At 37.6% G+C, this 72,089-nt stretch overlaps 1 long non-coding RNA gene across 1 annotated transcript; it reads right to left on the bottom strand.

The window, feature by feature from the left end:
• Positions 1-32,752: 32,752 nt before the first annotated feature.
• Positions 32,753-45,951, bottom strand: LOC107820438 (uncharacterized). Its single transcript, XR_001655919.2, has 2 exons — positions 45,636-45,951; positions 32,753-34,041 (listed from the first exon to the last, which is right to left on the bottom strand). It is a non-coding gene; the product is annotated as an uncharacterized LOC107820438 (long non-coding RNA).
• Between the last annotated feature and the right edge of the window lie 26,138 nt (positions 45,952-72,089).

Here is a 72,089-nt window from a genome sequence, read left to right as displayed (position 1 = left end):
TCTGGAGAAACCCAAATTTTTATTGCCCTACAATTGAAAGAAAAAGATATTCCGTATGAGAGATGCAATAGAAAAAAAATTGAAGTATAATTAATATTTCTTAACTTAGATTGAGGATTTGTACCAAAGCAAAGGAGGCATAGATTGATAGGAAGATGAATTTCACAAAGAGTTGGGAGAGAAATGGGAGAGAATTGAGAAATGGGGAGGCGGCAGTACTCATTAAAAAGAGGGATTTGGGAACACAAAAAAGAAAAGGAGGGAAACATGCCGCTATTCTTTTCGTACAACTTTGAAATAAATGAAAACTGAAAGTTGACAAAAAACTAATCAATAATGAAAACAATATTTTTAACAACCATGAGAACATTGTTGTCAATTTATTTTCATTTTAAATTTATTATGTTACCAAAATACCACAAGATTAAATTTTCGCTAACAAGAAAAAGTTAATGATTAAAAGTTTATTATGTATACCAATGGTTAAATCAAATTATTGCCATTTTTAACGACCAATACTACGGTTGTTGATTAAAAAATATCGGCAATTCTATAATTTTATAGTGAAAAATCTAAATTTTTTAAATTGGTTTAATTTAATTAAAGACATTTTCATCATTTGACAAAAAAATGTATTTATCTATATTTTTGACAATTATACCAACTGTTTATTACTATCAGTTACCTTAATATTATCTTGACTAGTGTTAGAAACCGCGCAATGCGCGGATACTTTGATAGAATATTAATCTTATAAAATTATGATCTAATATATTATAGTATTATTTTAATAAATCTTAGTTATTATTTTATTATTTAATATAGTGTGCAGAAATATAACAAAATTCATACAAAATCAAATGATGCACATCATATAATAATTAAATAAATTATTTATTCCTTATTTATTCTTTATTAAATTAACAAGTACTTAGTACTATATATTTGCAAATGTGACTTTTTATTAACTTGTCAATTGGCTTAATATTTTGATACTACTTCTCTTTTAATATAACATGCATATATATTTTCTTACTCTGAAAATATTTTTTTAAAACTTATGTTATACTGTTTAAAATTCTTTAATGGTCTAAATTTATCAATAATTTATTTTAAGTGTTATTTATTTATTTTTTATTTTTTAATTAATTTAAATATAAATATTATAAAATTATCTTTATCCCCCTCTTTTCGTACATTCTTTTCTACTGTAATATTTGATTAGTTTTCTTATTTATAGTTTACTGAAAATTTAAATAATATAATATTTTTTTACTAAATTATAATTTTGAATTCATCAAAAGTATAAAGAGATAAGCCTTTTATTATTTTTATAAAAAAATTACCAATATTTTTAATAATTATTAATATGTGTGGTTATGTATAATATCCTAATAGTATTTTTGTGTTTATTATTATTATTATTAAATTATGAGTTCTATTTATTAACTAAAATTTCCCACATGAGAAATTTAATTAGCATATACATTTTTACGCTATCGCTTGAAATTCCTTTTTTTAGTATTCTTCCGTTATAGCTATTTGTTTATTACGATTTTAGCTATGTTTATATGTATGACTTTTCTCATTATAATTCTAATTATAAGTCTTATATTTCTATATTTTTCCATAACTTTTTTTCCTGGCTTATCTAATTGTATTATCTATTACTTAATATTATTAAAGTGTCATATGAATTTTTAATAAATTAGTAGTTTAATATAATGGTTTCCTCAAAATTATATAGATATGTAAGGCCCCGTAAAATTTTACCTAAAACCCGGGGTTTCGTGGCACCTGATATCGCCCAAACTCACACCACTAATTTAGGTTGCGAGGCGGTCGATGCAATAATAAAAACCCAACGCGAGTTGGGGTCGATTCCACAGGGAGCTTGATGAGGGATTATGTATATACCTAGTGTGAATGTACGACGTGCCTAAGATTACACTTCTACATTTTCAATTTTTGCTTCTACTTCTATTTTTTTACGCTAATGCTTGTAATTATAAAGCTAAGAGACAATATTTTTTTGTTTTGGTTGTTTTTCAAGTTATAAAAGATCTAGGGTTGCGACTTCCACCTAGTTGGTTACCTAACGGATTTAGAGCTTTAGGGCATATTTATTTGATCGGGATACAATATAGCAATCACACTTAATTACTCACTCTATACCTCTCGGTAGTTTGAGTGATTTTGCCCAATTTGGCTTTCTCAAGTCCAAATGGGTATCTAACGAAACAAGTGATAAATGCTCAAGTCGGGTCTTACTATCTCTAGATTCGACCCTTTAATTAGGGCTATCAATTTCTTGAGTTTACCCCAATTCTTGTTAACCAAGTTTTCCTAGACTTAGTTTCACTTTCTCAAGTAAAGACTAAGTCAATTAGGCATGAATCAACGTTTGCAACCGTCAATTCTCAAATTCAAACAAGAACTAGGCTAAATATCATATACCCAATCATAAATAATTCCTAAATCAATCATCCATTAAGTAAGTACCCATACTAGGATTGGATCACAACCCTAGCTAAGGGTTTGGCTACTCATGGAAAATGAAGAAATTAAAGAATTAACTAAGATAAAATACATAATAATTGATTAAGGAAAGAAAAACTAATGTTTAAATGCTAAACTAGTACAGAGTTACCCAATACAGTAAATAAAAATAACTCTAAGTGTTCAGGTGCACCAGACTTGACCTAAAAATAAAAAAAGATCTATTTATACCCAGATAAAAATATCCGACAAAATTACCCCTATGAAGGTTGTACGGCCGTACAATTATGTGCGTGGTCCGCACTTTGAGATTGACTAGTTAGGTTGGCTTTCTGCGGTCGCATAAAAGTGAGATGCGGCCGCACTTCCTTTAATTGTGCAGACCATACATTTCTGAGTGCGGCCGCACTCTTGCTCTTGGGCTGGATCTGGGCTTCATTTTGTGGACCGCATATTTATGAGTGCGGCCGTATTTTGGCATCCTGCGACCGCACATCTTCAAGCACCAAAACTACAGTTTCCGAATCTAGTCTTCTGCGGTCGCACAATAATTGTGTGGTTCGCACTCTATGAAGAAATTCAATCAATGCATCTTCAGAGTTTGCGGCTGCATAAAGTATTGTGCGGCCCGCACTGTAGCAGTTTTGCCTTATTTTGGTTCTTATCCAATTTTACTCCTTTTTGAGTTGATTTTTACTTCTTTGGCTCGTTTTCCAATATTCCTGCAAGAGAGTACATTTCATTAGTTCTCGCGAATACTTTTAAGCTTTTTTAGCTAAAACGTAAGTAAAAGAGAACAATTAAGCGGTCAAAATCCTTACTTATCAGCGCCGAGGTAGAGTAATGTGATTGAGGGTTCGGTACAGACATTGTGGGTTGTACAATACATCGGGGAGTTGAAAGGATCATTTTGCAAACCATGGCATTTCTGTAGCCCACTATGCGACTGCAGAACCACTTTGTGGGCCGCATATCGGCTGCATAGTGAAGCAGAACTTAGCTAATTTTGAGGACCATTATACGACCGCATAACCATTTCACGGGCCGCACAACCCATCGCAAATCGAGCAAGAGAAAACACCGAAAGGAGGTTTTGCCGTCCATTATGTGACCGCATAACTGATATGCGGATCGTAGATCCGTCGCAGGCCTGTCCAGCTCTGCCCAGTTTTTGGGACCCTTTCTACGGTACCCTTTGCGGGCCGCATGCCTGTTTTGCGGTCCGGTTTGCGACCGCAGACCCCGCTTCATAGAGTTTAAGTTTTGGAAAACTTTCCTGATCCCATTTTTATAAAAACAACTTGGGGTTTAGATTGGCTAGTCCTAACTGATATTATAAAGTTTTAAAATTCACTAAAAAAATAAAATAATAAATATAAGAAAAAATAAAGCTTTTTAAAAATTGGTTGTAGATACAAATTTATCCAACATGGAATTTATCTATGAAAGATTTTAAAAAATTATCATTTCGTATTAGAATTTGAGCTTTTATAATAATATTAGCTTTTATGTGCATGCATTATGCGTATATTTTTTTTATTTGAATTAAATGAACTTGACACTTTTCAAGAAGGAATTAAATTGTGTTCGAAGTTTTTAAAACATCCTCAAACTTCTAAGCATATATAAATAAAAAAGTAAAAAATATTCTTAAAATTAACACAGGTAAAAGAAAAGTATATTTTTAAGAAGGAATTAGATTGTTCCAACTCATAAAATGTAACAATAACAAAAAATGAAAATACCTTTTCCATAAGGAATTAAATTATTTTAAAAAATTCATTAAGTAAAAAAATTTGCAGAGAAATAACCTTTCAAGAAGCAATCATTTTTTCCTCTAGTCGCAAAAAGAAACCTAAAATTAGAGAGAAAATGAAAGTAAATTTTTCAAGAAATAAAATTGCCTTGAAAGATTTCGGATGTTAGAATTGGTTCTAAGGCAAATTTGACTAAACAAAAGGGGCATCTTTAGATTTACTCGAGCCAGTGTGCTCAACTGAGTTGTGGTAGCACAGGTAGGTGCACGAGGTGCTAAACAGTGATTTCGAACAACTCCAGCGCAGTTCTTAGCACGTTCGAGGACGAACGTATGTTTAAGTGGGAGATAATGTAACGACCTGACCAGTCGTTTTGAGCTGCAGCGCGTCGTTTGGCGGTTTGAGGCCTTGAGTAGCTTCACTTCAGGTATTATGACTTGTACGCGTGGTCGGAATTTAATTTCGGGAAGTTCGAAGTTGATTTGGAAAGAAAATTTTCATTTCGAAAGCTTTAAGTTGGAAGAATTGACTAAGGTTGGATTTTTGAGCAAACAATCTCGAAATTAGGATTTGAAGGTTCCAACAAGTTTGTATGATAATTTTGGATTTAGGCATATACCTGGAGCGGATTTTGGATGACTCGGGAGTGTTTCGGCGCCTATTATGGAAGTTGGTATTTTTGGAAGAATTTTCTAAATTTGGGTTGAAGTGCATTTCAATGTTATTGATGTCCGTTTGGGATTCCGAGTTTGGGAATAGCTCTGTATGGTGATTCTCGTATTAGGAGTGCATCAGGATGTGGATTTCGAGATTCGTAGGTCAATTGGAGGTCATTTGGCGAAAGTTAGAATTTGAAGGTTTTTGGAAGTTTGACCGGGAGTGGACTTTTTGATATCGGGGTCGGATTTCGATTTTGAAAGTTGGAATAGGTCCGTAATGTCAATTATTTCTTGTGTGCAAAATTTGAGGTCAGTCGGACGTGATTTGATAAGTTTCGGCATCGATTGTAGAAGTTTAAAATTTCGAAGTTTATTAAGTTTGAATTGGAGGGTGATTCATTTTTTTAGCATTGTTTTGATGTGACCTAAAGGCTCGACTAAGTTTGAATGATATTTTAGGACTTGTTGGAATATTTGGTTGGGATCCCGGGGGCCTCGGGTGAGTTTCGGGTGCTTAACGGATCGATTTTTGGACTAAGAAAAATGCTAAGGCAGTTGGTATCTGGTGTAACCGCACCTGCGAGATTTTGGCTGCAGGTGCGGAGCCGCAGAAGCGGCCAAGAGGGTCGCAAAAGCGGTTCTGGATGGGGAAGCTAGGACCGCAGATGGGGTCAAGTTCCGCAGAAGCGAGACCGCACCTGCGCATGAAGAGCCGCAGAAGCGGAGGCGTAGAAGCATTGCTGGGCCGCAGATGCGGGAAATGTTGGGCTGAGCTTGAACCACACCTGTGATGGAATTTTCGCAAGTGCGGGGCCGCAAAAGCAGCTATTGGACCGCAGGTGCGGAGATCGGGCTGGGCAGTGTGCTTCTTTTAAAACGAAGGTTTGACTCATTTTCACTTCATTTCGTCCATTGGAGCCGATTTTGGAGCACTTTTGGAGTGCCATCTTCATCAACTATAAAAGGGTAAGTGCTTTCTTCACATTGTGAGTTAAATACATGGTTTATATATGGATTTAAACATGAAAAGTAGTAAAAAATTAGGATTTTGAAGAAAAACCTAGAAATTAGTATTCTTGTATTTTGATCACGAAGTTGGGCATGAAATTTGGGAATAAATTATATACTTGAGTTCATAGTGCTTTGGGTAGTGTTTTTCTTTGAAAATTTTAGGAATCTGAGCATGTGGGTTATGAGGGTTGCTTTATCGACTTTTCGAGCGGAGTTGGAAATTTGTCTAAATTGATTTGTTATGAGCATTAGAGTATATTTTTATTGGTTTGCACATTGTTTGACTAGTCTTGGAGCGACGGGTATCAGTATGAGGTATTAGAGGGATTTAGACCCGGTTATAGAATTTCGGAGCGAGTTAAGTCTCGTGTCTAACTCTGTGAGGGGAAAATTACCCCTAGGTGTTGTATATTGATGTGTGCTACTTGTTGTGGGGGCTACGTATGCGCGAGGTTATGAGAGCCCGTACGTAGCTTCATTCATGTTATTGTTCGGGTAGGCTTAGGTTCACATCGTGCTATAGCTGTATTATTTGAGCAGTCTCTCGCCCATTAAATTCCTCTGTTTTACATTATTACTTGATACCAGACTTGTTATTATAGAGACTTCACGAGTTCATGATTAGTCACCGAATAATTCTACTCCTCTTACGGCATGTTTCCGCGATATATATATACTTCATTGAAAGATTTTTGTTAAAGAAATTACAACTCACACGTTTATTCGTGAGTGGGGTCAAGGACCCGTCAAAACTTCTTACTCTTATGGGATAGGGCCGTTCGCCTCGGCAGAAATTTATATTTCACTCTTATGGGATCGAGCCGTTCGCCTCGGCAGAAATTTGTATTTCACTCTTATGGGATCGGGCCGTTCGCCTCAGCAGGAATTTGTATTTCACTCTTATGGGATCGGGTCGTTTGCCTCGGCAGGAATTTGTATTTCACTCTTATGGGATCGGACCGTTCACCTCGGCAGGATTTATGTACCACACTCTCATGGAAGCGGGCCGTTCGCCTCGGCAGTTTAATAAATGTATCTATGGTTTGGGCCATTTGACCCTCAGCAGTGCACAGTTTAAATATTTATTTTGGATCCTGTCGTACGCCTCGACATTTTCTATATCATATCTTAATAGAAATTGTGCGCAATATTTGGCAAGAAGCCGGGGTATCTGTAAATTTTCCCCTGATTCGAATTATAACAACCTGCTTGGTGAGATCCAGTATATATATATATATATATATATATATATATATATATATATATATATATATATATATGCGCTCCGGTTTAGGAGGAATTTGCTAGTTAAGAGCTTGAGTTTATCGTAAGGAGCATAATTGTACTACATATTTACACTTGTTTACTTCATTTATTTACTTTGCCTCGTATTTGCTCACCTCCTTACTGTACTTGATATTGTTGGACCACTAGTGAGTGTCGATGTCAACCCCTCGTTACTACTTCTCCGGGTTAGGCTAGATACTTACTGAGTATACGTTGATTACGTACTCATACTACACTTTCTGTACATTTTTGTGTAGGTACATATGTGACTAGTGGCCTTGTGAGAGCACAGGCGCGTATGCATGCAGGGACTTACGTGAGCTGCATTACATATTGCGACCCACAGCCAGCAGAGCCTCCTTCAGAGTTATTTGTATTCTTTCTGTCAACGTTATATTCTGGACAGATGTCGTACTTTATTTTTACTTCTTAGTTGATGCTCATGCACTTGTGACACCGGGTTTTGGGGTGATTATGGGTTGTTCTGTATTGAAATTGTTAATGAATTCCATATTTTACTATTTAATCGAAGGAAAATATTATTTCAAAAATATTAAAACTGAGAACCAAATAAAGTATTTATTTTTGGCTTGCCTGACGGCGGTGTCCGGCGACATCACGACCTTAATGGATTTTGGGTTTCGACCGACAACATGGTATCAGAGTGCTAGGTTCACTTAGGTTTCACGAGTTATGAGCGAGTCTAGTAGAGTCTTGTGGATTGGTACAGAGACGTCTGTACTTATCTTCGAGAGGCTACAAGGCTGTTAGGAGCACTTCCCTTCTTGATTCCTCATCGTGCGAATTGATTCTTTTGAGGCTTGTACCTTTATTTCTTTCCTATTCAATCTTATTCGATATGAAACACTTGTTATAGATTGGGAATCGAGGAAATGTCATAGTACTACAGAGGTGGTGCAGGGTGTCTCTGCCTGCATGCTTGATTTCGCTATTACCATCGCCGTGCGGAAGGCCGTCCTGTCGTTTTAACTCAGTATCAGTATTTCCTATGGTTTTAAGATTCGGCATTGATTGTTATGAAGATTCGTGCATTGTTATCGCACCGTGATTGTGTAATGGTAGGATGCCTGTCTATGCATCGAGGCAGTGAATGACTTGAAAGGAGGTTTTACTCAGTGCATGATTCAGAGTCTTAGTGTTTTATTTCCAGCGGAGGAAAGACAATCAGACTATGAGTGTTTGGGTGGATGGAGTAACGAGACTTGGTATTTTGAGCGTAGCAGAATTTTTATCTGTGATGTGGTGTCGTCGTCCTAGTTGAACGCGTTAAAGTTCATCGATGTTATGGTCTTCTTCAATTTGCCTTCGGGGCAGGGTGTTGTGAAATGGTGCCTGCGATGCGGTTTTCAGAGATAACGGAGTGTAGCGGTTTCTGAATCGAATTGGTACTTCTAGTATTGATGGCTCGAGAAATATGATCTTTTAAGAGGTTTAGAGTTGGTGGCGACTCATGTGTTCGGATGTTACAGAGATAGATTCGGGTTTGGAGCAACAATTGGGCAGTGAAGGACGAGGAAGGACATGTGGGAGGTGTCTTGCGGTAGTTGAATTGTTAGGAGGTCAAGTGTGAAAAGTAGAAGTCGAGGAGCTGCTTAAAAGGAGAGGGTTTGACCAAAGTGGGAGAGTGGCAGAGTAGCATATGGGTTCTGTCGTAGGATAGCCACACACCTTGAGGGAAGCTTAGAGCAATTTGGGAACCGTGATGGGCAGTGAATAGGACCATGGATTTTATTTGGATGCAACATGACTTCGAGTTTGGAATGCGTTGTTGGACTTTTAGCTGATGTCAATGGGGAAGTAGGAACCTTGGCGGGTCCCAAGGTTATGTAATTGTAGCTTGAAGCTAAGTGGGAGAGCCCCACCGTCTATAGTTGGGTTGCGTAGTTGTCAACTTGTGCGGTTTATGGGTATCAGAGTATTGATGGGTTATTACGACTAAGGAAAGAAAACATTAGTGGTAATTTGAGCAAAGGATTTGAGGAATGTGTGCTATCTTTGACCTTATCGGTTCATGTTCAGGTTTTGGGAAGACCCAACATTTATGCATCGTGTGGATATGATGTATAATGAGAGGAATTCAGTCGGTTGCTTCTTTGAAAGGGTGTTCATGTGCTAGCAGGGCCTTGGAGTTTGATTATATTCGGGGACAAGTCAGAGTGGGTGACTCTCAAAAATGGTCCTAGTAGGTTCAAAGTTTAAGGTGTGGTGCCTAAAGATTTCGAGTCCATAGTATGGTTAAGTATCAAGTTTTGGCAACGGATTATGTAAAAGGGGACTTGAAATGTTCTATGTTATCGTCGGTCTGTAGTGTGGCATTTGAGGAATGGGAGAAAATAACTTCGGATTCATAGAGGGGTTTTAAGAATGGGTGTACCAGTTGAAGATACGAATACGCGCATAAGGAGGGTATGAGATAGTTTATGGGTTTTGAAGACAATGTGGTCTCGTGAAATAAGGTCACTTAGGATGAGTGCAGATTTGGGTTCATGATGTTTTGAATTGGGGTATTATTATTCCTAAGGCAAGTCTAGAGTAAATTAGAAAAAGTCGGATTCGGCTAGCTATGGTTGAATTGGCATGATGATGGCAATGATCAATTCCTTCAGCATGTTGAGTATACATGTGATTTATGGCGGTACGTGCAAGGTTTGACGGCCACCGTAATTGATCTTATTTGGAGGCATTCGAGTATTATGGCATGTTATGTGTAGATAGAGCCCGGAAGAATTATGGTGGTTTAGACCACCACTCGAGGTTTGTATTTTCTGTGGTTATGGGAATTCAGTCACGTGTGGCAATGGTTCTCCTGAAATGAGTTAAGTGAAATATTTCTATATGATGAAATGTGTACCCTATTGGTGGTTCGGGATTTATGATGAAATTCTTGTACTCTTGCGTATTGGTATGTTAGGTACAGTGAGCGACATGGGAATTGGAAGTTGAGGATCAAGGTTGCAGTTGATGTCGACAAGAATGTCACGAGCTCGGATAAGCAGGGAAGAATTCAGATGTTTAGAGTAAGCTGGTATTGTCCTTAGCGTCACCTGAGATCGGTGTCATGTGTAAGAGGCTTTGTGTACTGATTTGCAGCTTCTTGATTTTCTTTACATCATTAGTATGACCGGTGGTATAGATGTGCAGACTTATTACCTGGTGTGAAGGGTCGTGGGAGTTTATCCCACGAGAAGATTGTATAAGTGTGACATGTAGTCACTTGATTGGTTAAAGATTTAAAATCAAGTATGGAGATTGTGGTACTATCGCTAATGTGAGAATTTATGCCTGAAGGGCACTCGGTTCATTTGGTTGTGGAATGTGGAAGTTTGTTTTGGATTAGACGACTGTTCTTATGTGTCATGAATAGGTCATTGTGGGTCCTTGAGAGGCTATTTAGCCAAGCATGGTATGATCAGAATCGGTTTGAGGTCCGTGGATGGATCTAAATATGAATGTGGGCTCTATATCAGGCCGGATGTGCTCATCTCAGCATAACGTTATTTTCGGAAGGGTCTTCGGGCCTTGGATGTTATTTCTGTCGTCAGCTATTCCGTGTAATCTATATAATACCAGGTGGGTTGTGAGGTGGTTTGATTATTCACACTTGCCTTGAGGTCCTGTATGGTTTATGGTATTATGTGAGCAGGATGGCTCTCGAGATGCAGGTCATATATCGCACCTTAGTTGTGCTTGAGTTTTGTAGCGCGTGACGCTACCCGTCTCCCCAGGATTTGTATTATGCACTTGGCGTGCTTATGGTCGATATTTGGGCATTTCATGAGTATAAGCGTTACGGCTCGATGTGTGTTTTATTTAGACTATTATGTGTGGATCAGGTGGTACGCCGCCACGTGTATATGGTTGAATCGGGTGGCACGCCGCCACAGATATGTTGTTTGGATCAGGTGGTATGCCGCCACGGGTATCATGGTTGGATCGGGTTGCACGCCACAACGTATCATGGTTGGATCGGGTTGCACGCCGCAACGGTATCATGTGTAGATCGGGTTGCATGCCGCAACAGTGTGATATTGAGTACAATTTCCCATATCTATTATTGTGTGTTTTGCTTCTCATTTACTGAGGAAGGTTCATAACATCCTTTCGGTTGTTTAATTAGTTACGTGGGTTGAGTAGTTCATTCCAGAGTTCGTTTCCTTATGTATCACATCCAGGTTTGTAGCTTGTTGGCACATTGTGGCATCATATGAGATTTTTGGCAGTGTCTGAGGTGTCTTACTACCTGATCATCTTGTACTGAGTGAGACGAGATTATTGGACCTGGGATCAGTGCGATCAGATTAAAATGAGGCACATTAAAGAGTAAATATCGATATTCAGACTAGAATGAGGTAATGGTTCTTGTCGGGAGGAGAGACTCCATGAGTTGTGATTCAGTAGGTGGTTATGAGTTTTTACACATCTCTTCTATCGTGGCAGTATTGCAACAACTGAAACGAGACTTATATGCTTCATGAGATGTGTTGTGGGCATCAGATTCGTGGGATTTCGGCTATTGTTGTTAGGGGATGTCATTATGGTCATGTGAATAATATGGTGCATGGTGTGAATTCGGTAAGAGTATACAATCAGGTATCGGTACATCATGTAGTGATGGATACGCTATTCGTATGTTGGGAACAGACCTGGTAGAGGATTTCAGATGTTGGAATTTGGCTCTAAGGCTAACTTGACTGAATAAAAGGGAGAATCTTCAGAATTGCTCGAGCTAATGTGCTCAACTGGGTTGTGGTAGCACGGGGAGATGCACGAGGTGTTAAACAATGATTTCAGACTCCAGAACAGTTCTTAGCACGTTCGAGGACGAACATATGTTTAAGTGGGAGAGAATGTAACGACCCGATCGGTCGTTTTGTGCTCTAGCGCGTCATTCAGCAGTTTGAGACTCTGAGCAGCTTCACTTAAGGTATTATGACTTATACGCGTGGTCGGAATTTAATTTCGGGAAGTTCGGAGTTGATTTAGAAAGAAAATTCTAATTTCGGAAGCCTTAAGTTGGAGGAATTGACTAAAGTGTGAGTTTTTAGTAGACGACCCCGGAATCGGGATTTGAAGGTTCCAATAGGTTCATATGATGATTTTGGACTTAGGCGTATGCATGGAGCGGGTTTTGGATGACCCGGGAGCGTTTCAGCGCCTATTATAGAAGTTGGCATTTTTGAAAGAATTTCCTAAATTTGGGTTGAAGTGAATTTCAATGTTATTGATGTTCGTTTGGGATTCCGAGTCTGGGAATAGCTCCGTATGGTGATTTTGGTATTGGGAGCGCGTCCGGATGTGGAATTGGATGTCTATAGGTCATTTGGAGGTCATTTGGCGAAAGTTGGAATTTGAAGGTTTTTGGAAGTTTAACCGGGAGTAGACTTTTTGATATCGGGGTCGGATTCCGATTCCGTAAGTTGGAGTAGGTCCATAATGTCAATTATGACTGCTGTGCAATATTTGAGGTCAATCAGACGTGATTTGATAGGTTTCGGCATCGATTGTAGAAGTTTGAAATTTCAAAGTTCATTAAGTTTGAATTGGAGGGTGATTCGTGTTTTTAGGGTTATTTGATATGACCTAAAGGCTCGACTAAGTTCGCATGATGTTTTAGGACTTGTTGGAATATTTGGTTGGGGTCCCGGGGTAATCGGGTGAGTTTCGAGTGCTTAACAAATCGATTTTTGGACTAAGAAAAATGCTAAGGCAGCTGGTATCTGGTGTAACCGCACCTGCGAGGTTTTGGCCGCAGGTGCGGAGCCGCAGAAGCGGACAAGAGGGTCGCAGAAGCGGTTCTGGTTGGGGAAGGCTGGGACCGTAGATGCGGTCAAGTTCCGCAAAAGCGAGACCACACCTGCGCATGAAGAGCCGCAGAAGCGGAGGCGCAGAAGCGTTTCCGGGCCGCAGATGCGGGAAATGTTGGGCTGAGCTAGAACCGCACCTGTGATGGAATTTACGCAGGTGCAGAGCTGCATAAGCGGCTATTGGACCACATGTGCGAAGATGGGGCTTGTCGGTGTACTTTTTTTAAAAAGAGGGTTTGACTCATTTTTACTTCATTTCGTCCATGGGAGCCGACTGTGGAGCACTTTCGGAGTGCCAACTTCATCAACTATAAAAGGGTAAGTGCTTTCTTCATATTGTGAGTTAAATACATGGTTTATATATGGATTTAAACATGAAAATTAGTCTAAATTTGGGATTTTGAAGAAAAAATTAGAAATTGGTATTCTTGGATTTTGATCACAAATTTGGGAATAAATTATATACTTGAGTTCGTAGTGCTCTGGGTAGTGTTTGTCTTCAAAAATATTCGAAATCCGGTCACGTAGGCTCGAGGGTTGCTTTATCAGCTTTTCGTGTGGAGTTGAGAATTTATCTAAATTGATTTGTTATGAGTATTAGAGTATATTTTTATTGATTTGTACATTGTTTGACTAGTTTTGGAGCGACGAGTATCGGTTTGAGATATTAGAGGGATTTGGATCCGATTATGGAATTTCGGAGCGAGGTAAGTCTCCTGTCTAACTCTGTGAGGGAAAAATTACCCCTAGGTATTGTATATTGATGTGTGCTACTTGTTGTGGGGGCTACGTATGTGCGAGGTGACGAGAGCCCGTATGTAGCTACATTCATGTTATTGTTCGGGTAAGCTTAGGTTCACATCGTGCTATAGCTGTATTATTTGAGCAGTCTCTCGCCCATTAAATTCCTCTGTTTTACATTACTACTTGATACTAGACTTGTTATTATAGAGACTTCACGAGTTCATGATTAGTCACCGAATAATTCTACTCCTCTTACGGCATGTTTCCGTGATATATATATATATACTTTATTGAAAGGTTTTTGTTAAAGAAATTATAACTCAGACATTTATTCGTGAGTAGGGCCAAGGACCTATCAAAACTTCTTACTCTTATGGGATCGGGTCGTTCGCCTCGGCAGGAATTTATATTTCACTCTTATGGGATCGAGCCGTTCGCCTCGGCAGGAATTTGTATTTCACTCTTATGGGATCGGGTTGTTCGCCTCGGTAGAAATTTGTATTTCACTCTTATGGGATCGGGCCGTTCGCCTCGGCAGGAATTTATATTTCACTCTTATGGGATCGAGCCGTTCGCCTAGGCAGAAATTTGTATTTCACTCTTATGGGATCGGGTCATTCGCCTCGGCAGGATTTATGTACCACACTCTCATGGGAGCGGGCCGTTCACCTCGACAGTTTAATAGATGTATCTATGGTTCGGGCCGTTCGACCCTTGGCAATGCATAGTTTAAATATTTATGTTGGATCAGGCCGTATGCCTCGGCATTTCCTATATCATATCCTCATGAAAATCGTGAGTAATATTTGGCAAGAAGCCGGGGTATCTGTAAATTTTCCCCTGATTCGAATTATAACAACCTGCTTGGTGAGATCCAACATACATACATACATACATACATACACACACACACACACACATACACACATACACACACACACACACACACATATATATATATATATATGTATGCTCCGATTGAGGAGGAATTTGCTAGTTAAGAGCTTGAGTTTATCGTAAGGAGCATAATTGTACTACATATTTACACTTGTTTACTTCATTTATTTACTTTGCCTCGTATTTGCTCACCTCCTTACTGTACTTGATATTGTTGGACCACTAGTGAGTGTCGATGTCGACCCCTCGTCACTACTTCTCCGGGGTTAGGCTAGATACTTACTGAGTACACGTTGATTACATACTCATACTATACTTGCTGCACATTTTTGTGTAAGTACATATGTGACTAGTGGCCTTGTGAGAGCAGAGGCACGTATGCATGCAGGGACTTACGTGAGCTGCATTCTATATTGCGACCCGGAACCAACAGAGTCTCCTTCAGAGTTATTTGTATTCTTTCTGTCTAAGTTGTATTCCGGACAGATGTTGTACTTTATTTTTACTTCTTAGTTGATGCTCATACACTTGTGACACCGGATTTTGGGGTGATTATGGGTTGTTCTGTATTGAAATTGTTAAGAATATTATTATTCACACTGTGAATTCCATCTTTTACTATTTAATCGAAGGAAAATATGATTTCAAAAATATTAAAAATGAGAACCAAATCAAGAATTTATTTTTGGCTTGTCTGACGGTGGTGTCCGGCGCCATCACGACCTTAATGGATTTTGGGTTGTGACACTAATTAAGCAAACATTCATCATCTTGAAATATTAAAGTTTTAGTAAAACGACATTAAATTAAAGGAATTATAATTTGAAACTTAAGGCAAATTCACGACATAAATTTTTTAAAGAACCAAATTAATGATTTGTGTCTTACTTGAAATTAAATAAACTTGATACTTTTCAACAAGAAATTAAATTGTGCTAGAAAAACATTCCTAAAATTTGTAACATAACTAAAAATGGGGTTCTAGTTTCTCGAACTTGATAAGTTTCAAAGATGATTATTTCAATTTCAAATTTAATTAGTCTTAAAGTAATTATATGCATGTTGCATGAACAAAACTTTAGAATCATAGTTAAGTACAACGTATGATCTTTTAGTTTTAAACTGAAATATTTTATGTAGCCAATAATTTCACATTTCAACTACAAAACTTTTGCCGTAGCAAATTAAAAATGGTATATTTTGTGATTAAATTGTAGGTTCAATAGAGACAATTAAATAATTGTCACTAATTATTTGCACTACTAGTGACAAAAGTTAAGGTCACAAATAAATATACAATTTTGTTGCTAAACGTTGCCTTGTTTAACTACAAACTCTAATTCGTCACTATTGTAAAAACATATCTTTCTTGACGCAAATTTTTTCGTGTCCAAAATTTAATTAATTTTAAGACAAAAAATGCTTTGTCACTAAATGGGTACATTATTAGTGACAAAATAATGTGTCGCTGATAAATTCAAATTCGTGGCTAATATTACTAAATAATTGGTGCCAACTTAATTTTTGGTGGGAAACTTTAGAGGACAAAACTTTGCTACAAAATTTTGTGTTTTATCACTAAAAATATGTGGCTCGTGTATTTAAAGACGAAATATAATTTTTGTCACGAAATACTAACAATTAGTGACGAATTATATGTCGTGGCTAATAATTTCTGTCACGACCCAATTTCACTTATAGGTCATGATGTCGCTCAACACTACAGCTAGGCAAGCCAAAAAATAAATTAAACCCATATTCAATTCTTATAAAATTAACCGAGTAATCAAACTCTTCTTACTAGCAGGAAATTAATAATTAAAACAACCAAGAAGCAAATTTAAATCCAAACATTTTACTAATGTGTGTGCCAAGATCTGGTATCACAAGTGTATGAGCATCTATTAGATTATACAAAACTCCAAATACTGTCTGAAATAAAATAGACAGAATGTAAATATAAGAAGGGACACTGGTAGCTGCAGAACGGCTTAGAAATGCAGCTCACCACTATGCCTTTCGATAACGTGGGTGTAAGACGATAGGTCCCCCACTAGCACTTGCCTCAGGTCCTGCACAAAAGGTGTAGCAAGTGTAGTATGAGTATGTAAACAACGTGTACCCAATAAGTATCAAGTCTAATCTCGAAGTGGTAGAGACGAGATGGCCGACTTTGACACTCACTATGGGTCAATAATAATAATTGAAATAAAACTAGAATATCTAAATCAGCATGATTCACAGAATATAACAATAATTTATTTAACTAGCAGAAATAATTAAATTCCTTCAATTTGCAATAATTCTCAATATATATTAAATTCCTTCAATTCCAATAAATTTTCAATTTATCAATTAATCTCATTTACATGAATAAAAATAATTCCTTAGCAAGCAGGGATAATAATTCTTAAATTCCAAAGATTTTTAATTTATCAATTAGCTTCACAAGCTACAATAAACTATCAAAGTATCGTGAAATTATTATTATTAAGTACGATTTCTGCCAAGGTCGTACGACCCGATCCAAAGTGTCGTGTACATTGCCGAGGGACGTGCGACACGATCCATAGATGCATCTATCCTGCTGAGGTATTCGGCCCGCTCCACAAGAAAGAAGGACATTTTCTTATGTACCTCCGGAAAGAGAGTATATTTATTAAAATCAATTCGGGAGGATGAATAATTTCTCTTAACAATTAATTAATTTAAACAGAAAATTTAAGCATATGAGATTTCCATCCTTTAATATTATTTCTTTTGACAATTAATTAATTTAAACATAAAATCACCATCCTTTAATATCTTTATCTAACAATTCATAATATATTCATATATACATATTAATTAATATTAATTAAATAAAGAATATAATTTACACAAGTAATTCATGCTTTGAGTCCTAAACTACCCGAACTTTAGCATTAATAGTAGCTACGCACGGACTCTCATCACCTCATGCGTACGTAGCCCCCATAATTAGCAATAATTATTACTTTAATTACCTATGGGGTAATTTTCCCCTCATAAGATTAGACAAGAGACTTATCTCAATTTGCTCCACTTTAATCCACTAAAAGGCCCTTTCCACGATTATCCAACTTTGTTCGGCTCGAATCTAGCTAAAATAATTCGATACAATCACTAAAAATTTATAGGAATCAATTCTATAAGAAAATACTATATTTTTCAATAAAAGTCAGAAATTAATTTAAAAATCATTTGTGGTGCCTACGTCTCGGAATTCGGTGAAAGTTATGAAATATGAACGCCCACTCAATCACGAGTCTACCCATACCAAAATTACAAAATTCCGATAACAATTCGGCCCTCAAATCCTCAAAATCTATCCATGAGGGTTTTCAAACTTTTTTTTCAACTCAATTCACCAATTAAATGATAAAACCAGTGATGAATTTGGATAATTTAACCAATATTGAGTTAAGAACACTTACCCCGTTATTTTTTCTGAAAATCTCCCAAAAATCGTCCAAATCTGAGCTCTAAATCGTTAAAAATGAAAAATTAGAACTTAAACTCTCTGCCCAGTGATTCCATCTACGCGACCGCGAATTTTCTCACGCGATCGCATAACACAAATTTTACTGCCCAGAAAATAACCCTACGTGATTGCATAAAGTCCCACGCGATCGCGAAGCACTGATTCCGCAAACCTACGCGATCGCGAACCTCCTCACGCGACCGCGAAGCATTAAGCGCGTGGACCAGCTCCTCGCCAATTTTCCCTACGCGATCGCAAACAACGACACGCGATCGCGATGCACAAGCTGGCCTAACCTATGCGATCGTGGATGTGCCCACGTGATCGCATAGAACAAATTTCCAACTGCTCAAATTAAGCCTACGCGATCGCAACCCCATTCACGCGATCGCGTAGAAAAAATCCACCTCTACCCAAATTACTCTACGCGATCGCAGACTAACTTACGCGATCGCGTATAAGGAAATCAGAAGAAAAATTCCAGCAAGTATCAATAGTCTTCCATAGGCCAAAAATGATCCGTTAGTTGTCTGAAACTCAGCCGAGCCCCTCGGAACCTCAATAAAATATACCAACAAGTCCCAATACATCATACGAACTTAGTCGAACCTTCAAATCACACAAAACAACGATAAAACTATGAATCATTCTCCAATTCAAGCTTAATGAAACTTAAGATTTCCAACTTCTACATTAGGTATCGAAACCTATCAAATCAAGTCCGATTGACCCCAAATTTTGCACACAAGTCATAAATGACATAACGGAGCTATGAAAATTTTTAAAACTGGATTCCGACCCCGATATCAAAAGTCAATTCCCCGGTCAAACTTCTAAACTTAAATTCTTATTTTAGCCATTTCAAGCCTAATTTAACTACTGACTTCCAAATAAAATTTCGAACATGCTCCTAAGTCCAAAATCATCATACGGAGCTGTTGGAATCGTCAAAATTCTATTCCGGGGTCATTTTCTTAAAATGTTGACCGAAGTCAAACTTGGCCTTTTAAAGCTAACTTAAGGAGCCAAGTGTTCCGATTTCAACCCAAAAAATTTTCAAATCCCGAACCAACCATCCCCACAAGTCAAAAATCATTAAAAATACATACGAAAAGTTTTTTTTTTAGGGAACGGGGTTTTGAAAGTCAAAATGACCGGTTGGGTCATTACATTCTCCACCTCTTAAACAAATGTTCGTCCTCGAACGGGTTTAGAATTGTACCTGGAGTGCCAAATAAGTATGGATATCTGCTCCGCATGTCTTCCTCGACCTCTCAAGTCGCTTCCTCGACTGGTTGGCCCTTCCACTGGACTTTCACTGCAGAAATCTGTTTGAACCTCAACTGGCGAACATGTTTATCAAAAATGGCAACTGGTTCTTCTTCATAGCCCAAACTATTATCCAGTTGAACTGTGCTGAAATCTAGCACATGTGATAGGTCGGCATGATACTTCTGGAGCATAAATACATGAAAATCGGATGAACTCCCGATAGACTAGGAGGCAATGAATGCTCATAAGCAACCTCCCCAACTCGTCTCAACACTCAAATGGGCCTATAAACCTTGGGCTCAACTTGCCCTTCTTCCCCAATCTCATGATTCCCTTCATCGGTGAAACCTTCAAGAGAACTTTTTCACCCATCATAAAGGATAAATCACGCGCTTTCTGATCTGCGTAACTCTTCTACCTGGACTGCGCTGTACGAAGTCGCTCCTGAATCAACTTTACCTTTTCCAAGGCATCCTTCACCAAATCAGTATCATATAAATTAGCCTCACCGGGCTCAAACCACCCGATGGAACGAACGACATCGTCGACCATATAAAGCCTCAAATGGAGCCATCTCGATACTGGATTAGTAACTGTTATTATAAGCAAACTTGGCCAAAGGCAAGAAACGATCCCACTGAAATCCAAAGTCAATCACACATGCCCTGAGCATATCCTCCAAATTCTGAATTGTCCGCTCTGACTGCCCATCGGTCTGCGGATGAAAGGTTGTGCTGAGCTCTACACGGATTCCCAATTCACTATGTACTGCTCTCCAGAAATGTGAAGTAAACTGAGGGCCTTTATCTGATATAATAAAAATTGGCACACCGTGCAACCGAACTATCTCCTGAATATAAATCTGGGCCAACCTCTCTGAAGTATATGTAGTCACAACCGGAATGAAGTGTGCCGACTTGGTCAACCTGTCAACAATGACCCAAACTGCATCAAACTTCCGCAAGGTCCGCGACAAACCCAACTACAAAGTCCATAGTGATGCGTTCCCATTTCCACTCTGGTATAGTCATCTGCTGAAGTAGACCACCTGGCCTCTGGTGCTCATATTTAACTTGCTGGCAATTTAGACACTTGGCTACATACTCAACTATGTCCTTTTTCATTCGTCGCCACCAATAATGCTGCCTCAGGTCACGATACATCTTCGTAGCACCTGGATGAATAGAATATCGAGAACTGTGTGGTTTCTCTAGGATCTTTTTCCTCAGTCCATCCATATTAGGAACACATAGACAATCCTGGAGTCGCATAACACCATCCGCTCCAATAGTAACTTCCTTGGCACTACCCCGTAGTACAGTTTCTCGAAGAACCATTAAGTGTGGATCATCATACTGGCGAGCCTTGATCTGTTCAAATAGTGAAGACTGAGCTACAACACATGCAAGAACTCGTCTGGGCTCTGAAATATCCAACCGTACAAGTCTGTTGGCCAAGGACTGAATATCCATAGCTAATGTCCTCTCCTCTGCTGAAATGAAAGCCAAACTACCCATACTCTCCGCCTTTCTACTCAAGGCATATGCAACCACATTTGCTTTGCCCGGATGATACAGGATAGTAATATCATAATCTTTCGGTAATTCCAGCCATCTGCGCTGCCTCAAATTTAGGTCCCTCTGCTTGATCAAATGCTGCAAACTGCGATGATCAGTGTAAACTTCACTAGACACCTCATAAAGATAATGCCTCCAAATTTTTAGAGCGTGAACAATCACAGCTAACTCTAAATCATGTACCGGATAATTATTCTCGTGGGGCTTCAGCTGCCGGGAAGCATATGCAATAACTCGCCCTTCCTGCATCAATACACAACCCAAGCCAACGCGTGAAGTATCGCAATACACTGTATACATCCCCGATCCGGAAGGCAACACTAACACTGGTGTTGTAGTCAATGTTGTCTTAAGCTTCTGAAAGCTCACCTCACAATCATTGGACCATCGGAACAGAACGCTCTTCTGGGTTAATTTGGTCAAAGGTGCTGCAATAGACGAAAAACCCTCCACAAACCGACGATAATAACCTGCTAAACCCAGAAAACAATGACCTCGGTCGCCGAAGTGGGACGATGCCAGTTCTGAACTGCCTCAATCTTTTTGGGACCAACCTTAATGCCCTCGACCGATACAATATGCCCCAAAAATGCTATAGACACTAGCCAGAACTCACATTTGGAGAACTTAGCATATAGCTTTTGTTCCCGCAATGTCTGAAGCACTACTCTCATATGCTACTCGTGCTCCTCCTTACTGCGCGAGTAGATCAAAATGTCATCAATGAAGACAATGACAAATGAATCAATATATGGCCTAAATACCCTATTCATCATATCCATAAATGCTACCGGGGAATTAGTTAAACCGAAGGACATCACCAGAAACTCATAATGACCATATCTAGTCTAGAAGGCGGTCTTCGTAATATCCGGATCCCAAATCTTCAACTGATGGTACCCCGACCTCAAGTCGATCTTAGAGAACACCCTAGCACCCCACAACTGGTCAAATAAATCATCAATACGCGGCAACGAGTACTTGTTCTTAATAGTGACTTTGTTCAATTGGTGATAATCAATATACATCTGCATTGTTCCATCCTTCTTTTTCACAAATAATACCGGTGCACCCCAAGGCGATACACTCGGTCTAACGAACCCCTTGGCTAGTAACTCCTCAAGTTGTTCTTTCAATTCTTTCAATTCTTTCGGAGCCATGCGATACGGTGGGATAGATATAGGCTGGGTACCTGGAGCCAAGTCAATACAGAAATCAATATCTCGATCAAGTGGCATACCTGGAAGATCTGAAGGAAATACATCAGAGAACTCCCAAACTACATGCACTGCATCAATAGTAGGAGTCTCTGTAGTAGTATCCCGAACATATGCTAGATAAGCTAAACAACCCTTCTCAACCATATGTTGAGCATTCATAAAAGAAATTACTTGATTAAATGAACTAACAGACGAACCCTTCCACTCCAGCTTAGGCAATGCTGGAATAGCCAAGGTAACAGTCTTGGCATGACAATCTAGAATAACATGATATGGAGATAACCAGTCCATGCCCAGAATAATTTCAAAATCAGTCATCTCAAGCAATAGGAGATCTGCTCTATTTTCATAACCACATAATGTAATAATACAAGACCGGTAGATCCAGTTCACAACAATAGAATCGCCCACATGAGTGGACATATAAATATGAGTACTCAAGGACTCACGAGAAACACCTAGGAAATGAGCAAATAAAGATGACACATATGAAAACGTAGATCCTAGATCAAATAATACTGAGGCATCTTTGCCGCAAACAGAAATAATACCTGTAATCACGGCATCTGAGGCCTCTGCATCTGGTATAGCCGGAAAATCATAGAACCGAGCTGGAGCGCTAACTATCTGGCCTCTACCTGGCTGACCTCCACCTCTAAGACGATCCCTACCCATATGTCCTCCACCTATTGGTGGTAGGACAACTGGTGGAGCAACTGGTCCGGTAATCATAGGCTGCTGACCCTGTTGCACTAGTTTACCCCGAAGTCTGGGGCAAAATCTACGTATGTGATTGTGATCCCCGCACTCATAACAACTCTTCGGTGCGATGGGATGCTGACCAAGAGTCTGGCCCTGGGGAACTGCATACCCACTGTGAGGACCTTGAATAGCTGGTGGGCGATAAGAACTCTCTGGTATACCACTGAGATAGGGTCGCACTGGAGCACCTCGAGGAGGTGGTGGTGCTGGATATGGGGGCCTACTGGACTGCCCTCTCACGAACTGACCTCCTCCACCAGATGGAGCACGTCTGAACTCTCCAGAATACCTAAACCGCTTATCTCTCATAACCTGTTCTCGGCTCCGCTGACGCACACCCTCAATCATCCGGGCTATCTCTACGACTAGCTCATAAGAAGTACCCTTCTCAACCTCTCTAGCCATAGTGGCCTGAATGCCAGTATGTAAACCCACAACAAACCTCCACACTCTCTCCGCCTCAGTAGGGAGTATCATAAGTGCATGGCGAGATAACTCAGAGAATCTCGCCTCATAATCGGTCACTGACATCTGACCCTGTTGGAGCTGCTCAAACTGAAACTGCAACTCTTCCCTCTGAGATGGTGGAATATACTTGTCCAGGAAAATACGGGTGAATTTGTCCCAAGTCATGGGAGGAGAATCTGCTGGTCTGCCAAGAACATAAGACTGCCACCATCTACGAGCTCTGCCCTCTAGCTGAAAAGTAGCAAAGTCTAACCCATGAGAGTCCAATATCCTCATGTTGTACAGTCTATCCTTGCACCGATCAATGAAATCCTGGGGATCCTCATGTCGCTCACCCCCAAAGACAGGAGGATGTAGTCTAGTCCATCTGTCCAATAGTTTCTAAGGATCAACGGCTACAACTGGCTTGGGCTCAGGTGTAGCTGCTGCCACTGGCTGGGCTCCACCCACGGGTAGTGCACCCTGGGTCTGATATACAAAAGCTGCCTATCCATGAGCCTGCGCGGTAGGGGTCTGTGCTCCCCCGCCCGCTTGAGATGTGGCTGGGTCTGCCGGAAATAAACCGGCCTGGGTAATATTGTCCATGAACCGCAACATACGACCCATAACATCCTGGAATCCCGGTGCAGATGTGAAATCCAGCGGAGCTGGCTCTGTCACAGGCATCTCACCCTATTCATCAATAATGGGATTCTCTGTTGGACCCACTGGCGGCATAACTCGAATAGTCCTAGGACGTCGTCGCCCTCTACCACGGGCTGGAGCCCTCCCTCGGCCTCTGCCTCGGCCTCTAGCAACTGTGGGAGTGGCTCTTCCCTAGTCTGGAATCTCATTGCACGATGGAATATGAAGAAAGGTAGTTTCCGTACTACATTAATTGCACGATGGAATATGAAGAAATGTAGTTTCCTAACACCATATAGCCTCTTGAAGATAAGTACAGACGTCTCCGTACCGATCCACAAGACTCTATTAGGCTTGCTTATAAGACCTATGTGAACCTAGTACTCTGATACCATGTTGTCACGACCCAATTTCACCTATAGGTCGTGATGGCGCCCAACACTACAGCTAGGCAAGCCAACAAATAAATTAAGCTCATATTCAATTCTTTTAAAATTAACCGAGTAATTAAACTCTTCTTACTAGCAGAAAATTAGTAATTAAAACAACCAAGAAGCAAATTTAAATCCAAATATTTTACTAGTGTGTGTGCCAAGACCTGGTGTCACAAGTGTATGAGCATCTATTAGATTATACAAAACTCCAATTATTGTCTGAAATAAAATAGACAGAATGTAAATATAAAAAGGGACACTGGTAGCTGCAGAACGGCTCAGAAAGGCAGCTCACCACTATGCCTCTGGATAGCGTGGGTGTAAGACGATAGGTCCCCCACTAGTACTTGCCTAAGGTCCTGCACAAAAAGTGCAACTAGTATAGTATGAATACATAAACAACGTGTACCCAATAAGTATCAAGCCTAATCTCGAAGTGGTAGAGACGAGATGTCCGACTTTGACACTCACTATGGGTCAATAATAATAATTGAAATAAAACTAGAATATCTAAATCAGCATGATTCACATAATATAACAATAATTATTTAACCAGCAGAAATAATTAAATTCCTTCAATTTGCAACAATTCTCAATATATATTAAATTCCTTCAATTCCAATAAATTTTTAATTTATCAATTAATCTCATTTACAAGAATAACAATAATTCCTTAGCAATCATGGATAATAATTCTTAAATTCCAAAGATTTTCAATTTATCAATTAGCTTCACAAGCTACAATAAACTATCAAAGTATCGTGAAATTATTATTATTAAGCACGATTTCTGCCGAGGTCGTATGGCCCGATCCAGAGTGTCGTGTACACTGCCGAGGGACGTGCGACACGATCCATAAATGCATCTATCCTGCCGAGGCGTTCGGCCCGCTCCACAAGAAAGGAGGACATTTTCTTATGTACCTACGGAAAGAGAGTATATTTATTAAGATCAATTCGAGAGGATGAACAAATTTCTCTTAACAATTAATTAATTTAAACAGAAAATTTAAGCATATGAGATTTTCATCCTTTAATATTTTTATCTAACAATTCACAATATATATATATATATATCAAATAATATTAATTAAACAAGGAATACAATTTGCACAAGTAATTCATGCTTTGAGTCCTAAACTACCCAGATTTTAGCATTAATAGTAGTTACGCATGGACTTTTGTCACCTCGTGCGTACGTAGCCCCACAATTAGAAATAATTATTACTTTAATTACCTATGGGGTAATTTCCCCCTCACAAGATTAGACAAACGACTTACCTCAATTTGCTCCAATTTAATCCACCAGAAGACCCTTTCCACGATTATCCAACTCTGTCTGGCTCGAATCTAGCCAAAATAATTTGATACAATCACTAAATAATTATAGAAATCAATTCTATAAAAAAATATTGTATTTTTCAATAAATGTCCGAAATTAATTTAAAAATCGTATGTGAGGCCCACGTCTCGGAATCCGACGAAAGTTACGAAATATGAACACCCACTCAACCACGAGTCTACCCATACCAAAATTACTAAATCCCGATAAAAATTCGTCCCTCAAATTCTCAAATCTATCCAAGAGGGTTTTCAAACCTTTTTTCCAACTCAATTCACCAATTAAATAATAAAAATAATGATTGATTCGGGTAATTTAACCAATATTGAGAAAGAATACTTACCCCGTTGTTTTCTCTCAAAATCTCCCAACAATCGTCCAAATCTGAGCTCCAAATCATTAAAATGGAATTTTCAAAACTTAAACTCTCTGCCCAGTGATTCCTTCTACGCGATCGCGAACTTCCTCACGCGATCGCGTAGCACAAATTTTACTGCCCAGAAAATAATCCTACGCGATCGCATAAAGTCCCATGCGATCGCGAAACACTGATTCCGCAAACCTATGTGATCGCGAACCTCCTCATGCGATCGCGAAGCATTAAGTGCATGGCCCAGCTCCTCCCCAGTTTCCCCTACGCGATCGCAAACAACAACACGCGATCGCGATGCACAAGCTGGCCTAACCTACGCGATCACGGACGTGCCCACGCGATCGCATAGAACAAATTTCCAACTGCTCAAATTAAGCCTACCCGATCGCAACCCTATTCACGCAATCACGTAGAACAAATCCATCTCTGCCCAAATTACTCTACGCGATCGCAGACCAACTTACGCAATCGCGTATAAGGAAATCAGAAGAAAATTTCCAGCAGCTATCAGCAGTCTTCCAAAGGCCAAAAGTGATCCGTTAGTCGTCCGAAACTCCCCCGAGCCCCTCGGGACCTCAACCAAATATACTAACAAGTCCCAATACATCATACGAACTTAGTCGAACCTTCAAATCACATAAAACAACGCTAAAAGTACGAATCATCCTCCAATTCAAGCTTAATGAAACTTAAGATTTCCAACTTCTACATTAGGTACCGAAACCTATCAAATCAAGTTCGATTGACTCCAAATTTTGCACACAAGTCATAAATGACATAACAAAGCTATGAAAATTTTCGGAACTGGATTCCGACCTTGATATCAAAAAGTCAACTCCCCGGTGAAACTTCCAAACTTAAATTCCTATTTTAGCCATTTCAAGCCTAATTTAACTACGGACTTCCAAATAAAATTTCGAACACGCTCCTAAATCCAAAATCATCATACGGAGCTGTTGGAATCATCAAAATTCTATTCCGAGGTCATTTTCTCAAAATGTTGACCGAAGTCAAACTTGGCCTTTTAAAGCTAACTTAAGAAACCAAGTGTTCCGATTTCAACCCAAACACTTTCAAATCCCGAACCAACCATCCCCGCAAGTTAAAAATCATTAAAAGCACATACAAGAAGTTTTATTTTTAGGGAACGGGGTTCTAAAAGTCAAATTGACCGATTGGGTCATTACAATTTCGTAGCTAAATATCACTTTTATTGCGGTGCTATTAAGTAAATCTATTCATGTCCTTATTCGTAATTTGATACTTAAAAGTAATTTCTGAAAAGTTTAGCCAAACACAAATCATTGCTCAAAAGTGCTTTTCAGAGTGATTAGCCAAACACAAACTACTTTTCTCCAAAAGTATTTTTTTTCAAAAGCACTTTTAAAAAAAATACTTTTCAAAATAAGCTGATTTCTCCAGCTTGGCCAAACAGGTTATTAATCGCCAATACAAACACGGTGATAAAAAAGAACAGAAAATCATTAAGATTTTTATTTTCAAAATGAGTAGAAAGTTATTTAGATTTGGTTGTGTCACATATTACTCGGTTTGAATAATATAAACTTCATTGTTCATTAGATCTGATTGCATCATATACTACTTGGTTTGAAATATAAACTTCAAAGGATAATCTCAATCATTTGCAACAACACCCAATTCAAACAAATAATAATTTTGCTAAATCTATTTTTCGAATTCAAAATTTCGAATTTTTTTAATGGTTGTCAATGGAGTTTTTAATGGATTAATACAATTTTTAATTCAATATGCTCGCATCTGATTAATCCAAGAACAAAAAAAGGTAATTTTACTTTAAAAACAAATATATTTAAAAAACAATTACTGACTTAATGAGAAATACATGCTGTAATTCAAGTTCCTATCAAGAACTCTATTCCAACATGAAGACTTAAAGTCGAATCTACTACATCTTACGGACTAGGATCTGCTTCAATACCATTTTCTATTTAAACTATAGATTTAAACTTCCAAAACAAATACACTGAAGTTATTTTTTACTTAATCTTCTATTAGCATACTAATAGAAAACGAAGAATAAACAAGCTACTGCCCATTCCAGTAATTTAAACATTCTCCCTTAAAGTTTATTAACACAAAGTACCTAAAGAACATTGCTAGAAACTTCAACACATTATGTTATATCTTGAAACTCCAGAAAGAAATAGAGCACATTGTCACATGTTTGTTATTTACACAAGAAAAAAAAACTATTTTTTAAAGTTTATGATCTACATGCAAATGAACTCTAATACTCAAGCATTCATTCTTCGTATTAGTTAGCTCAAATCATATTTAAGATAATCCGAATAGATTCAGAGGGCTAAAATAAACTCATGTTCCATAAACTTTATTCAAGAGTTACATTATTAAAGGTAAAGGGGAATACCTAATGCAGAAAAATCAGCAACCAACAGTGAGGAAATTTTACTTTTCACAAGTTAACACTCACCGCAAGAATGAAACCAGTGACAGAAACCAAACCAGCAGCTTGAGCCCAAAACTACGACCTTAAAACTCAACAAAATAAACTTTCCGGCTTTAGACAGTGCAAAGGAAGGGAAAACGTAAAGGGGATTGTTGATACAAGCTAGACCAAGGGAGTACATGGACCGGGTTGGTTCGATTTTTATTAAAACCAAGCCAAATCAACTATATCGATTTGGATTGGTTCAGTTTTGTCGGATTTTTTGATTTTTTCTGATTTTTTTGGTTACATGAATAGTATGTCAATCTTAATTTGTTAAATTTTTTGATAAGTAAATATATGTTTAATAAAAATTTAAAAAATTAATAAACATATGATCTATTAAAATATTCTTATGAGAGAATTTTCTTAGTAACACATAGTAATAGTTATTTTTTTAGTTGCCTGACAATAATTTTTCGTTGATGTACACTTTCAAGGTTAACCGAATTTAATAATTAAACATAAAAATCAATATGATACCTAAATAATGATATGTTCTATTTAATTTTCAGTTATCGAAATACCACCTCAAATTCGAAAAAGATATAAGAATTTAATAGATCTTGATATATGAATTATGGAATAACAAAGAGATTGACGCATTCAAATAATACTTGATAAGTAAATGATTATACAGCACATTATTTAAAGTTAATAAAAATAGAGCACTTCATATTATATTAAATATTACATCCCATAAGAGAATCCCAAATATTTGTAGACATTTTTTAAATAAAATTCTGTGTAAAGTCTTAAAAATATATATATAAAATTTATATATTTATAAGTCGGGTTGATTTGATTTTTTTTTTACTCAATATCAAACCTTATCGGATTTTTTAATCGGTTTGATTTGACTTTTTGATTAGGTGCGATTCTCTGGTTCGGTTTGTACACCCGACTATCATATCACCATTATATTGTTGAGTCATAGCAGCAAAAGAATCTGCATTTAACTATAATCTGCATTTTTGTTTTGGATACGATTTAAGTCCACGACTACAAGAGAGAGAGTTGGAAGCCACTTCTATTTACATGCTACTCGTCACAGAGCAGTCTCTTAGTACACAGTTTCTTTAACATATCCACCATCACATGTAAAGCCAACTACACATTTTAGCAGCACGAATCACTTTTCAATGGATAATCGTTTACTAACATATACATTCGAATATTAATTAAATAGATCCTGGGACTGCGATAGAAAGACTAAAGACGAGCTACTAGCTTGAATAACAATCAGCTCTCTGGTTTATCAGTAATATATAATTAAGTAACTGGCATAAAAGCAGCAAAACAAGATCTAAAGATATATATACGCGCGTTAGAGATTTTTTCCTATAGATATAACATTAGGATAATATTTATCCATTTTTCTATTTATAAAAAGCATCTAGAAGTTTTTTTATAAATTATAAATAATTCGATCAATACATATAATTTATATATATAGACAACTTTTTGTCGTACATATATAATCCGGTTAGAACATACAACTTATATACAATTTGTAAACAACCTTTTATTATACGAATTCCATCAAACACATACAACTTACATATAACTTGCCTACAATTATATTGTTGCATGTAGGGGTGTACATAAGCCGGGTTAGTTCGGACTTTTTAATTACCAAACCAAATCATTGGTGTCGGATTTTTAAATTTATAAACCAAATCAAACAAAAAAATCTCGATTTTTCTCGGGCTTTCGGGGTTTTTCGGATTTTTGGATTTTTTCCGATAAAGTCTTCATAGCACAAAATATGTAACTTGTGCTCCAAATATTTCTTTAATCCTAGTAAGATACAACTATATAATGTATTTTTCAAGAAAATAACACAATAATATGAGATGAGTCATAGCATTATACTAAAATATTCAATAACAAAGATAATAAAGTCGTATAAGTCATAATAAAAATGAATATAATCTAAAAGTACTATATAAGTACATCTAATTAATAAGTACTATTAATTACATGACTAATCACTAAAGAAAAAGATAAATTAAGTTATTTCATTATAAACCAATGCAAAACTAAAATTAGATATCTAACACTATTGTCATTTCTAGTGTTGAATTGAATTTATTTTGTTAGCATTAGTATTGATTTGAACTTTATTTGAGTTACTACATTTATGGACTATAAAACTTATTGGACAATTCAAGAATGTTAAATCTAAGCTTGAAATAATACATTAAAAGATAAAACTATATAAAAGTTTAAAAAATATTTATAAATAACATTACAATAAATATTTATATGTATAAAATATTTTTAAAAATCGTATAAATGTAATATCGGGTTGGTTTGGTTTCGGTTTAACGTTTTTTAGTTAAAACCAAACCAAACTAATTATGGTCGGATTTTTTTGTTCAATACCAAACCAAATCAAATCATACCACATCGGATTTTTTTTTCCGGTTTGACTCAGATTATCGGGCTGGTACGGGTTATCGGTTTTCTTTATACACCCATAGTTGTATGTATTTCGTAAATTATTTGTACACACACAGTACGTACAAAATACACGCAACTTGTCATGAGGCTTCCTCACTACCTCCGCCCACATGTCAACACGAGTAGTTCGTGCTAAGTTTACATGGCATATGTAGGCTAACAGTTGAAATGCTTCCAAAAACTCTATTTACTTGTGTCTATCCAAGACCTGATAGTACGTCATATAAGCTCACGTTAGATTATTTACGTCAGATTATAAATCCCATAATGTGTAAATTGTAATATTGGAAATGAATGAGTCGTAAATTTCTGAAAACAGCACGGCTAGTAATACTTAACTAATAACTCTTTCACATTTCTGAAGAAAAGGCGCGGCTTAAGCTCCGTTGCACAAATTAACACTATAATATGTCATGTGAAATGATCAATACTACACTATGCCCAACATACTTATAGAACAAATTAAGTACGTAATATGTTTCAAATACTTTGCTATGTTAGAAAATGATAATCTGTATGCTTAAAAGCAAATTTTGATCTTCATCTTAATATCAATTAAAGTTTTTGTCTGAAAAGAGATGGGAAACATCAAACAGTATCATCGCGACAAGTTATACAAGATGCAGGAAACCGATCGGTACATGCTAATTCTATCCCAATATCTATGAAAGACGTGATGACAAGCTTATTAATTAACAACAAACCTATTAACGATATGTATAAACAGTCCCAGGTCATGGTAAAAGAGCCAGCATAAAAAATCTTGGTTATAATAAATCTTCTAATGATAATACAAAGAATTCATATAGCCAACCCCTAGCTAATTTGGTATCAAATAATAGTTTATTGACTAATTGATTTCAAAATTTTACACTCCTACTTGCTATAACAATGGGAACTTTCCAGCTTTAGACAGTGCAAAGAAAGGGAAAACGAAAAGGGCACTTGGGGATTGTTGGTACAAGCTACACTGCAATTTCACCATTGTTGAATCATAGCAGCAAAAGAATTTGCATTTAAAATTGTAAAAGTGAAGTAGACCAAGGAAATACTTTAACAGTACAGAATGACGTGGAGACAAGCCATTGCATGTACATCTAATACTAACAGTAGTGATTAAAACCAAGTACTAGTATAAGATTGCAAAAGTACTGATGTAAAGTTATAGACTGAAGATATAGTAGTAAAATTTTACAAAAGTAGTGGTCCCAAGCCACTGCATGTACACAATAAAGTACATAACTAATACCAGGTAGTACAATTGATACAAAGGAAGGGCTAGAGGCGTGGAAAAACTCTTAGCAGTCCTCCAAAATCCAACCTCATGTATGCAAACGTGCTTTTTAGGTATTGTTTAAGCAGAGGAGAAAACATCAGATCTAACTCATTGCTGCTACATAATCAGTTTGTGTTTCCAGTGACAATATAGGTAACTCCATCTGGTCATTTCTCAAAATGGCTTTTCTATAGTGAAATTCATAGTATATTTTCCCTTTTTTGGCTCACTATGGGATCATATTACATGAAAATTTGCATGTACTGAACACGGGCAGAACCTTGCTGGCCTTTATTATATCATTACAACAGTTACATTATCAAAAAAATATCGTTGATACAATTAGATCTCCTCCTTTCTATTAACGAACAATCTTTTTCAATAAAAGAGACACACTTCAACAATGAAAGACAATCATATCAAACATTCTTCTCCAATAAAAAACACATTTCTCAGTGTATAATTATCATATCAAACGATCATCTCCAATAGAAGACACTGCTCACTGTATAATTAATATCACAAAACATGGTGTCGTTCCACATATATCTGTCAAAGAACCTATTGAGCAGATCATCATTTTTACACAAACAATCATAATGATATTCGGAAAGCAGCAAATCATTAGCTGGACGAACAATGCTTTACGAAATTCGTGGCATTAAAAAGAGGAGTCATCCTGAGGTTCATATCAAGTATCAAGAAAGCTTGCATATATTCTACAAACCCAGGTAAATAAATATGAAGTAATACTCCGTCCTCCACCTTTGCAGCATTACTTCCATTTTGGAAACCCAATTTTATTTTTGCATCTCAGTCCTTTGAACTGAGAAAATGCAGTCACGATCCAACTTAGGTACATGACCCCTGCTCAAGGTAGAGCCCCTACCAAGTCGATCTTATAAGGATTTCACAGAAAATCGGACAGAATTTCCCCTATATGTAGAGCTATCCAAATTTCCAGTCTCAAGCTAAAACTAAACAACACAATAGGAATCAGTCAAAACAAGTCACCACCAGCACCAACCTCTCGTTTGTAACACAATAAAACTAGGTTCATCACCAAAATATGATAAGAAAGTTTAATGCACACTTAAAAGTGTCGAAGAGACAATTAAGTAAATAAAGTGTGCTCTCTCTAACAACTTAAACTTTTAAATTAGATGGTCTCGACTTCAATATGATATCAGAGACGGCATATGTCATAAGTTCGAGTCTCACCGCCACCATTATAAAAAGGAATTTCTATGTGCTTGGCCAATGACAAAAATGAATGAAGCCTACGCGTGGAAGGGCGTGTTGAAGAGACAATTAAGTAAATAAAGTGTGCTTTCTCTAATAGCTTAATCTTTTAGATGAGATGACCACACACCTCAACAAAAAGTCATATGATAACCAAAGTACTAATAATACTAACCAAATGAGCATTTCTAAGAGTTTAAATTAAAGGACGACAATAGATGATAAATTTTCGTTGTGCAAAACAATATGAGGCTCACCAGTACAATCAACTTCACGATCTTTAGATTGGAAGTCCTCGTCTACGTCGATAGCTGTCTCTAAAAAACAACAATAATTATAAAGTGAGTTAGCTAGCTCATTGATCAGATAGCGCTTACCAACAACTATTCTATATGAAGACAAGCCGGGAAACATGCCAGTACATAGTATTTAAAAACCATAGTTTTCTTGAAGGTATATTCATAAAACATAGTAGAAATGTGTTTTCCTAATAACGATAAATGTTCATATATTGTATCATGAATACATCATGTACATGGTAACAATACAGTGTCACAATCAACTACGTACATTACATTGAGAGGTTTACAAGAGCAAACAAGTAAAGGACATGCTCCATTCATCAAGGGATAAGCAAAACAAGTTTTGGGGTTTGGGGTTTTGGGGGCAGGGGAGTCAAATCATGGGAGTGGTCCCCACTCAAGGAATATTGACAGTGGTATACAAGTTCTACTTTCTACTAACAAATTTTAGCAAAAAATACTTGTCATTATAAATAAATTCCAAATAGTGGTAAATTCATTTCAGTAATTGTAGTTACATCTTTAGCAACGGAAAAACATCTACACTGATGACAAAAGCATTTAAAATAACGGTAAAACATCTCAAAAAAACATTCTCGCATGGAACATTAACATAGTTCAAACTTGTTTCAAACATCAACATAGTTACAAAAAAGCTTCATATGATTTAAAAGATTTGGTCTCAATATTTTAAGTTTTACGATAAGATATTTCGTCTGTAAAACCCAAACCATGCAATATGAGTATAAGTTGTAGGATACAAATTTTGGCAAGTTATAAATCTATATAGATTTTATCCATCTTGTTGCTTGGATAATATGAAAATGAATACCAAAACAATTGGAAAAAGAGAAAAACAACAAATTATGGGGGTCCTATTTTGCATTGTAATAATAATAGCGTTACAACACCAGTTTTCACCATCACGGCGGTGGCCAAACTTCAAAAAATATTCTAGTGACAACAAATGGTGTTGCAGTGCCAATTTTTACCACTATGGAGTCGAACTCTAAGGTATGGTAGTTTTAAGAGGTATAGAATTTTGCATTCTTTTGAGGAACTTTTGACACACATTGGTAGGCTAAAACTAGGAATCAAGGATCCATCACAAAAATCAAGGTTAAAAAGAAGAAGTTCAAGATATGAGAACACTTTCTTGTCACATTTTGCTTTCTCTTTGCACCCATCAACTTTTGTGGCTTTAGTACTTTTTATTTAAATTGAACCATTGCTATAGAGTGGCTTTCTTGTGGTAGGGTTAGATGAATCCTATGATTTAACTATATGGATTAATTTCTTCATTGCATCTATTGTTGATTTGATTGACGTTTCTTAGAGCAATTTCAAACTTATAAGTAACAGAAATGTCTGAATCCTTTACTTTCTCAGATGTGCTTGAATCTTGATTGATCATAATTTATTTGTTCGTCCTACATGGTAGTAGAGACTAGTCATGCACTTACTTGTGAGCATATATACCTCGAAAGGGTCCATATCTAATCGTCAGACCTAGAGTGAGTTAGTCAACCATCTACAACACTTGGGACGTAATACCTTTACTATTTGTATAATCGAGAGAGTTACACTTGGTGAAGATGGTGCAATAATTGGGTGTAATCAAGCGAGTCGCTCATAACTTAGAAAGTAATTAGATGGAGGAGGAATGAATACCATATGTTAATCATAGGTGAAATCTATATCGAACTTGTTAAATTAATTAATAACTTTAGTTTTTTTTTTCTAGTTAAATTTAATTTTAGAGTATTTGCCTTGGCAATGAATATATTGACACGTCACATTCAAAGGAGATGCCATGGTGCAAGTTATTTGCGAATGATATAGTACTGTTTGACGAGACGCTAGGCGAAATTAATGCTAGGTTGGAGGTTTGGAGACAAACCCTGAAGTCTAAAGATTTTAGATTGTGCATGTCTAAAACCGGATACTTGGAGTGCAAGTTCAGTGACGTAACTGAGGAGGCTAGCGTGGAAATGAGGTCAGATTCACGAGTCATCCCTAAGAGAGGAAGTTTCAAGTACCTTAGGTCAGTAATCCAAGGCAATTGGGAGATCGACGATGATGTCACACATCGTATTGGAGCGGGGTAGATGAAATGGAGGCTAGCATCCAGTGTCTTGTGTGATAAGAACGTGCCACTAAGACTTAAAGGTAAGTTCTACAAAATAGTGGTTAGACCGACCCTGTTGTATTGGGCTGAGTGTTGGTCAGTCAAAAACTTTCATGTCTAGAAGATGAAAGTAGCAGAGATGAGGATGCTGAGATGGATGTGTGGGCATACCAGGAGAGATAGGGTCAGGAATGAAGATATTTTGAACAATGTAAGCATGCCTCCATGGTGAACAAGATGCGGGGAATGAAGCTGAGATGGATCGGGCATGTCAACAGGAGATGTTCGGATGCCCCAGTGAAAAGGCGCAAGAGATTGACAATGGTGGGTCTAAAGATAGGTAAAGGTAGGCCGAACAAGTATTGGAGAGAGGTGATTAGGCAGGATATGACACATCTCCATTTCTCAAAATAGCTTTTTTATAGTGAAATTCATATCATATTTTCCCTTTTGGCTCAATATGGGATTAGATTACATGAAAAATCGCATGCACTGAACATTCTAAGGGCCAGTACTATTCAATATCTCACTTGCAGGCACAACCTTACTAGCCTTTATTATATCATTGATACAGTTAGATAGCCTCTTTTCTATTGACAAACAATCTTCTCCAATAAAAGACACACTTTAACAATGAAAGACAATCATATCAAACAATCTCCTCCAATACAAGACATACTTCTCAGTGTATAATTATCATATCAAACGATCATCTCCAATAGAAGACACGCTGCTCATCCATCTCAAAAAAAAGAAGACGCTGCTCAGTGTATAATTTATATCACAAAGCATGGCGTCGTTCCACATATATCTGTCAAAGAACCTATTGAGCAAATCGTCCTTTTTACAAAAACAACCATAATGATAGTCGGAAAGCAGCAAATCATTAGCGGGATGAATAATGCTTTACGAAATTTGGGGCATTCAAAAAGAGGATTCATCATGAGGTTCATATCAAGTATCAATAAAGCTTGAATATAGTCTACAAACCCAGATAAAATATGAAGCAATACTCCGTCCTCCACCTTTGCACAATTACTTCCATTTTGGAAACCCAATTTTATTTGTGCATCACATTCCTTTGAACTGAGAAAATGCGGTCATGATCCAACTTAGGTACATGACCCCTGCTCAAGGGCATAGCACCTACCAAATGCGGTCATGATCGAACAGAGTTTCCCCTATATGTAGAGCTATCCAAATTTCTGTGTCTCAAGCTAAAAGTATACAACACAACAAGAATCAGAAACAAGTCACCACCATCACCAACCTTTCGTTTGTTACACAAGAATACTAGGTTCATCACCAAAATACGATAAGAAAGTTTAATGCAGCCGCGAAGTTGCTTTTAGTGTGGCGACGCAGGTCATAACAAGAGGTGTTGTCCTAGGTTGAGGAGCAGCAGACCACAGCAGGGTACTCGTGCCATGATTCCGGCACCGGTTGCTCCACCACCCACTCAACTAGCTAGAGGTGGACATCAGGCAGCCCGGGGTGGTGGTCAGGGCGTTAGAAGTGGAGGCTAGCCAGTTAGAGGTTGTTTGAGAGGTGGAGGTCAGAGTGGTGGCGCTCAGCCCCGTTTCTATGCATTCCCAGCTTGATCTGAGGCAGAGTCATTTGATCCGGTCATCACGGGTATTATTCTGATTTGCCATAGAGATGCATCAGTTTTATTTGATCCGAATTTCACCTATTCGTATATGTCATCCTATTTTGCTTCAATTTTTGGATATGTCTCGTGATTCTTTGAGTGCTCCTATTTATGTGTCTACGCCCGTTGGGGATTCTATTGTGGTAGACCGGGTTTATCGTGCTTGTTTGGTTATTATCGGGAGCTATGAGACTAGGGTTGACCTTCTATTAATTGATATGGTGGATTTAACGTGATTTTGGGCATGGATTGGTTGTCGCCCTATCATGCTATTATGGATTCCAAGACTGAGACGTTATCCATGCCAGGGTTGCCTTGATTAGAGTGGAGATGGACTCCTGGTCATTTCACTTGTAGGGTCATTCATATGTGAAGGCTCGACGTATGGTCGAGAAGGGGTGTCTGGCGTATTTGGCCTATATCTGTGATTCTAGTGCGGAGGTTCCTTCCATGGATTCGGTTCCGGTTGTGCGTAAGTTCCTAGAGGTGTTTCCTACGTACTTGCCAGGTATGCCACCAGACAAAGAAATTGACTTTTGCATTAACTTGGTCCGGTCACTCCGCCCATTTCTATTTCACCATACCACATGGCCCCAGTTGAATTGAAAGAATTGAAGGAGCAGTTGCAGGATTTTCTAGACAATGAATTCATTAGACCTAGTGTCTCGCCTTAGGGTACACCAATGTTGTTTGTGAAGAAGAATGACGACTCTATGAGGATGTGTATTGACTACAGGTAGATGAATAAGGCGACTATTAAGAACAAGTACCTGTTACCGAGGATTGATGATTTATTTGACCAGCATCAAGGTGCAAAGGTGTTTTCGAAGATTGATTTGAGCTCTGGCTACATATCGGGTGAAGATTAGGGCATCGGATGTCCCTAAGACAACTTTTCGGACTCAGATTCCTTTGTGATTGTCTTCATTGATGATATCGTTTTTTACTCCCACAGTTGAGAGGAGCATAAGCAACATCCAGGCTTTGATGGATCGTCAGTTATATGCCAAGTTTTCAAAGTGTGAGTTCTTGTTGGACTTGGTTGCTTTTTTGAGACATGTTGTATCTTCCGAGGGCATTAAGGTGGATCCTAAGAAGATTGAGGCAGTGTAGAACTGGCCTAGACCTACTTCAGCTACAGAGATTCGGAGCTTCTTGGGTTTGGCGGACAATTATTATCGGTTTGTGGAGGAGTTTTCGTCTATCTCAGCCCCATTGACCAGATTGACCCAGAATGGTGCTCTTTTCAGATGGTCTGCCAAGTGTGAGTTGAGCTTTTAGAAGCTCAATACTGCATTGACTACAACCCCAGTGTTGGTATTGCCTACAGGTTCGGGATCTTATACTGTGTATTATGATGCATCGCGTATTGGGCTTGGCGCGATATTAACGCAGGACGGTAGGGTGATTGCCTACGCATCTCGGCAGTTGAAGGTTCATGAGAAGAATTACCATGTGCATGATTTAGAGTTGGCAGCCATTGTTCACACGCTGAAAATTTGGAGGCATTATCTTCCACGTGAGGTTTATACCGACCATCAGAGTCTTCAGCGCTTGTCCAAACAGAAAGACCTTAATTTGCAGCAGCAGAGATGGTTAAAGTTGTTGAAAGACTATGATATCACCATATTTTATCATACGGGGAAGGCCAATGTAGTGGCCGATGCATTGAGTATGAAGGTTGAGAGCATGGGCAGTTTTGCATATTTACCGGTAGTGAAGAGGCCACTAACTATGGACGTTAAAGCCTTGGCCAATCGATTTGTGAGAATGAATGTTTCGGAGCCTAGTCAGGTTATTGTTTGTGTTTTTGCATAGTCATCGTTGTTGTAGCGTATCAAGGCTCGCCAGTTTAATGATCCTCACTTGTTGGTGTTGAAAGACACGGTGCAGCGGGGTGGTGCTAAGGAGGTGGTTATCGGTGATGATGGTATTATGCGACTCCAGGGCTGGATTTGTGTTCCAAATGTTGATAGGTTGAGAGAGTTGATCCTTGAAGAGGCTCACAGTTCGCGCTATTCCATTCACCTAGGTGTCATGCAGATGTACCGTGACCTGAAACAACACTATTGGTGGCGGAGAATGAAGAAAGATATTGTTGCTAATGTCTCTCGGTGTTTGAATTGTCAATAGGTGAAGTACGAGCATTATAAATCGGATGGGTTGACTAAGATATTAGAGATACCAGAGTGAAAGTGGGAGTGCATCACTATGGATTGTGTAGTAGGCGTACCACAGACCCTGAGGAAGTATGATGCAGTCTGGGTTATGACCAGTTGACTAAGTCTGCATACTTCATTCCGGTGATGACTTCTTATTCTTCAGAGCGATTTGCTCAGATTTACATCCGGGATATTATCCACTTGCACGGTGTGCCCGTTTCCATTATTTCTGACCGAGGCACGCAATTCACATTGCATTTTTGGAGAGCCGTGCAGTGTGAGTTGGACATGCGGGTCGAGCTAAGTACCACATTGCATCATCATACGGACTGACAGTCCGAGCGCACTATTCAAATATTGGAGGACATATTGTAGGCATGCTCTATGGATTTCGGGGGTTAGTGAGACTAGTTTTTACCTCTAGCAGAGTTCGCCTACAACAATAGCTATCAGTCGAGCATCCAGATGGCTCCGTACGAGGCCTTATATGGGAAGCGATGTCGTTCTTCGATTGGTTGGTTTGAGCCTGGAGAGGCTAGATTGTTGGGTACTAACTTGGTTCGTGATGCTTTGGAAAAGGTTAAGGTGATCTAGGAGCGGCTTCGTACATCTCAGTCCAGGCAGAAGAGTTATGCGGGCCGGAAGGTCCTATATGTGACTTACATGGTGGGTGTAAATGTTCTTCTCCAAGTATCGCCTATGAAAGGCGTGATGCGGTTTGGGAAGAAGGGCAAGTTGAGGTCGAGGTTTATTGGCCCGTTCGAGATCTTAGAGAAAATTGGGAAGGTTATTTACAAGCTTGCATTGCCTCCTAGCCTACCAGGGGTACATCATGTATTTCACGTTTTTATGCTTCGGAAGTACCATGAAGACATGTCACAAGTTTTAGACTTCAGCACAGTGTAGCTTGATGAAAATTTGGCCTACGAGGAAGAGCTGGTGGCCATTCTAAACCGGCAGGCTCGTAAGTTGAGATCGAAAATTTTTCCCTCCGTGAAAGTGCAATGGAGAGGCCAGTAGATTTAGGAGGCAACGTGGGAGTCCGAGTCCGATCGGAGTATATACCCCACCTTTTTACTAGTCCAGGTACTTTTTCTATGTCCGTTCGAGGACGAACGTTTCTTTTAGAGGTGGAGAATGTGACGACTCGATAAGTCGTTTTGAGTACTAGCCTTAATTTCTGTATTACCAGACCTCTCATAACTTTATTTGATGTTTCTTAATTTGCGTGCGTGGTTTATGTCGCTTTTCGAAAAGGTTTTACGTAAAAATTTAAAGAAAATGTGATTTTGACGATTCCGGTAGGTTCGTATAATGTTTTTGGACTTGTACGCACGTTTGGTTGGGGTCCGGGGGTGACCCAAGGGCATTTCGACGCATTATGTGAAAATTGAGTTTTAAGCTGAAATTCTTGAGTTTTGATAATAGATTCTTGTTATTTGATGTAATTTTGATGATTTGAGGTTGCGAGCAAGTTTGTAGGATGTTATCACACTTGTGTGCATGTTCAGTTTGGAGCCTGAGGGGCTCGAATGAGTTTTGGATGTGATTCAGAAGGCTTTGAATTGTTGGTGCTTTTGTTAGTGTCTTAGGTCTGCAGGTCTCGCATTTGCGATGACCTGTTCACAATTGTGAGTCCTGCTTTTGGGAAGTTTGATTCACAAATGCGATGACTGGGGAGGGGCTGCTGGCTTCGCAACAACAAAGATGTTATCGCAAATGCTATCCTTTGGGACTTCTCTTTTGCGGTTGTTCGGTCGCAAATGCGATTTGAGCTTATCCGGACAACCTTCACAAATGGGAATGGGGGTATCGCAAATGGGAAGGGGGGAGGTTCGCAAATGTGAACTTTTTGTTGCTTTTGCGACCATTGATGGCTAGACAGCTGTTTGCTTTTGTGAACAGTGTTCCACATTTGCGAACATCGTAATTGCGGACCCAGCTGGGTAAAAGAGGAGAAAATTCGAACTTAGCTCATTTTACACCATTTTTCATCTCTAAGCTCTTTAGAGGCAATCTTTAAAGAATTGTTTCTTCCCAAATTCATTGGTAAGCATCTTTAACTAGTTTTCAATCAATTTCAATTACTTTTCATGAGGTTTTAACATCAAATCTAAGAATTTTATATTAGAAACGGAAAAGGCCTAAAAATGCCACTCAACTAACAGAAATGGCCTATCTATGCCATCCGTTAAAAGGTTGGCCTATTCATGCCACTAACGTTATACTTTTGGCCTATTCATGCCACTGACGTTATACTTTTGGCCTATTTATGCCATTGTCTACTAACAACTCCATTTTTTGATTTTTCCGTAATAAGAATTAATTTTTCGACCCCACCTTTGCCACGTGTCTTTATATTACTGGTTCTTCTTTACTTGACCCTACATTTCTTTTAACCCTAATTATGTATAATTAACCATGCCCAACCCGATAAAATACAACCATCTTTTAACCCAACCCCTAATTCTTTGTCACGATCCAAAATCCAACTAGTCGTGATGGCACCGAACTCAACCCGCTAGGTAAGCCAATTAACGACTATCCAATTTAATGAGATTTTTTAAAGACAAATAAATGATAAAATAACTTATTAAATCTCTGTGGGAAATGTATTAAGGTTAAGTTATTTTATCATTTATTTGTCTTAAAAAAAAATCTCATTAAATTGGATAGTTGTTAATTGGCTTACTTAGCGGGTTGGGTTAGGTGCCATCAACACTAGTTGGATTTGGGTCGTGACAAGGAATTAGGGGTTGAGTTAAAAGATGGTTGGATTTTATCGGGTTGGGCATGGTTAATTATACATAATCAGAGTTAAAAGAAATGCAGGGTCAAGCAAAGAAGAACCAGTAATATAAAGACACGTGGCAAAGGTGGGGTCGAAAAATTAATTCTTATTACGGAAAACCAGAAAATGGAATTGTTAGTAGACAATGGCATAAATAGGCCAAAAGTATAACGTCAGTGGCATGAATAGGCCAAAAGTATAACGTTAGTGGCATGAATAGACTAACCTTTTAACGGATGGCATAGATAAGCCATTTCTGTTAGTTGAGTGAAATTTTTAGGACTTTTTCGTATTAGAAATTAGAGGTTTTGGATAGAATTTAGGGAATTTATAAAATTGAGATTTAAAGCTCAAATTGAGGTCGGATTTTGAAACAAATCACATAACCGGGCTCGAGGGTGAATGAGTAATCGAGATTTGGTCCGAATCTCGAGTTTTGACAAGGCAGTCCAGGGTTGACTTTTGATTGACGTTTTCAATTTTGCTAAAGATTGAACTTTTTTTCATTCGTGGGTAGCTTCTAAAGCTTATTTTGAATTGTTTGAACGATATTTAGCTAGATTTGGTTGGTTTGGAGGTTTGTTCGAAAGGAAAAGTCGTGATTGAATGTTGATTTGGTTGCGGAAAGAGGTAAGTGTCGTGTTTAACTTTGATTTGAGTGAATTATGATTTCTTTGGTCTATTTGCTATGTGAACTAGATGTGGGAACGTCGTATATACGTGGTGACGAGTGTATATGCACTGCCATGGGTTAAAGTATGTGGGTTGGGCTATTTACCTTTATATCTTTATTTATTCTATGTTATATTTCGTTTCATGCTTTGATTTGCTACATGTCCTTACTTGTTATTCATGCCTTACTTGTTATCTGTCAATTAGTTGCTACATGTTTCGGTTTATTCATTCTTCAATCAATACCTGCTTACAGCTATATGTTCCTACCTGTATTAATTGTAGATCTTGATTGATTCATGTCTTTACTTGCCTTAGTTGTCTTTACCTTACTTGTGCACTATATTATATTGTGTCCGATTGTGGGAGTTCTTTAGCTATTCTTATATTGATGATTTGTCGAGGTTTGTGAATACGAGGTATTGGTTATTCTCTACTTGTACTGGTAGTTCCTTGATGTTCTATACGCTTTATTTCCTTTTGTGCTGAGATTACAAAATTTGGTTGTGTTGAGTTGTTCATGTTAATGAGTTGGTATTGGGAACGGGTTGCGCTCCTCAACAATATTGAAACGAATTGATAATAGGAACGGGTTTCACGCCGCAACAAATATTGATATGATGTTGAGATCGTGTTGCACGCCACATCAGATATTATGATAAATGTTGGGATCAAAGTGCACACTGCAACGAAGTACGATGTATTGTAATGTCTGTAGCTGCAGTATTCTATGGTTGTACTATGATATGAGGATATTGTGATGGTGTTATTCTAGGGGCCTCTGTTAGTTGACCTTCGGGTCCCGTTCTAATGAGTAGTTGTTTTCTCTATATTTATGTTGTATTTCATTTATTATTCGTACAAGTGTCTTGTCATAGCCTCGTCACTACTTCGTCGACATTATGCTCGACCCTTACAGAGTACATGGGACCGGTTGTACTCACACTACACTTCTGCACTTCTTGTGCAGATCTCGGTGTTGGTCCCAAGGGCGCGTAGTGGAGTTTGCTCGGATCTGATATGCTCAGGAGACTTGAGGTGGAGGTGCACAACGTACGCAATCCCTGAAATCCTCTTCTATTTCGTTTTTACTGATTATTTTGTTTCAAACAGATGTATTTCATTCAAACCATATTTGTACTATTTTAATTGCTCATGTACTTATGACTCCGAATTTTTGGGATTAGTATAAACTGCGTTACTTATGTGTTTATTTCCTATATTTCAGAGTTTATAAATCGTTAGTTTTCATTATTCTGCTTTAAAAATGTTAAAATTGGTCAATTATTTAGCCAATATTGGCTTGCCTAGCAAGTGAATGTTGGTTGCTATCACAAGTACATAATTAGAATTTCGGATCGTGACAGACATGTCTGAGGGTCATTGTTTAAGGGCATGACTGTAGCCTAGAACCCTACTAATAGGACTGTTTAAGTGAGGATCAGGATTGTGGTACATTGGTCTCATGATCACAATTTTAGTTCACTCTCTAGTTACCTTACTTTACTATTTTAGTCTCAAATGTGGTGCCTTGACCGCAACCAGGATTGAGTGCAATATTTTTTTTATAATAGTGAAGTCCAGGCCAGCTTGCACGCACCTCGATTAATTTTACGGGGTAGCTGCTACCTCCCAGCAACAACATATAAATGTAACTCTATCCATGAAGACTTGGATAATTGGGAAGAAATCATCTAGTATTTTTGTCTCCATTCGGAAGTGAACCTGAGATCTCATGGTTCTAACGCATTCAATTGACCACTAGGCCGCACCCTTGGATGCGTGACAAGCTATAGGTTCAATTGAACCCAATAATTTTAATACAGTTCTTAGATATACATATCTAAAAAATCATCAAAAGTGCACTAAATATTAAATTTTTGATCCCACAACTTTAAAGTGCAATGGGTTTAACCGCGGAACATAAAGATTGAACCCAACAAATTTAAGGTGTGGATTCGTCTATGATCACAACTACGATTCTGGTTTCTATTTTATGTTGGTCCAATCAGTCTGAACTACTTTTACAATTTCCAAACAATATTCAGTACAAAAAGGCACATTCTTCCAACATTATCCTATAAATACATAATAGGCACATATGAACACAATCATCAAACATGTATACTCGGCACATACAACAAGCACCAGGCCAAAAGATAAGGGCAATGAAAAAAATTAAAAATTAGAAACTTGGAAGATTACCATAAAATATATGGAGTTGCGTAACCTTTAAGGACCCTAGTCCATATCCTCATCACCAAATGAATAGAATAGATTGACTAACAGTGATGAATCGTCTGATTCTCCAGTCGCCATAGCAGAAGCAACAAGTTCGGCGATAAGCAACAAGTTCGATGATCACCGCTGTAAAATTTTCCTGTCGCCATACCTATAAGAATTTAAGGCTGTATTTTGTTGCTTTGTGTATTTTTCTTTTTTGGAAAATAAAGGATAGCTCTTGGAACTGACAAGTTGTCTTTTGTTACTTATTGGGTAGCTTCACGTCTCTCGTTCTTATCCATTTAAAGTATAACTTCCCCACACACTATATACTTGCAAAGTCTGGAGTCACGTGTCCATGAATTTAATAACTACATTCCTTTAGGATCCTATTACTATATGTTTTTAATTTAAAGATCTTTATATGTTCTTTAAAAGTTTCCTTTCATGCCAATTTATGTAGGGTGTTTGATTGGATACACAATTTAAGAAAGAATTTTTTTTAAAATTAATTATAAATATTTATGTGATTATAAATTATTGAAATAAGGTTAAATAAATAAATTTGATGATTTTTAAATATAATTAAGTATCATTTTTAGGACATAACAAAAAAAAGTGCATCGTATAAATTGACACTGAAAAATGATACCTTTTATTAGAAAAAATTTATCTAAATTATATATTTATCTCTCTATTAAATATTTCACGTAAATAATACTCTACTAATTAGAGCAGTAAGAGTAATGTTTTTTTAAAAAAAATGAAAGTATTTGTTTCATTTTATATGGTGTAGTTTGACTAAGCACATACTTTAATAACAATTTTTTTTTTTGGTACACTCCAAAATTATCATTAGATTTTGTAAACTGAAATATTTCTATAACTAGAAGGGCATGTCACTAAGGATAAATCTAAAGTTTAAGGTTGAAACGTTTCAAGATATAAAAGTCTAACATTTTTTTTAGATAGACTAAACATGAAATAAATATTGCAATAGAAAATGAGACAAAGAAAATAAATAATTTTTATTTTTCTAAAATATAGTAGAGTATTTAAAAATAAATTGAATTTTTAAAACGATTAAAATTTAAAACAGGAGGAATACGTAATCTAGAGTAAAAAAAAAGTGTTCGACTGTAACGACCCAACCGGTCGTTTTGACTTTTAGAACCCCGTTCCCTTAAATAAAATTTTTCGTATGTGCTTTAACGATTTATGACTTGTGGGGATGGTTGGTTCGGAATTTGAAAGTGTTTGGGTTGAAATCGGAACACTTGGTTCCTTAAGTTGGATTTAAAAGGCTAAGTTTGACTTTGGTCAACATTTTAACTAGTCGTGATGGCACCTAACCCAACTCGCTAGGTAAGCCAATTATCACTATCCAATTCCAATAATAATTATTAAAGCAATTTAAGTAAAGAAAAATCTTAATCTTATACATTCCCCAAGAACTGGTAGTACAAATCATGAGCTTCTAAGAATAAAGTATACAAGCTGGTATGAAGTAATACATCATCTGTTTGAAAAGTACATAAATAGAGTTTTATAAATCTAAGGCTACTATGAACAAGAGGCAGCAGCAACCAGAACGCAGGTACATCTTCTGATCCAGCTCCCAACGGACACAGCAACATCAGCAGCCAACATCTGCACGCAAGGTGCAGAAGTGTAGTATTATTAAAATGGATAATTAAGTTAATTGATTATGGTTGGCTTGCCTGACAGTGGTGTCCAGCGCCATCACAGCCTTTTTGGATTTTGGGTCGTGACATCGACGATTCCATGCATCATCATCTACTTTTAAGCTATGAATACATACATCGGCATTTGTTATTATGTCCATGCATATACTTTTCAGTAGTTAATTTAGTAACGGGCAAAGTTTGTAATGGCATGGCAAATACTATTTCAATCTTAATTAAATGCCTCAGGTTCAAACTCTGGTTATTTAGTCATTACTGGTATGGGAACGTTTTATCCTTAAAATGGGACTTTTCGATAATAATCCAGATTGATCGAGTCTCAAAGTGATCATCGGACACCGAATAAGAAACAAAAAATAAAAAAGAGGAATTAATTAGTAGTATTACCTCAGTTTGTTCTTTTATATGATTACTAGTTTTAGGGTATGTGTGTGTTTCCCATATCAATGAATAAATAGTTTTTTAAAAGAATATTTAAGTGTTGAACATTAATATGTTTGAACTCTAAAACAAAATTAAGATATGGAGTATAACTTTTTATTACTATGAATGTGATCTCATTTAGCTAGTTAAATAAATGATGAAATCATGTCCGATGAAAGTCTTCGGAGTTTTATAAGAATATCTTATAAAAATTATTGTCAAATAGCGAAACAAGTAAAATATTTTAATCACGATGATCTATGAGTCCATGAATTTAATAACGGCAAAGGGCCAAATATACCCATGTACTTTCGAAAATGGTCTAAGAATATCCCTCGTTATACTATTGAGTTATCTATACCTTTGTAGTCATACTTTGGGTTCAAATATACCCCTCATTTAAATGGAGGGACACGTGTCATCATCCTATTGGCCAATTCTAAATATCTCCTAATTAATTAAAAAGACCCATTACGAAAAGCAATTTTCTAAAGCAATTTTTTTTTTGTAAAAACTGGAAAAAATTGAATTTTTTTTACTAAAAACTGAAAAAACAAAAATATATTTTTTTCAGTTTTTACAAAAGAACTTCTTTAAAAAATCAGAAAAATATTTTCTAAAACAATGTTTTTGTAAAAACTGAAAAAAATTGAAAAGCAATTTTCTAAAGCAATGTTTTTGTAAAAACTAGAAAAAACTGAATGTTTTTTTTACTAAAAACTGAATAAATCGAAAATAGGTTTTTTAAGTTTTTAGAGAAATATTGCTTAAAAAAACTGAAAAATAATTTCTAAAGCAATTGTTTTTGTAAAAGCTAAAAACAAAACTGAAAAATAATTTTCTAAAGCAATATTTTTATAAAAATTAAAAAAATAAATATTTCTTTTTCAGTTTTTAGTTAAAACAATTTCAGTTTTTTCCAGTTTTTAATTGCTTTAGAAAATTAATTTTTAGTGTTTTTCCAATTTTTACAAAAATATTATTTTAGAAAATATTTTTTAGTATTTTTTAAAGTAGTTTTTTTGTAAAAACTTTAACAAAAAATATTTTTGTTTTTTTTTCAGTTTTTAGTAAAAAGAATTCAGTTTTTACAAAAAATATTGCTTTAGAAAATTACTTTTCGGGTATGAGTAATGAGTCTTTTTAATTAATTAGGAGATATTTAGAATTGGCCAACAAGACGATGACACGTGTACCTCCGTTTAAATGAGGGGTATATTTGAACTTTAAGTATGACTGCAGGGGTATAGATAACCCAATAGTATAATGGGAGGAGGGGTATTCTCACACACTATATACTTGCAAAGTCTGGAGTCACGTGTCCATGAATTTAATAACTACATTCCTTTAGGATCCTATTACTATATGTTTTTAATTTAAAGATCTTTATATGTTCTTTAAAAGTTTCCTTTCATGCCAATTTATGTGGGTGTTTGATAGGATACATAATTTAAGGAAAAAAAATTAAAATTTATAATCTAAAATAAATTATAAATTATTTAAATAAGGTTAAATAAAAAATTTGATGATTTTTAAATATAAATAAGTATCATTTTTAGGACATAACAAAAAAAGTGCATCGTATAAATTGACACAGAAAAATGATACCTTTTATTAGAAAAAAATTATCTAAATTATATATATTATCTCTCTATTAAATATTTCACGTAAATAATACTCTACTAATTAGAGCAGTAAGAGTAATTATTTTTAAAAAACAAAAGTATTTGTTTCATTTTATATGATGCAGTTTGAATGAGCACATACTTTAAGAACAGGTTTTTTTTGGTACACTCCAAAATTATCATTAGTTTTTGCAAACTCAAACATTTCTATAACTAGAAGAGCATGTTACCAAGGATAAATCTAAAATTCAAGGTTAAAAAGTTTTAAGATATAAAAGCGTAATATTCTTTTTTAGATAGACTAAATAGGAGATAAATATTGCAATAGAAATTGAGACAAAGAAAATAAATATTTTTTGTTTTTCTAAAATATAGAGAGTATTTAAAAATAAATTCAATTTTTTAAAATGATTAAATTTAAAATAGGAGGAATAAGTAATATCCACTTATTTTGACTTTTTTATATGATTATTTTGTTAGATATAAAGGTCGAAAGTGAGAATTCAATTGAAGTGTGATTGATATGATCTCTATTTCAGTTCAAGTTTTCCATTTTCCGAGATAGTCATTTAACTACCTTTTTCACTCTTAACTATTCTTTCCTCAGCAGGCATACAAACTACAAAATCTAGAGTAAAAAAAAAAAAGTGTTCGACGATTCCAATCCATGCATTCAAATATAGCCAGATTTACAAGTGGTAATTGAAAAATAGTCACAGTTTCAAAAGTAATCAAAATTTAGCCACTTTTCATGTAAAGATAAATCTGAACGAAAATACTGTTCAAAATCCGGAAAATATTCTAGCATAATATACTGGAGTTCCAGTATAATATATCGGTTCAGCATAATATGCTGGAAGTTCATACACAAGTGCTCCAATCTCCAGTATATTATGCTGGAACTTTTCGCGTGTTGGAGTTCTAGCATAATATGCTAGAAGTTCATACACAGGTGCACCAATCTCCAGTTTATTATGCTAGACCGGTCCATGTTACACCAAAATAGTAACTATTTTTCAATGACTTTGTAAACGCTGACTATTTTTCAATTACTAGTCCCAAAACTGACTAGCCCGTGCTATTTTTACGTTTTAAGATATGAATACATCGGCATTTGTTATTCTGTCAATGCATATACTTTTCGGTAGTTAATTTAGTAACCGGCAAAGTTTGTAATGGCATGACAAATACTCATTCAATCTTAATTAAATGTTTTAGGTTCAAACTCTAGTTATTTAGTCATTACTATTATCCCACTAGTGGGGTCTGAGGAGGGTAGTGTGTACGCAGACCTTACCGCTACCTTGGGGTAGAGATGCTGTTTCCAAATGACCCTCGGCATTCTTCCCTCCAAGAACTTCCCACTTTGCTCTTTGGGTGACTCGAACTCATAACCTCTTGGTTGGAAGTGAAGGGTGCTTACCATTAGAGCAATCCACCTTTTCAAAATAAAAAAGAAGAGTTAATTAGTAGTATCACCTCAGTTTGTTCTTTTATATGATTACTAGTTTTAGGGTATGTGTGTGTTTCCCATATCAATGAATAAATATTTTTTTAAAAGAATATTTAAGTGTTGAACAATATGTTTAAACTCTAAAACAAAATTAAGATATATAACTTTCTAATACTATGAATGTTGATCTCATTTAGCTAGTTAAATAAATGATTAAATCCTGTCCGATAAAAGCTGAAAGTCCTTAGAGTTTTATAAGAATATCCTATAAAAATTATTGTCAAATAGCGAAACAAGTAAGTAAAATATTTTTATCACGATGATTTGTCAAGTACTACAAATTAAAAATCTGAATCTTTTGGTCTTAGATTTAGGAATGCTTGGCGTATAGCTCCTATAAAAAATTGATAAATGATAATTAGTATATACTTTAAAAATAACTATTATCGAGTTAATAATTTACAACAAATAACTTAATATATAAAAAAAATTGGAGAGCTATCATTTATTGGAATATTTTTAAAAAAGAAAAGAAAAACTAATTAATCATAATTCATTTAAAATATATTGTAACTTCTATTGTTTCATTCTTATTGCTTCGAGTTTGCAAACGTTAATAAAACATAATTATTAAGTGTATGATATTTCACAATTATTGAGTAAGTTCTACTCAACAACAACAACAACAACAACATCCCCAATATAATCTCACATATTATAAATAAGTAAGTTTTACTCATTTATAATATATTATTATTTGTCTTGTATATGATATTTGCTGGTTGAAATAATCATTGAGTGTAGTTGATAATATTATACAAAAAAATCAATAAATAAAATTTTAGTTGATTTCAAATCTCTAACTATTAGCAAAATTGACATGAAAGAAATTATAGAAAAAAATGGATTACACTTTGATGACATAAGTATATTTTTCAAGAAAATAATTATATAAATTATGTACTATATAAAATAGTTTAAATTTTTAATTTGAGAGAAAAGTGTATATTGAATGAAATTTTGAAATCCTTTATAAAATGATAATATGCACATTCCTAATGTGTATGTACCTACAAAAAATATAAAAAAATTATAAACAAATTATTTGTTTTGTATAAGGTAAGTTTTAATTGATTTTGATATACTAAATATAAAAATTCTCCTTTGTAGTAATTCAGATAATGATAACTTCAATAAGAAAAGTTTTAATTGATTTTAAAGTGCTAAATATTAGGAAAATAACAAAATAAGTATTCTGTCAATATAAACTTTATTTTAAAGGGATAAAAAAATAAACGGCATTTCACTAAAGTCCTTCGTATTTTTAATATTATATAGATATAGATATTGATAGATATAGATATAATATAAATAGATATAGATTTAAAATCATAACCTTTTAGCATTGCCTAATTTGTTTTTAATTTGTTTTTTTGGTAAATGCGTTGCTTAAGTTAACTCTTTGGTTTCAAGGCTGTAGCTTAATTTACTCCTAAATGAACACCATATTAGTTAAGATTTCTAGAAATTTAAAGTTAAGATTAAATCAAAGCTCTTAAAAGTTTAATAGGAAAAACGAACACACAGATGGATGTTCCATATTTTTAGATAATCAATTATTGGCAATTTGGAGAAAAACAAATACTATTATATACCTTAGAGGTTAAGAATAAAAAACAACTTTAACAGTCACGTACTAAACTCCAAAAGGATACTTATAAAAACTGGTCAAATAAGGAAAACAATTAATAAAGTAAATTTTAATTGAATTTGAAGACCTAAATATTAGGATATTATTAAATAAAATTTTAGTTGATTTTGAAGTCCTAAATATTAGAAAAATAATTAAATGACTATTTTGTTTGGTGTGAAATTAACTTTTAAAGGATAAAAAAAGCGAACGACATTTCGATAGGGATTTCGTACTTTTAATATAGTATAGATAATAATAATAACTAATCTTTATGTACGTGCCTCGCACGTATAACCATAGGCGCGTCTAATTGTTAATATAAGATCTATATATAAATATACTTGTTACTAGAAAAGTGTTAATCTCATGTAACTAATGACATATTGTAACAACCCGACTTGTTGTTTTAAGAATTAACTCCCCGTTCAGTGGCTTAAGGTTTCGAGCAGCTTCGTGATATGTATTATGACCCGCGGATGTGGCCGAGTTTGATTTTTGCGGAAGATTCGGAATTAATTAAAAGAAACAATCCTTAATTAGAAGCTTAAATGGAAATAGTTGACCGGAGAGTTGACTTTTGAGCAAACGACTTCGGAATAGAATTTTGATGATGTCAATAGCTCCGTATGGTTATTTTGGACTTAGGAGCGTGTCCGAAAACTCATTTGAAGGTCCGTAGTGGAATTAGGCTTAAAGTATCGAAAGTTGAATTTTTGGGAAGTTTGACTGGGGGGTTGAAAATGCATGGGCTGGCCAGGCACCGCGGGTGCGAAATTTTTGCCGCGGGTGCGAAAAATATTGCCGCGGGTGCGAAGCCGCGAATGCGAAGTATTTTACCGCGGGTGCGAAACCACATGTGCGAAGAATATTATCGCAGGTGCAAAGGAATCACCGCGGGTGCGAAAACCCCTGGGCAATACAAAAACAGAGGGGTTCCGAGCTTTTGCCATTTTTGGGCATTTCAAGCTCGGGTTAGGCGATTTTTGAGCAAGGTTTTCACGGGAAAACTTAAGGTAAGTCCCTTGTGATCATTTCTATTCCATAATATTGAATTATCATCGAATAATCCGATTGGATTAAAAGTTTTTGAGGTGTAAATCGGAGGCTTGAACTTAGGGGTTTGAAAACGAAAATTTAAGATTTGGAGGTCGAGTTGTTATTGGAATTCGATAAAATTGGTATAGTTGAACTCGTATCGGAATGGGTATTCGAATTTCATGAAATTGTTTTCAGGTTCCGAGGGGCGGGTCCCGCGTTGACGTTTGTTGACTTTTTTGGAATAAATTTTTAAGTCAACGTATTATTATCCGGAATTATTTTCGATGAATTTTAATGAAATTATACAATTAATTTGGTTTGATTTGAGCGGTACGGAGGTCAATTCAAGCAAGAAGACGATTTTGGAATATCGGCATAACTTCAAAAAGGTAAGTGTCTTGCTTAACCTCGAGTGGGGGAATTACCCCTTAGGCATTGAGTCTTATGTGCCATTTGTGAAATGTGAAAAGCCGTGTACGCGAGGTGACGAGTACGTATTCGGACTTATATGTGCAAAATTCATTGAATTAAAGTCTTAGGCATTATTGTGTAGTAAATTGGGAAATTGTGACAATTATTACATCATCTGTTTGCCATGCCTAAATCCTTATTGTTGAATTTATTTTTATATGGTAATTTAATGTGATTGTTACTTGAAATATTTATGAAATTTCGTGACTATTGTTGGTTTAATATTTTTTGGAAATTAATTTCAATATAAATTTTCTTATGCAAATAATTAATTAAGCAAGTTTAAAAAGAAGTATTAATATAATTATCTAAATTTGGATTAATGAAAACTTTGCTTTATGTTGAGTAATTTCTATTTCTGTCGATTGATTTTGGGGTGTTATATACATTGTGTGTAGCCCTCAGCTATTTATTGTGAAATTAATTGATTTGGTTGTGTCTTTGGAATCTTGGTTGTGGCCATTGAGCAAATTGTGATATGATTTGATTTTGTTATGTTGCCGTGATATTTTTCCGTGTAAATTGTTGTATTGTGTGAGTTATTATTTTGAGAAATTATTGTGTTATGTGAGTTATTATTTTAGGGAGATAAGGGTGGCATTTCACCGTTGATATTATATGGGTATAAGGGTGGCATTTCACTGTTATTATGTTTGTTGGAATATTGTCTAGGCGGAGCGATAAGGGTGGCTATAGGAGCGATAAAGGTGGATATAGGAGCGATAAGGGTGGATATAGGAGCGATAAGGGTGGCTATTGATATTGTCTGGGCGGAGCGATAAAGGTGGCTATAGGAGTGATAAGGGTGGCAATAAGAGCGATAATGGTGGCTATTGTCAGGGACGATATGTGATGATGGGGGGTGTTGATGATTTTCATGTGATGTTATGATTTTCTTGTGTTTATTTTTATACCTTGTGCTATTTGTCTTGTTCTTGGTAAAATTGACAACAATCTGATTTATGTTGAAATTGTGAGCCTGTGGCTATTGCCAGGCGGATTATAAAATGAAATGTGGGCACGAGGTGCCGTGAGTAAATAATGAGGATATTTGGCACGTGAATTGTCCGTGCAGTTGTGATATGAAATGTGGGCACGTGCGGTCCACATTTGAAATATGCGGTCACACAAGCTCATCTGTTGTGGCACACTTAATTCTGCGGCCGCAAAATTAGAATGGGCAGTCTGCATTTCCTTCAGCACTTAGCCATTTTTCTGTCGACCCTTGTGGCATGTAACAATCAAGCCTGTGGTACACTTCAAATCAAGCTAGAACAACAAATAACACCTAACTACAAAAGAAAAAGGAAAATAACTTGGATTGCCTCCCAAGAAGCGTCTGATTTAACATCGCGACACGATGCAATGTCAAAGCATCTTCAAGTGAAGTAAATGATAGCCACCACTTGGCTACCTCCAACCTTGCCCAAGTAGTACTTCACCCAGTGACCATTGACCTTGGACTCTTCATTGTTCGTGTTTTTCAAATCCAATGCACCGACCGGTGTTATACCAACAATTTCAAACGAACCACTCTACTTGGATTTTAGTTTCCCGGGAAACATCCTCAACCTTGAGTTAAGTAATGATAAAAGATCGCCCACCTTGAATTCTTTATTCCAAATGTATTTGTCATGAAGATATTTCATCTTTTCTTTGTAAAAGCATGAACTCTCATATGCATGGTACTGGAACTCATCCAATTCATTCAAGTGTGCAACCCACAAGTTAGCGGCTAAATCCTAATCAAGATTTAGCTTCTTTAAAGCTCACATTTCCTTGTGCTCTAGCTCCACCGGAAGATGACAAACTTTCCAAAACACTAACCGGTATGGAGACATTCTGATAGGTGTTTCATAAGCCGTCCGATAATCCCATAATGCATCATCAATCTTCTTGGACCAATCCGTCTGATTAGCATTCACCGTTTTAGACAAGAAAAACTTTTATCTCTCGGTTGGAGACTTCCACTTGCCCACTAGCTTGCGGATGATAGGGAGTCGTGACCTTGTGAGTAACACCATACTTGCTAAGTAAAGTGTCAAAAGACTTGCTACAAAAGTGTGACCCCCATTGCTTATGATTGCACGTGGAGGACCAAATCTTGTAAAAATATTCTTCTTCAAGAAATCCACTACACTTCTCGTTTCATTGTCGGGTAAGACGACGACCTCAACCCATCTGGACACGTAATCCACCCCGACCAAGATGTAAGTGTTTCCACAATAACTCACAAAAGGGCCCATAGAGTCAATGCCACAAACATAAAAAATATCAATCTTTAAGATGGTTGTGAGAGGCATCTCATTTGTTTTTGAAATTCCACAACGATATAATTGCATTCGACATTATTCATGGTCTTACTAGCATAGTAAACTAGATGAAAAACTTTGTTAATGCATTGCCCCAATGCAGCCCCAACCGCCACGTCACTTGCATCACATATGAGTTCAAAAGTGAAACTCCAATATGGAGCGGTAATGATAAGAGTAGTTGTCAACTTGAGCTTCAATAATTCAAAAGCCCTCATACAATCATCATTGAAATGGAGCTTGGAATCCTTCTCAAGGAGATTACACAATGGGTTCACCACATTAGAGAAATCTTTGATAAAGCACAGTTAGAAACTCGCATGGCCTAGGAAACACCGCACACCCTTCACCAAAGTTGGGGTGGAATCTTATAAATCACTTCAATCATTTCCTTGTCAAAATCAATTCCATTACTTAAGATTTTATGGCCAATGACAATACCTTCATCAACCTTGAAATGGCATTTCTCCAAAGTAAGCACCAAGTTGGTTTCTTCACATTTAGCCAACACTTAGTCCAAATTTGCCAAACTATCATCAAAAGAATCCCCAACTATCGAGAAGTCATCCATGAAAACATCAAGGTAGACCTCCACCATGTACGTGAAAATAGCCATCATACATCGTTGAAAAGTCACCAGTGCATTACACAAACCAAACGGCCTCATCTTGAAAGAAAAAGTACAATAGGGACATGTAAAAGTTATTTTCCCTTGATCTTCCGGAGCAATAGGAATTTGGTTGTACCCATTAAGGAAACAAAAGACAGCACGGCCGGCCATTCTATCTAGCATTTGATCTAAGAAGGGAAGTGGAAAGGTATCCTTCTTTGTAACTTTGTTAAGCTTGCGATAATCCATACAAACCCTCCGACTTGTCACCGCTCTTGTAGGAATGCTCATTCTTATCATTGGTAACCACTGTCATGTCCCTTTTCTTTGGGATACTATCGGAGATGGGGTACACAACCCCGACATCCAACTACTTAATAACTTTTGCATAGCCTCAATGATCCTTCTTTAATTTTCAATGGATGGATTAGTAAGATCCTCCAACTTGATCTTATGCATGCAAAAAGGCGGGACTTATAGCTCGAATGTCCACAAAAGTCCACCCAATAGCCTTCTTTCACTTTTGTAACACCTCCAATATGGAATCAACATGTACGTTAGTCAAACAAGAGGAAAGAATAATCGGTAAAGTAGAACAAGGGCCAAGAAGTTCATACCGAAGGTGTTAAGGAAGTGGGTTCAACTCCAAAGTAGGTGGTTCTTCAATAGAGGGTTTTGCAGGAGGAGTATTCCCATTCTTAAGATCCAAAGATAGTTTCCGAGGTGAAGATTTATATGACCCCATTCCTTGATACTTACCCCAAGATCGCAAAAAGCTTTAGCAAACTCGGCACTCCTAATTGTACAAGGAATCATGAAAGCATCGGGATCCTCTAACTTAGGAGCCATGGAATGAACAATTGCACACACTTGATGAGTGACCTTGATAGTTTCAAAATTCATTGACCGCTTCTTGGTCACAAGATCTTTTATAAACTTTGCATAACCAGGTATTTGTTCCAAAGTTTCTACCAATGACACATTGATTGAAAGACTCTTCATCATTTGAATGAACTTCTTGAATTGATTCTCACCATTTTGCTTGGCAAGCCCTTGAGGGTATGGAGGTGGAGGCTTAGGCAATGATGCCCTATCCTTTTGCACTACCAGCTACGGTATGTCAATGATGTATTCCTTAGATGGGTTCACCTCCTCTTGAGTCTTTTCAACACTATTATCAATATCGATCAGAACCTCATCATTTTCTTGAAAAACATTGCTTGGGATATATTCTTCTTGTACCACTTGGTCATCATCTTCAAGTCATCGTTCACTTGAGGTGGGTGCATGTCACGACCATAACCGAAGGGCCGTGACGGGCACCCGATGCCTTACTCAACCGAGTACCAACGTAACACATATTTCTTATCATTCTATCATGGGTAAATGAGCCAAAAGACCATCATAAGATAACTAGAATATAACATAAGGGAATACTTGACATAGGATGACCCAACATGATATACCAACTTATACATGTGACATACGGGCCTTTAAGGTCGACATGATCATTTGTACACTCAAACCATAGGCGGACAAGGCCATAAAAGTATCCATATACACGACCTCTATCTATAAGCCTCTAAGAGTACATAAACATCATAAAGATCGGGACAGGTCCGCGCAATACCAATCAATACATGTCTAAATCATACTAACTAAATAGGAAACTCCAGAGCTAATGGAGTTCCAACACCTTCCGCTGAGCTGATAGCCTACTAGGAGGGCTGTCAACCTATCGATCGGGACCTGCGGGCATAAAACGTAGTGTCCCTAGGCAAAAGGGACGTCACTACGAATAAAGTACAGAGTATGTAAGGTAGGAAAGCATAAATACGAACAATAATGCAAAGCGAGATAGAGAAGACACAACATGTAACATCTGAATGCCTCTGAGGGATACTGACATGAAATGCATGCCACATATATATATACACATCAAACTTTAAAAACATGCGCCTCTATGGGAATCATCATCATATCATAATCAGCCACAATAGGCTTGGTAAAAACGTACCCGGCCATCATAAGGCTCGGTAGACCCGGCCACGTGGAGCTCGATAAAACCCAATTGATCAGTGGTTGCACAATAGGTATCGTACCTAGCCGGCTATAGCGATGCTCGGTAGAGTAAAATTTATACATATATATAATGCGTGCTGGACTCATGAAATCATGTTTTAAATCCTTTTGAGTAAAGTAAGGTCGTTTCACCTTCGATTAACATTATGGAGATCTATAGCATCGTGCTATGATGAAATAATATTGATATTTGGCACGTGAATTATCCGTGCAGTTGTGATATGAAATAAGGGCACGAGGTGCCGGAAAAATATGATGATTTAATTATGGGTACGAGGTGCCATGGAAATATGAAATATGGGCTGAGACCCGTGTTTATGAAAAATATAAAAATGAGCTGAGACCCGTATTTTTATGATTATGAAATGGGGTGTCACATGATGACTTCTTAATTGGAATAATTATATTCAAAATATTTAATTAGAAGGATTTTTACTTAGAAAGTATTACATGAAAGAATTGTATTTGAAAGATATTTATTTGAGAAAATTATATTTGAAAAGATTTATTGAAAGAATTATATTTGAAAAATAATTATTTTAGAAAATTATATTTGAAAGAGAGTTATCTGGATGAATTATATGTGAAGGACAGTTATTTGAAGGACTTGATTTAATTGGGTGTAATTGTGTTTATTAATTGTTGAGTGATATTAATGGTACTCTTGTTGTCTTCTGTGCATATCACTGGTTGTTTTATCCTTCCCTTATTATTATTTGTTTCATGTTATTTTGTATATTATATTGCATAGGTTATTAGACTAGTGAGTATCTTGACTGTACCTCGTCTCTACTCCACTGAGGTTAGTCTTGATACTGTAACGATCCGGCTGGTCATTTTGAATATTATAACCCCATTTTTCTATTTACTACTCAATTTATGTCTTTCTATTGATTTATGAATTATCGGGTTAGTTGGTTCAGGTCCGGAAGGAATTCGGAGTGAAATGAGACACTTAGTCTTATAATTGAAAGAAAAATAAATTAGGTTAGAAAAATGGACAGGATATGTACCTATGTATAAACGACCTCGGATTCGAATTCTAATAATTCTAATAGCTCTGTATGGTGATTTCGGACTTAGGAGCGTGTCCGGAAGAATTTTTGGAGGTCCGTAGAGGAAATTAGACTTGAAATGCCGAAAGTTGAATTTTTAGGAAGTTTGACCGAGGGGTTGACTTTTTGATATCGGGGTCGAAATCCAATTCTGAAAATTTTAATAGGTATGTTATGTAATTTATGACCTGTGTGCAAAATTTGAGGTCAATCGGACGTGATTTGATAGGTTTCGACGTTATTTGTAGAAATTAGAAATTTTAAAGTTCAATAGGCTTGAATTGGGGCGTAATTCATGGTTTTAGCATTGTTTTAGGTGATTTGAGGATTCGACTAAGTTCGTATGATGATTTAAGACTTGTTGGTATATTTGGTTGAGGTCTGAAGGGCCTCGGGTGAGTTTTGGATGGTTAACAGATAAAAAATTGAACTACAACAACTGCTGTAATTTCCTTCTGTTGAAAATTTCTTCTGCCACATTCGAGCCCAGAAATCTCTTAGAATCGAGCCCAGAAATTGATCCCAGATGTGAGCCCAGATTGAGCCCAGGGTCGAGGGCCACGATCGAAGGCAGGGTCGAAGACATGATCGAAGGCCAGGGTCGAGGGCCAATGCTCGAGGATCAGGATCGAAGCCAGGATCGAGGCCTGGGATCGAGGGCCAGGATCGAGGCCTAGGATCGAGGGCCAGGATCGAGGCGCAGGATCGAGGCCTAGGATCGAGGACCTCGATCGAGGCAGAATCAAGGTTGTCTGGGCAGAATTATAAAAACAGGGACTTCGTCCCATTCGCCATTTTTGACAAATTGGAGCTTGAGGAGAGACGATTTTTGATATATTTTCAAGAAAAACTTGAGGTGAGTCCCTTATGATCATTTCTACTCCATAATATTGAATTATCATTGAATAATCCGACTAGATTACATGATTTTGAGGTGTAAATCGGAGATTGGAACTTAGAAATTTGGAAATAAGATTTGTAGATTTGAGGGTCGAGTTGAGATTGGATTTTAGTAAAATTGGTATGGGTAGACTCATGGTTGAATGGGATTTCGAATTTTGTAACTTTTTTGGGTTCCGAGACGTGGGTCCCACGGGCGATTGTTTGAGCTAAATTTCGGATTCTTATGAAAAATTAGTATTTTCTTATGGAATTAATTTCAATAAATTTTATTGACTGAAACGAATTATTTGTGACTAGATTCGAGGCATTCAGAGGCTGATTTACGAGGCACATGCATAGCAGAGTAAAGAGTTTCATGTTTTGAGGTAAGTAACAGTTTTAAATCTGGTCCTGAGGGCATTAAACCCCAGATTTTGGTTTCATGTGATTATTTTGGAGGTGACGTACATGCTAGGTGACGGGCGTGCACCGAGGGAATTGTGACTTGGTCAGTCCCGGGAAAACTATAAAGTTGAATATTTTGTTGTTAGCTATATGCTCTCTATGTGTTGATAAGATTTGACTGTAAATCATGTTAGAAATCATGCTTAGGCTATGTGATAGTACTGTTGGGACCACATAGGTTGCATACTTGTTGAAATGCATGCTAAATGTTATATGTACTCAGTCTCAGGTTTTACTTGCACAATTTATCTCAGTCTCTGTTATTATTATTCATACATCATATCATTGTTGTTTGGGCTGATTTCATGATTAATGAGAGCCCGAGAGACTAGAGAGATTTATGACTGAGAGAGGCCGAGGGCCTGATTGTGAGATATGGATATCATAGCACGTGAGTTATCCGTGCAACACATAAGTTGGCCGTGCAGATCCTTATATTATACTATAGCACGTGAGTTGTCCGTGCAACACGTGAGTTGGCCGTGCAGATCCTTATATTATACTATAGCACGTGAGTTGGCCGTGCAACATGTGAGTTGGCCGTGTAGATCCAGATATTTATATTATGGCACGTGAGTTGTCCATGCAGATTATAGCGTTTAGGCTGTAGGAGCCCCTCTAGAGTCTGTATACCCCCAGTGAGCACGGGTACCCATTAAGAGTGAGTGATGAGGGCTGGGAGCCGAGGGAGTGATGAGGGCTGGGAGCCCAGTGAGTGATTGTTGTCCTAAGAGGTTGTACTTGATTTCCATTTGTTGTTTCACTTAGTTCCTATCTGTCATTGTTGTAAAATCTCTGAAAGATTGTTGATATATGGATTACATGAACAAGAACTGTATAAAAATTGATTTGACATTAAACTGCCAGATTTGATAGCATGTCTATACTTTTCTGGAATTACTGGAAATGAACCATAACTGTGTAGCTCGTTACTATCTTCAGTTCCTTATTTATTATTGTTACTTGCTGAGTTGGTTGTACTCATACTACACCCTATACTTCGTGTGCAGACCCAGGTGTTCCCGGACATAGCGTGTGTTGATCCTTTCACGCGGTTGATTTTTAGGAGATTTTGACGTAGTTGTCGTGTTCCGTAGACCTTGTCTCTCCTTCTCTATCTCTTTGTTTACTGTATTTGCTCTTGGACTATTATAGACTATATTTTCCAGACTTGTATTCATATTAGATGCTCATGTACTCAGTGACACCAGGTTTTGGGGAGTGTTTGTATTGTATTTAAATATTATATATTTTCAACCTTAAAGAGAAGTTTTGGTTTTTTGAGATTTTCGGCTTGCCTAGTATCGAGATAGGCACCATCACGACAGGTTGGGATTTTGGGTCGTGACAAGTTGGTATCGGAGCCTAGGTTACGCATGTCTCACGTGTCATAAGCAGGTTTAGTAGAGTCTTGCAGATCGGTACAGAGACGTCTGTACTTATCTTCGAGAGGCTACAAAACCCTTAGAAAAATTTCACTTTCTTGTATTCTGTCGTGCGAATTTTTTGATTCTGGAAACTAAATTTTTGCTATTCTATTCTCTCACAGATGGTGAGGACACATACTATCGAATCGGATGGTCAGCCACCAGTGCCACCAGTTACGGCCGCGAGAGGCCGGGGCCGTGGTAGAGGTCGGGGCCGAGGTAGAGGTCGAGGTCGAGGTGTAGCTCGTACCACAGTTGGAATAGCACCGGTAGTACCACCAGTTGTTCCAGCTCAGGAGCAGATTCCAGATATAGTTGAGCCGACAGGATCAGCTCAGGCACCAGCTGTGCCCATTGAGATTGTAGGCATTCAGTAGACTTTGGCCCATATATTGGCAGCCTGCACTGGTGTTGCTCAGGTGGTTTCAGCTCAGGCCGCACCTGCCACTTCTCAGGCTGGGGGAGGTACTCATACCCCCGTTGCCCGTACTCCAGACCAGGTAGTACAAGGACTTCAGATACCGGGGGAACTACCAGCCCAGACGGTTACAGCTGCTCAGGCCCCGGTAGTTCCTGTTATGGCAGATGATGAGCAGAGGAGACTTGAGAGATTTGAGAGGCTTTGACTTTTGCCATTTAGCGTTACTTAGATAGAGGATGCTCAGGATTTTCTGGATAGGTGTCAACGGATGCTTCGGACAGTGGGTATTCTGGAGACCAGTGGGGTCTCATTCACTACTTTTCAGTTTTCTGGATCTGCACTCAGATGGTGGGAGACTTACGAGAGACGTAGGCCTGTTGAAGCAACACCCCTTACTTGGCATCAGTTCTCCATGGTCTTTTTGGAGAAGTTCGTACCTCAGTCCCGCATAGAAAAGCTGTGCAGACAGTTTGAGCAGCTTCGCCAGGGTGATATGTCCGTGACGCGATACGAGATGAGATTTTCTAAGTTGGCTCGTCACGCTGTTTGGTTGGTTCCCACTGATAGGGAGAGGATTAGGAGGTTCATTGATGGCCTCACATATTAGCTGCGGTTACTTATGACTAGAGAGAGAGTATCTGGTGCTATTTTTGATGAGGTAGTGGACATTGTTAGGCAGATAGAGATGGTTCGAAGCCAGGAACGTGGAGAGAGAGAGAGAGGCTAAGAGGCTCGTGGTCCGGGTGATTATAGCAGTGTTCCTTTAGAGGGTCAGTTTCACCGTGGTAGGGGTCGTTCTTACAGACACGCTCAGACGAGTCGTCCAGCTCATCGTGGTGCATCAGCTAGCCATGGTTCTTACAGTGCTCACTCAGGCCAGTCTTCATTCAGTGCACTACCAGCACAGAGTTCTCATCATGTTTCGTCCGCACAGGCTTCTGCAAGTCATTCCTCGGGTTATCAAGAGCAGCAGTTCCGTCAGATGAGGGGTTATTTCGAGTGCGGAGAATTTGGTCATTTCAAGAGAGAGTGTCCTAGGTTGTTGAGTGGGGTTTCACAGCAGAGTTCTCGACTGATGGCACTAGCACCAGTAGTTACACCACCCGCCCTGCCATCTCGGGGTGGGGGTCAGGCAGCTAGGGATCGCCCAAGAGGGGGAGGCCGATCAGGAGGCGAGCAGGCTCGATTCTATGCTTTTCCTACTAGGCCAGATATTGTTGCCTCAGACGCAGTGATCACATGTATTGTTTCAGTGTGCCACATGGAGGCTTCTATATTATTTGACCCTGGTTCCAATTATTCATATGTATCATCATATTTTGCTCATTATCTGAATATGCCCTGTGAGTCCTTAGTTTCACATGTTTGTGTATCTACACCGGTGGGCGATATTATTACTGTGGATCGTGTGTATCGGTCGTGTGTGGTAACTATTGGGGAACTGGAGACTAGAGTTGATCTCTTATTACTCGGTATGGTTGATTTCAATGTAATCCTGGGTATGGATTGGTTGTCTCCATGTCATTCTATTCTGGACTGGCACACAAAAATCGTGACATTGACGATGTCGGGGTTGCCAAAGTTGAATGGAGGGGTTCTCTAGATCTTGTTCCTATCAGGGTAATATCTTATTTGAAGGCCCAACGTATGGTTCGAAAGAGATGCATGTCATATTTGGCCTTTGTGAGAGATGTTGATGCAGATGCTCCTATTATTGATTTAGTACCGGTCGTGCGAGACTTTTCGGATGTATTTCCTGCAGACCTGTCGGATATGCCACCCGACATGGATGATTTTGGTATTGACTTGGTGTAGGGCACTCATCCCATTTCTATTCCTTCATATTGTATGGTACCAGTTGAGTTAAAAGAATTGAAAGAGCAACTCCAAGAACTCCTTGAAAAAGGGTTTATTAGGCCTAGTGTGTCACCTTGGGGTGCACCAGTTCTGTTTGTGAAAAATAAAGATGGTACTATGCAGATGTGCATTGATTATAGGCAGTTGAACAAAGTTACAATCAAGAATAAATATCTATTGCCGCATATTGATGATTTATTTGACTAGCTTCAGGGAGCGAGTGGGTTCTCCAAAATTGATTTGAGGTCTGGGTATCACCAATTAAAAATTTGGGATTCGGATATTCTAAAGACGGCATTCAGGACTCGTTATGGCCACTATGAATTTCTTGTGATGTCTTTTGGGATAATCAATGCCCCAATAGCATTTATGCATTTGATAAATAGTGTATTTCATCAATATCTTGATTTATTTGTCGTGGTATTCATTGATGATATTCTGGTGTACTCACCTATCCGGGAGGAGCATGCACAACACTGGGTATTGTATTACAGAGGATGAGAGAGAAGAAATTTATGCCAAATTCTCTAAGTGTGAGTTCTGGCTTAGTTCGATGGCATTCTTGGGACATATAGTGTCTAGTGAAGGTATTAAGGTGGATCCGAAGAAAATAGAGGCAGTACAGAATTGGCCCAGACCATCCTCAGTTACTGAAATTCGTAGTTTTCTCGGCTTGGCCGGTTATTATCGTCGCTTCATGGAGGGTTTCTTGTCTATTGCATCGCCTATGACTAAATTGACCCAGAAAGGTGCTCCGTTTAGGTGGTCGGATGAATGTGAAGAGAGCTTTCAGAAGCTCAAGACAGCTTTGACTACAGCTCCAATATTGGTGTTGCCTACAGGTTCAGGGTCTTATATTATGTATTATGACGCATCATGTATTGGTCTCGGCGCAGTACTTTTGCAAGACGGTAGGGTGATTGCCTATGTGTCCAGACAGTTAAAGGTACATGAGAAGAATTATCCAGTCCACGATCTTGAGTTAGCAGCTATTGTTCATGCCTTGAAAATTTGGCGGCATTACTTGTACGGTGTCCAGTGTGAGGTATATACCGATCATCGGATTCTACAACATTTGTTTAAACAGAAGGATCTTAACTTGTGGCAGCGAAGGTGGTTGGAGTTGCTTAAGGATTATGATATCACCATTCTCTATCATCCCGGAAAGGCCAATGTGGTGGCTGATGCCTTGAGTCATAAGGCAGAGGCCTTTAGCCTTGGAGGTTAAGGCCTTGGCTAATCAGTTTGTTAGATTGGATGTTTCCGAGCCGAATCAAGTTTTGGCCTGTGTGGTTTCTCGGTCTTCTTTATATGATCGCATCAGAGAGCGCCAATATGATGATCCATATCTGATTGTCCTTAAGGACACGTTTCAGCACGGCGATGCCAAGAAAGTCACTATTGGAGATGACAGTGTATTACGGATTCAGGGCAGGCTATGTATACCTAAGGTAGATAGTTTGCGTGAGCTGATTCTCCAGGAAGCTCACAGTTCGCGGTACTCTATTCATCCAGGCGCCGCGAAGATGTATAAGGATTTGAGACAGCATTATTGGTGGAGGCGGATGAAGAAAGATATAGTTGGGTTTGTATCTCGGTGTTTAAATTATCAATAGGTCAAGTACGAGCACCAGAGACCGGGCGGATTGCTACAGAGACTTGAAATTCCGGAGTGGAAGTGGGAGCGTATTACTATGGACTTCGTAGTTGGACTCCCACGGACTTTGAGAACGTTTGATGCTGTTTGGGTGATAGTAGATCGGTTGACCAAATCTGCGCATTTTATTCCAGTCAGTACTAATTATTATTCGGAGCGGTTGGCTGGGATTTATATTCGCGAGATTGTTCGCCTACACGGTGTGCCGGTGTCCATTATTTCAGATCGGGGAACGCAATTTACCTCACAATTTTGGAGGGCAGTGCTGCAAGAATTGGGCACACAAGTTCAGTTGAGTACAACATTTTACCCTCAGACGGACGGACAGTCCGAGCGCACTATTCAAATATTGGAGGATATGCTACGCGCTTGTGTCATTGATTTTGAGGGTTCTTGGGATCAATTTCTGCCACTCGCAGAGTTTGCTTACAATAATAGCTACCAGTCAAGCATTCAAATGGCTTCGTATGAAGCTTTATATGGGAGACGGTGTCGGTCTCCGGTGGGTTGGTTTGAGCCTGGTGAGTTTAGACTATTGGGTGCTGACTTAGTTCAGGATGCTTTAGAGAAGGTCAAAGTAATTCAGGAACGGCTTCGTACGACACAGTCTAGACAGAAGAGTTATGCTGACAGGAAATGATGTTGTTCACATGGTTGAGGAGAAGGTTCTGCTCAAGATTTCACCCATGAAGGGTGTGTTGAGGTTCGGGAAAAAGGGAAAGTTGAGCCCTCGGTATATTGGGCCTTTTGAGATACTTAAGAAAATTGGGGAGGTGGCATATGAACTTGCTTTGCCACCTAGTCTATCAGGTGTTCATCCAGTGTTCCATGTATCCATGCTCCGAAAGTATGTCGGGGATCCGTCTCACATTATGGATTTCAGTACAGTACAACTGGACGGTAATTTGACTTATGATGTGGAACTGGTGGCTATTTTAGGCCGGCAGGTTCGAAACCTGAGGTCAAAGAACATAGCATCAGTGAAGGTGCAGTGGAGAGGCCAACCAGTCGGAGAAGCTACTTGGGATATGGAGCAGGAGATGCGGAACAAATATCTATACTTATTTGAGACTCCAGGTATTATTCTAAACCCGTTCGAGGACGAACGTTTGTTTAAGAGAGGGAGAATATAACAACCCGGCCTGTCGTTTTGAATATTATAACCCCATTTCCCCATTTACTGCTCAATTTATTCCTTGCTATTGATTTATGACTTATCAGGTTAGTTGGTTCGGGTCTGCAAGGAATTCAGAGTGAAATGAGACACTTAGTCTCATAATTGAAAAAGAAATAATTAAGTTAGAAAAGTGGACCGGATATGGATCTATGTGTAAACGACCTCGGATTCAAATTTTGATAATTCCAATAGTTCCGTATGGTGATTTCGGACTTAGGAGCGTGTCCGGAAGAATTTTTGGAGGTCCGTAGAGGAAATTAGACTTGAAATGCCGAAAGTTGAATTTTTGGGAAGTTTGACCGAGGGGTTAACTTTTTGATATCGAGGTCGAAATCCAATTCTGAAAATTTTAATAGGTATGTTATGTCATTTATGACTTGTGTGCAAAATTTGAGGTCAATCGGACGTGATTTGATAGGTTTCAGCGTTATTTGCAGAAATTAGAAATTTCAAAGTTCAATAGACTTGAAAAGGGGCGTAATTCATGATTTTAGCGTTGTTTGAGGATTTGACTAAGTTCGTATGATGATTAAGGACTTGTTGGTATATTTTCTTGAGGTCCCGAGGGCCTCGGGTGAGTTTCGGATGGTTAACAGATCAAAAATTGAACTACAACAACTGTTGCAATTTCTTTCTGTTGGAAATTTCTTATGCCAGATTCGAGCCCAGAAATCTCTCAGAATAGAGCCCAGAAATCGAGCCCAGATGTGAGCCCAGATCGAGCCCAAGGTCGAGGGCCACGATCGAAGCCATGATCGATCCCAGGGTTGAGGGGCACGATCGAAGTCATGGTCGAAGACATGATCGAAGGCCAGGGTCGAGGGCCATGATCGGGGATGAGGATCGAAGCCACGATCGAGGCCTAGGATCGAGGGCCAGGATCGAGGCCTAGGATAGAGGACCAGGATCGAGGGCCAGGATCAAGGCCCATGATTGAGGCCTAGGATCGAGGACCTCGATCGAAGGCCAAGATCGAGGCAGAACCGAGGTTGTCTGGGCAGAATTATAAAAACAGGGACTTCGTACTATTCGCCATTTTTGATAAATTGGAGCTTGAGGAGAGACGATTTTTGATATATTTTCAAGGAAAACTTGAGGTGAGTCCCTTGTGATCATTTCTACTCCATAATATTGAATTATCATTAAATAATCCGACTAGATTACATGATTTTGAGGTGTAAATCGGAGATTGGAACTTAGAAATTTGGAAATAAGATTTGTAGATTTGAGGGTCGAGTTGAGGTCGGATTTTAGTAAAATTGGTATGGGTAGACTCGTGGTTGTATGGGCTTTCGGATTTTGTAATTTTTGTCGGGTTCCGAGACGTGGACCCCACGGGCGATTTTTTGAGCTAAATTCCGGATTCTTATGAAAAATTAGTATTTTCTTATGGAATTAATTTTAATAAATTTTATTGACTAAAACAAATTATTTGTGACTAGATTAGAGGCATTCAGAGGCCGATTTGCGAGGCAAAGGCATAGCAGAGTAAAGAGTTTCACGTTTTGAGGTAAGTAACATTTTTAAATCTGGTCCTGAGGGCATTAAACCCCAGATTTTGGTTTCATGTGATTATTTTGGAGGTGACGTACATGCTAGGTGACGGGCGTGCACCGAGGAAATTGTGACTTGGTCAGTCCCGGGAAAACTATAAAGTTGAATATTTTGTTGTTAGCTATATGCTCTCTATGTGTTGATAAGATTTGACTGTAAATCATGTTAGAAATCATGCTTAGGCTATGTGATAGTACTGTTGGGACCATATAGGTCGCATACTTGTTGAAATGCATGCTAAATGTTATATGTACTCAGTCTCAGGTTTTACTTGCACAATTTGTCTCAGTCTCTGTTATTATTATTGATACATCATATCATTGTTGTTTGGGCTGATTTCATGATTAATGAGAGCCTGAGAGACTGGAGAGATTTATGACTGAGAGAGGCCGAGGGCCTGATTGTGAGATATTGATATCATAGCACATGAGTTGGCCGTGCAGATCCTTATATTATACTATAGCACGTGAGTTGGCCGTGCGGATCCTTATATTATACTATAACATGTGAGTTGGCCGTGCAACATGTGAGTTGACCATTCAGATTTAGATATTTATATTATGGTACGTGAGTTATCCGTGCAGATTATAGCGCTTGGGTTGTAGGAGCCCCTCTGGAGTCTGTACACCCCCAGTGATTGCGGGTACCCATTGAGAGTGAATGATGAGGGATGGGAGCCGAGAGAGTGATGAGGGCTGGGAGCCCAGTGAGTGATTGTTGTCCTAAGAGGTTGTACTTGATTTCTATTTATTGTTGCACTTAGTTGCTATCTGTCATTGTTGTGAAATATTTGAAAGATTGTTGATATACAGATTACATGAACATGAACTGTATAAAAATTGATTTGACATTAAACTGTTAGATTTGATAGCATGTCTATTCTTTGCTGGAATTACTGGAAATGAACCATAACTGTGCAACTCATTACTATCTTCACTTCCTTATTTATTATTGTTACTTGCTGAGTTGGTTATGCTCGTAATGCACCCTGCACTTTGTGTGCAGACCCAGGTGTTCCCGGACATAGCGGGTGTTGATCCTTTCGCGCGATTGATTTTCAGGAGATTTTGAAGTAGCTGCCATATTCCGCAGATCTTGTCTCTCCTTCTCTATCTCTTTGTGTACCGTATTTGGTCTCAGACTATATTTTTCAGACTTGTATTCATATTAGATGCTCATGTACTCAGTGACACCAGGATTTGGGGAGTGTTTGTATTGTATTTAAATATAATATTTTCAACCTTAAAGAGAAGTTTTGGTTTATTGAGATTTTCGGCTTGCCTAGTATCGAGATAGGCGCCATCACGACAGGTTGTGATTTTGGGTCGTGACAGATACTTACTGGGTACCGACCGTGGTGTACTCATACTACACTTCTGCACATTTTTGTACAGAGCCAGGTATTGGAGATATCGGATTTGAGCAGAGTTAAAGCGGGATCGTAAGGATTCAAGGTAGAGCTGCTTGGCCGTCGCAGTCCCTTGGAGTCTTTTCATTTCATTGTACTGTTAACTTGTAATCAAATAATATTGTATATTCGGTCCTCGTGGTCATTTCATGTATTCAGTTAGAGTTTGTGACTCAATACTACCAGTCTTGGGAGGTTATATGTTGTAATTATTTTCACTGTTAGTTTTAAAAAAATAGCTTCAAAAGGTAATTGAAATCGGCTTACCTAATCTTAGAAACTAGGTATCATCACCACACCTGTGATGGAATTTTGGATCGTGACACATGTCCTATTTTAATCTTTTCTATGTCAGCAGTTCTTATTACAACGAACATAGGAATATACGTAATTAGCATCCAAAGCACAAAACCTACAGTAGTGTTGTTTATAGTTTGTACAGAGCACTATCCAACCTTCTACGACTTGATCGTATCCAAAAGATAATTGAGTATTGGTATATTATTAGCTTTTCCTAGTATCATAAACCAAACATAAAAGAAAAGAAAGCACGCCTATTCACTAAAATTAAGAAACCAAATGTTTGACTTGAACCATAGTCGATTTTTTATTAAAGCTTAACTAAATCAATTTGAAAAATGATCTCAGCTTCAAGACATAACTACTACTCCGCAACACCAAATAAACCATCAGATTGCAGAATAGTAACTTAGTTCATTAAAAAAAGCACATTTAAAGTAGATTTAAGTATGTCGAGTGTTTGTCATGAATGACGTGATTACAATTGGGAGAAACACCAAATGCAGATGTAGAATCTAATTAGAGATATATTCTATTTATTTTACCAAAATAATTATAAATTTAATAGACTTATCCTCAAAAGAATATCATCGATATTTTTCACCGTTGACTTGCCATTACTAATCAATTAAATACAGTGTATGATACAAACAGTCAAATTTTAAAACTACTCATGATTACCATGCAAGTTTAAATTTATTCATGCTTACCACGGAGCTTGTGTGAGATAGAGAGAATTGAAAGTACGATCATTATTCTTCAAGCAAAGATAGCAAAATTTTTAATAGGATTATCTGCAACACAAAGTTAAAACCTTTAC

The sequence above is a fragment of the Nicotiana tabacum genome, chromosome 23, assembly GCF_000715075.1.
Source record: "Nicotiana tabacum cultivar K326 chromosome 23, ASM71507v2, whole genome shotgun sequence".
Taxonomy (NCBI): domain Eukaryota; kingdom Viridiplantae; phylum Streptophyta; class Magnoliopsida; order Solanales; family Solanaceae; genus Nicotiana; species Nicotiana tabacum.
The sequence above is the reverse complement of the archived record's forward strand: the minus strand, read 5'-3'. Positions and strand labels throughout refer to the sequence as shown.